The 72,089-nt window shown below is 41.8% G+C and overlaps 2 protein-coding genes and 3 long non-coding RNA genes across 7 annotated transcripts; 4 read left to right on the forward strand and 1 right to left on the reverse strand.

The window, feature by feature from the left end:
- Positions 1-22,220: 22,220 nt before the first annotated feature.
- LOC102076543 (polymeric immunoglobulin receptor) lies at positions 22,221-42,496 on the reverse strand. Of its 2 annotated transcripts, none has more exons than XM_025905858.1 (10): positions 42,407-42,496; positions 32,984-33,346; positions 32,784-32,903; positions 30,142-30,477; positions 29,275-29,616; positions 28,696-29,049; positions 27,222-27,500; positions 26,632-26,976; positions 25,612-25,696; positions 22,221-23,149 (listed from the first exon to the last, which is right to left on the reverse strand). In XM_025905858.1, the coding sequence occupies exons 1-10, from the start codon at positions 42,438-42,440 to the stop codon at positions 23,101-23,103; spliced, it is 2,307 nt and encodes a 768-aa protein (XP_025761643.1). In that variant the 5' UTR covers positions 42,441-42,496; the 3' UTR covers positions 22,221-23,100. The 2 variants fall into 2 exon arrangements, with proteins under 2 accessions (XP_025761643.1, XP_025761642.1); XM_025905857.1 differs by having other exon boundaries at positions 32,781-32,903.
- On the forward strand, positions 37,175-37,721 carry LOC112846420 (uncharacterized). The gene is made up of 3 exons (XR_003219357.1): positions 37,175-37,220; positions 37,313-37,465; positions 37,605-37,721. It is a non-coding gene; the product is annotated as an uncharacterized LOC112846420 (long non-coding RNA).
- On the forward strand, positions 41,397-42,214 carry LOC112846413 (uncharacterized). 2 transcript variants are annotated; one of them, XR_003219347.1, is made up of 2 exons: positions 41,397-41,703; positions 41,806-42,214. It is a non-coding gene; the product is annotated as an uncharacterized LOC112846413 (long non-coding RNA). The 2 variants fall into 2 exon arrangements; XR_003219346.1 differs by having other exon boundaries at positions 41,397-41,699.
- A 1,373-nt stretch (positions 42,497-43,869) lies between the features above and the next one.
- Positions 43,870-46,566, forward strand: LOC112846427 (uncharacterized). Its single transcript, XR_003219366.1, has 2 exons — positions 43,870-43,908; positions 46,264-46,566. It is a non-coding gene; the product is annotated as an uncharacterized LOC112846427 (long non-coding RNA).
- A 668-nt stretch (positions 46,567-47,234) lies between these two features.
- On the forward strand, positions 47,235-48,146 carry LOC109199613 (uncharacterized). Its single transcript, XM_019354938.2, has 2 exons — positions 47,235-47,655; positions 47,754-48,146. The coding sequence occupies exons 1-2, from the start codon at positions 47,235-47,237 to the stop codon at positions 48,083-48,085; spliced, it is 753 nt and encodes a 250-aa protein (XP_019210483.1). The 3' UTR covers positions 48,086-48,146.
- Positions 48,147-72,089: the final 23,943 nt, after the last annotated feature.

Consider the following 72,089-nt stretch of genomic DNA (forward strand, 5'->3'; position numbering starts at 1 on the left):
AAAAAGAAAAGAAATATACTGAACAACATACAAAGCATAATATATAAAATAACATCTACCTGAGGTTTTTCTTTGAAAGAAGCTCCTTATGTCCATTGTTGTGTTCATCAGAGGTTAACAACTGAAAATATGAAATAAACACATGTAAGCTAAGACTGTCTAAAAAACAGCATTGTTGTTGTTCGGCTTTTCATTTCACCATCTGTGGATTCACTCGAAGAGCAAGTAACGTCATATGGGTCAACTAATCAGTTTGATATCAATCTTTCGTGATACACCTTCATATTTACATTATTTGTACTGTACGAATGATTTGCTTTGGTACCTGGTCGAACTTAAGCTTTCCTCTGTCTGCAGCAAACTCGCAGGCAGCAGCTTCTCCCCCCCTCGCTCACATGGGTGCTGTGCTCAGTCGCCTAGTGCCTGAGCTCGGATCCTACCAAAATTAGGGGGAATTTACGACTGTGCGCTCTGTGCTTCCAATATTGTGTGTAGTTTTTGTTTTATACAGTTGTCAGTCAGGCATCTAACTATGAAACAAATTACACTCCAAAAGACCCCATGCTTCTGAAAAAATGACCCGAGCTTAAGCCCAGTAAGCCACCCCCCGCTCCACCGATGGTTGACTCCAAATCTCCCGAAAACTATGTCGATCTGAGAAAGCAAGACCAAGACAGCGACACCAAGACCAAAGTCCGTGAAGACCAAGGCGAGATCAAAAGTGGTCTGAAACATCCAACTCTAGGGTCTTCTAAGTAAAATAGGAAAATAGGAACATAAATAGTGCCATCATTGTCAGACCTGGCCCACATCTGGTTGACATACACCCTGCCATGACACCAGTCAGTCAGAAGTGCCAGCCTGATGTCGGATCTGGGCCAGACCTGTTTTCTATGAGCCTGGGCCACATAAACCAAACCATAATCGAGCCAGATGTGGCATGCCTCTGGCAGTGTCATAAACAGTGCCATCTATGTCAGGCCTGGCCCATATCTGGATGACTTACCATGCCAGACGTCAGCCAGCAGTGCTGGCTTGACACCAGATCCGGCCCAGACCTGCGTGATATGTGGGAAGTGAAACTATTTCACAGTTTAAACATTTAGTAACCACAGCAGCTCAGCCAGGAAGTATCAGACCGGTATCTACGGTTACAGAAGATAGTCATCGAGTCCCAAGGCACATGGTGTGTAAAAGTCAGGTAAAAGGCGGAGCTCCAAACATCCTCTTAACATCAGCACAGACACTGTTCACCGGACCTGTCATCAGAATAAGTTTTTTTTCTTTGGGAAATGAGAAGGCTAACTGCTGTAGTTTGAAAGCTAAAATATTCCCTTGATATAAAAATAGAAACTGCACAAAAAGCTCACATCCAACATTTCTGAGCTTGAAAGAAGAATGGCTCATGCAAATACCAAATTCCCTTGGAAGACCCTTCCAGGGGTAACTTGTCCTTAGTAACCAATGACCTCTGGCCTTTAGTGACCTCTGACCCTCAGTGACCTCTGACCTCCTGTTGCATGTGTGGGTGTGCTGCTCCTGTCTGCGCTGACTGTTTCTGCAGGTGAGTTGATGAAGTGAAAACAATCAGTGAGACTCCAACAACAATACGGATACATTTACTCTGTATGTGTGTGTGTGTGTGTGTGTGTGTGTGTGTCCTCCAGTGTCTCTGTCTGTCAGTCCAAACCTTCAGCAGGTCTTCAGTGGATCTTCTTCAGTGTCTCTGAGTTGTGTTGATGATGGACAGACAGTTGATGGATGGACAGTGAAGAGGACCAGAGGAGGACTCACTGAGGACTGTGGAGCAGCTGCAGGCTTTGGGAGGGTTCATGGCTCCTCCTGTGTTCTGGATCGCTCCGTCTCCTCTGATGGAAGTTACTTCTGTGAGAACTCATCTGGACAGCAGAGCGATGAAGTGTCCATCATTTTTTCAGGTACAGACAGTGAGATGTTGCAGCTGTGTCCCTGTGCTGATGTTTCCAGATGTTGGATACATGTCTGTCAGTGAGCTGAGAGTGTAAGACTGTCACTGTGACAGGAAGTCAGCAAGGTGCTCGTTCAAACAGGAAGCAGCTCTTCTGAGAGGAGTTCATGACTCTGTTTGTGTCTCTGTTGGTCAGATAAAGGTGTGATCCTGGAGATTCCTGCACTTCCTGTGTGGACAGGAAGTGATCTCACTCTGCATTGCAGAGAGAGGAGCGGTGACACAGCTCCTACATAGAACACAAACATCTGGATAGGTGTCCAGTAGCTGAGTCAAGACCTGAAGGGGGGTCGGTATGAGAAAGTGGACTGTTGGCAAGAGGCGAGTCTAAGGCTACGTTTACACTGCAGGGGAAAGTGCATCAAATCCGATTTTTTTGACCCTATACGACCCATATCCGATCATGGTATGACAGTGTGAACGGCACAAATCCGCTATTTTCAAATCCGATCTGGGTCACTTTCATATGTGGTACTGAATCCGATACATATCCGATGTTTTAGAAAGCGACAGCTGTTTGAATGGTCAGGTTGCATTAAATCTGTCTTTTACGTCACTGACACAAGACAGACGCACAGACAGACGTCATCTCAGGCGCCGGAGAAGCGCCCGAGAAGACATCGCAAACGCTTCCTGGCCATCCAGTGTAGATGTTAGTGAAACTGTTGGGAAGACAACGTTGGAGAAATGTGAACATTTTATTTGTACTGTATAATCTGCAGATTCTGACAGAAATCTGCAACTATCCTTTGAAGCTCCTCTAAAACAGCAATAAGGATAATTATTAGGTTATTTACATTATCATGTAAATAACAAAATAACTTAAAGCAAAAATTGGGAAACATAAAGTCCGAAGTCTTTATATTATGGGAGGGGTTCCAGAGTCTGAGAGGCTGAAGTGGAAGGTGATTTCTGCTCTGGTGTCAGGGTTGCTGTGGGGTAAGACCACAGAGCTATGAGTCAATCACTTCCTAAGTAACTGATGTGGAAGAACAGAAAGGAGGGTTGATCTGTTTGTGATCATTCACTGGAGGAAACTTCACAGACGTGTGGGACAGGTGGCTGCTCAGAGCAGGTGGAGGAGATGAAAGGACTCCTCTTTGACTTTATATGCAGTGAGTGAGAAGTTGGAGCTTCATGTATGTGAGCTGCCTCTGGCAGTTTGAACCTACACATGACTGCAGGACACGTATGATGCTTCACACTCCTTTGTTGTTTTTCTGTGTGTGTTACAGAGCAGTCAGCTGATCCAGGTGTTGTGTATTCATCACTGAGAGCAGGTAACATTTACACACAAATGTAAAGTTTTCAATTCAATTCAATTTTATTTATACAGCGCCAAAACACAACAATCACCTCAAAGTGCTTCACATTGTAAGGTAGACCCTATAGGGGTTGGGTTTTCCTCTGTATGTATTATTCTAGAATAATACATACATATATAATCTTCCTCTCAAACATTTCAGCAGCGAGTCTGCAGCTGAGGGAATACAAACTCAAACTGTCGGAACAGGTTCGATCGTGGATTCATTTGGTAATTTATTAAATGTATAACTGTTAGTCTAATCTGCTGCTGAGTCTCTTACACTGATGAAAATGCAGATAACACAGATCACAAACACCTGTTCAACCAATCACTTTCATTCCACTTTGATCTGCGACAAACTGACGGTTCATCTCTGTTACAGTGTTGCGTTAGACTGCTATAATTTTGTGTTCTTTATGCTGTAGATTTTCAAGTCTCTGGAATAGTTGCCAGTAATAAGGATGCTTTTCTGTAAAATCATATTGATATGACCCGTGACATATTCGTAGATGACAGTTAGTCAGCTGGGAAACTCTGGGTTAACTCAGAGAGCTGAAGATATCGTGAACATGCTGAGCTCGCTCCGTGGTGTACAGGGCCGTTTGCCCTCATGATTAATATTCACAATAAAAATATTAGCCGAACATCATGAAGTCTGTATGTGTTTCATAGTGTCGAACAACCTTTGTACAGTTAAAGCCAGCAGTTACTACATGACGGAAACACCAACGTTTTCTATTTTATACGTTTATACGCAGGTCACGCTGATTACTGAACAGAAACCCAAAGATCAGCTGTTAATCGAATTTATTTGCTCTCTCTCCTTCTTAAACATGTTTTTAATGTTAGTTATACTTCGTATGTGTCCTAACCTCTGTAAAAGAAGTCGGTGTCAGCGGGGGTTATTACAGCTGTGTACCGGGGCCTGCGCTTTGTCGGCGGTAACAACAGCTCGATTGCTTGCGAGGCGAGCGGGTCTATCCCACGCTTTGCCGTGAGACTGGGCAGACATCTCCGAAATCATCGAAGCACTTTTGCAAAGAGGCTGTATCTTGACAAACCGACCACACATATGAAGATTAAACCACTACATTCTCCGCTAAAAAAAATATTAAAACTGTATTTGGTGACACACAAACAGGGTTTTTCAAAGTTCAGTTCTGCCGGTTGTTGTGGGCTACAAACAATGGCCACCAGGCCAAAGCAATGGTTTACGGTGCGTTCACACCGGACGCGAAAGAGGCGAGCGAAAACGCCCCTAATGTCACGCGTGCACATTTGCACCTCAACGCGTGTCCAGGAAAAATCCACCGCGCCTCAAAATTGCATCTTTCCACGCGCGTGAACCGGAAATGTGGGAGGGATGTGGGGGGAAGGTGTGCCAGATGGTATCTTTGCAAGATGGCAGCTGTCGAGCTAGCGCTTGAAGAGAGAGTCAGCCTTCTCTATCTACTGTGGAGAGCAGAGCAGCGGCGTAAAAGACGTCCTCGCCGTACCTGGGTCCATCAGCTCCTCCAGAGGCGTGAGCAGTTTGGTGAGTTTCACCATTTGCTCCAGGAGCTGCGCTTAGATGACAGCCGATTCCAGCGATACCACCGTATGTCACCCGGCCAGTTTGAGGACCTGCTTTCCCGCGTCGGTCCCAGGATCGCTCGCCGAGACACCAACTACAGGCGCTCAATCCCACCTGCAGAGGGCCTGTCCATCTGCCTGAGGTTAGTAAAAGTGTTTAAAACGGTAGTCCTTTATTGATACCTGTGCTAATATATGCTAAACCATCCGTTCACACACTGCTAACATGGATGTGCTATGCTAACAGTGAATGCCGTCGGTGTTTACTGATAGCAAACTGTGGTACGGAGACGACTGTTTATAATATTTCTAGTGATACTCGAAAGGTCTCATCAAGTCCCGATTTAATTCGATTTATGCTGTTATCAGTGTTTGCAACGATAGCATGGCTGTGGTGTCTATCAGTGTATGCTCTCAGTGTTTACTGATATCAAACTGTGGTATGAGGACCACTGTGGGTTAATCTTTGTAGTGATACTCACTCCTTTTTTTTTAAATTTACACCTGGTTTAATTCTGGTATAGTTGAATATTTGTATATAAACCTCGCAGCTGTCAGACTCTATAACAGGGGTCAGCAGCCTTTCTTAAAACTGAGAGCTAGATAAAATTGTGAAGTTTGGTTCATCTTTAGTTATATGGTTCTATCTAGCATATTCTAGCTTGATAAGCTATGTCTTATCACAGGTTAACTTTTCAAAAATATTAACAAGGATTTAAGCAAGGAAAGGGCTACATGTCAACATACAACTCTTTATTTCTATTAATGTCTTACTTCATTCCTACCTGACTGACATGTCTAGGAATTATGAGTGATTGGCTCACTGTAGGGGTAAAAGTTGCTACCAATCAAATTATGATATGGTAAAGTTAAACAAAACACAACTGTTTTATATTATATCTAATATATATTATGTAATTATACTTATAATTACAAAATGTTTTATGTAAGATTTGTTTTGTAATTTAAATCTGACATCACAAAACTATTTTGGAATTTGAATAATGTATTTTGTAACTGCAGTACACATAATACTAATTTTGAACACTTTTGTCCAGGTTCCTTGCCACCGGGGACTCCTTCAGGACCATCACGTTCAGTTTCAGAGTCGGTGTGTCCACAGTGTGCCAGATCACCCCCCAGGTAGCGACGGTCATCTGGGACTGTCTAGTGGACAACTTCATGGCGGTGCCTTCACCTGGAGACTGGCGGTCCATCACAGAGGGATTCCAGGAGCGCTGGAACTTCCCTTTCAGCTGTGGAGCTCTGGATGGGAAGCACGTCCAGACAAAGGCCCCCCCATATATCATATAGGAGACACACACATTGATATACACTAAATATTTATTTCATTTCTTTTCTTGTGGTGCCCAAATTTATGCACCTGCTTGATTTTGTTTAAACAATTATTGCACACTTTTTGTAAATCCAATAAACTTCTTTTCACTTCTCAAATATCACTGTGTGTGTCTCCTGTATGATATATTTAACTGACATTTGTTATTGTAACAACCAACGATTTATACAGGAAAATACTGGCTATTAACAAGGTTGCCCAAACTTTTGCATCCCACTGTATTAGTATATTTTGTCATTAGTATAATATGAAATAAATTCTACTACTTCTATGTGTCAAGTGGTGTGCCAATATTTGCTGTGTAGTAGAACTGAGACATTAGTCATTATAAAAATTTATTTGAAATAATATTAAAATTCTCAAACAGAAAAACATTAAACATAAATATATAAAATATAAGTATTTACAGAGAGACAGGAATAAAAAGGACCCAGCTGCTCTCCAGAGCAGGAACAAGGCTGAGGAGGAAATGCTCCATTGGAGACTGGCGTGGCCTCTTCAGGAACTCCAGGATGGCCAGCTCCACCGCCGATGGACCATCCTGGGACCGTCCCTCATCTGCCTCGGAGCTGTCCTCCTCTCTGGGCCTGTAAAACAGCACAAAACACAAGGAAAAGAGAAGGCTGATGCTAGATTTTCATTTCAACATTGAAAAAAAAAAACAGGATATAATCAGATTGGTTGTTGACATTTAGTAAAGTGATCACAAGGGAATCCCGCCGAGTAAAAAGCTATCAGTGCTGCTGTACATCTGATGCTACAATTACATACCTGTGGGTGCAGCAGCAGGAGCTCAGGGACTGGGGAGCAAGGAGAATCAACAGGGGATGCTCTGCTGCAGAATCAGCTGGTTCTATCAAGACAATATTAAAATGTTAACAGGTTTTAAACGATAGTCATAGAGAAAGTATATACAGTGGTCCCTCATTTATTGCAGCATGGGTTGTCAGAATAACTAGCCCCTCGCCACGCACTTTATACACTTTTTTCCCCACACACATGAACATTACTCACAGTTCTCACAAGTTGATTCTCAAAGTGCAAACCTTTGTAGATTGCAAAACGTAGTATTATTATGTCGCATTTTGTCTTCATCTGCCTGCCACTTTCGTGCGCCTTTTTCCCTCGCGGTGCAGGTGTGTATTTCCCAACGAGGGTCATAGTTATGAGTGTTTTTGTGCTGTTTTTTCTATTGGACGTGATGGTTATCAAAATCAAACATGATAAGTTTGGCAAGTGCAGGAGACACGACATGGTGGAGATTTGTCAATCAGGCTGCAGAATGCAATGCTGTACTGTGCAATAAAAAATCAGCAAAAAAGCGAGGCAGTGACGGATGGGCGGGACCACTGTGTGCTGTTTATTAATAAACCATATTCCTATATGACAACATGCATAAAAGCAGAATGGTATTTGTACATCAGTGGGAAAATAGCGAGACAGTAGGCGGGCTTGCTAGCTTTTGCGCGGCTTGATCGGGTCAGTCTGAAAATTAAAAAGCAGAATGGAGTTTGCAAAGAAAAAGCGTCTGGACTTCTTTGAGTTGCTTGAAGACGTTTCACCTCTCATCCGAGAAGCTTCTTCAGTTCTAAGGTCAAATGGCCGAGAGTCCCAGATTTAAACCCAGTGGGAGTATCCCCCCAAGGAGGGACAAAGGACCCCCTGGTGATCCTCTAATCACATGCGCCAAGGTGTGAAAGCGGGTGTGGGACCTAATCAGCCAGGGTTTCGGGTGAGCTCATTGTGAAACCTGGCCCCACCCTATCATGTGATTTCCTGAGGTCAGATGGCCCAGGATGTGAGTGGGCGTTAAGGCGTCTGGGGAGGGAACTCAAAACTGGGTTATAGATGGCAGACAGTTGGTGTCGTAAACCACCACCTCTGTTCAAAGATGGTCGCTCACAGTGGACATAGATGGCCTCTTTCACTCCTCTTTCAAACCATCTGTCCTCTCTGTCCAATATGTGAACATTGGCATCCTCGAAAGAGTGACCTTTATCCTTAAGATGCAGGTGGACTGCTGAGTCTTGTCCTGTGGAGGTGGCTCTTCTATGTTGTGCCATGCGCTTGTGAAGTGGCTGTTTGGTCTCTCCAATGTAGAGGTCTGGGCATTCCTCACTGCACTGTACAGCATACACCACGTTGTTCAGTCTGTGTTTTGGAGTTTTGTCTTTCGGGTGAACCAGTTTCTGTCTGAGTGTGTTGCTGGGTCTAAAGTACACTGGGATGTCGTGCTTGGAGAAAACTCTCCTGAGTTTCTCTGATACACCGGCTACATAGGGGATGACAATGTTGTTGCGTCTGTCTTTCTTATCCTCCCTCGCTGGTGTCTGATCTTCTTTTCTGTGCCTCTTTGCTGACTTTATGAACGCCCAGTTAGGATAACCACATGTTTTCAGTGCTTCCTTTACATGTGTGTGTTCCTTCTTTTTCCCTTCAGGCTTGGAGGGAACATGTTCTGCCCGGTGGTGTAGGGTCCTGATTACTCCAAGTTTGTGTTCCAGAGGGTGATGGGAGTCAAAGAGGAGGTACTGGTCCGTGTGTGTGGGCTTCCGGTAAACTTCAATGTTGAGGTTGCCATTCTCTTCAATGTGCACAGCGCAGTCCAGGAAAGGCAAACAGTTATCCTTTGTGTCTTCCCTGGTGAACTTGATGTTTTTATCCACGGCGTTAATGTGCGCAGTGAAGGATTCCACTTCTTGTGTCTTGATTTTGACCCAGGTGTCGTCTACATATCTGTACCAGTGGCTGGGTACTCTCCCTTTAAAAGAGCCAAGAGCCTTTCTTTCCACTTCCTCCATGTAAAGGTTGGCTACAATAGGTGACACAGGGGAGCCCATGGCACAGCCATGTTTTTGTCTGTAGAAGCCTTCGTTGTATTTGAAGTATGTTGTGGTAAGGCAGAGGTCTAACAGTGTGCAGATCTGATCAGGTGTGAAGTTGGTCCTGTCTTCCAAGGAGCTGTCTTCTTGTAGTCGTTTTCTGACAGTCTCCACTGCTTCCGTGGTGGGTATGCAAGTGAAGAGAGAGACTACATCAAAGGACACCATGGTTTCATCTGGATCCAGGGTAAGTTTCTGGACCTTGTCGGTGAAGTCGGTGGAGTTCTTGATGTGGTGTGGGGTGTTCCCCACGAGAGGTGCCAGGATGGTAGCAAGGTGTTTCGCAATGTTATAAGTGGCTGAGTTTATGCTACTGACTATGGGTCTGAGTGGGACCCCTTCCTTGTGGATCTTAGGAAGTCCATAAATGCAGGGTATGGCATCCCCTGGATAAAGGCGGTGGTATTTGAGGCGGTCAATGATTTTGTCCTTAGAACTGAAGAAGCTTCTCGGATGAGAGGTGAAACGTCTTCAAGCAACTCAAAGAAGTCCAGACGCTTTTTCTTTGCAAACTCCTTTGACTACAATGACCTGGATGACTGAGAACCTTCACAGACAAAAAGCAGAATGAATGAACTTACCAGGTTTCCCGATCTCCTCACTTCTGTGCCTCCAAGCTCGGTCCTTTTTAATCCTGTCTCGGTAGAAGTAGCAGCTGGCATCATACAGCTCTGGGTGATTAGCCAGGGCAGTGATGAGTTTTTCCTCCATACTGAATGAAGAATGAAGGGCTTTGGTTTGATCTGCCCCTGTGACCTGGTTACAGCCACGTCACCGGCCTCCTGATTGGTTGTCGGGGCGCGATTTGACGCCGGAGTTCATATTTTCCAACTCAAGCGTGTGCACAAAATGCAACACACAATCTGACACGCGTGGTTTTCTTTCACGAGTCACACGCGCTCCACGTGGTACACTGATGCACGTTTCACAGGTTTTGGCGTTTTCCCGACGCAAATCTGCCCCCGCATTTTCGCCGGATGCACAATCGCGTGTCATCGTGCTCTTTCCATTGACTTTACATGTGAACCTGACGCTCTGGCCGCCTCTTTCGCGTTCGGTGTGTGCGCACCGTTAGAGTCGATCAGCGTTAACCCCACCCCCTGAGTTTGATGGGTGAGGCTGACAGATAAAATTAATTCATGATGAGAGCCAGGCGCCAGGACTGCCAAAATGAAATAAATAAATATATCATTAAATAATTAATTAAATGTGCCAATAATTAATTAAAATGTGAAATACATAAATAATTAATTAAATGTGTCAATAATTAATTAATTACATGTGTCATAACTATTTATTTAATTAATTAATTCCAATTTTAATAATTATTGCCACATTTAATTAATTATTTAATGGTGTATTTAATTAATTCATTATGGCAGTCCTGGCGTTCCATACTTTATGGGGACAAATTGCAAGGTAAATCATCAATTTTAGGGTGAAGGCTTGAGTCAGGGTTAGGATAAGGTTCAGGCAGGGACTTATGATGGGTAGAGTCAGGATAAGTCTCCAGGAAATTAATGTAAGTTAATGGAATGTCCACAAAAGTGATGGAAACACAACGTGTGTGTGTGTGTGTGTTTGTGCGCGTGCGCACGCGTGCATAGGGTTAGGGTCAAATGTTGGATGCATTTTGGTGTTTTATTGTTTTGTGAAATGTTTACATTGTTTATTTGTTGTTTATTTATTTGTTCATCCTTGTTGTACTAATACAACCTATTATAGAATAACTTGGCATTTTACTACCCTTGTTGCACAGTGTTGCCTTGAAGCAAAAAACAATATCTGTTTGGGGGGGGGGGGGGGGGGGGTCAAATTTTATGATTGATATATTATTAGGGACCCTAAAGCTCCCCCAAAATAGGGAGAAATACTTGTTTTCCCCAAAAATTAAAAAGTCATGCAGTAGAGGGTTTTAAACATTAAACTGATTTGAGCCTTAACAGAAACACATGGGAGGAAGTCCTGTTTGTTTATTAATCACCAGATGATGTCGCAGAAAAAGAGATGAAAGAGATAAAACCATGCGCCATGGGCAGGAATACTGATGGAGTGACTGTGGCGAATCTTTACAGCCAATTATTTAACCAAAAGGCAGACGAAGCCCTGTTTAACAACTCATTTAGAAGTACTTACATCTGCTGGTCATTCAATTTACAGCAGTTTGGCTGTGATAATACATGTGGGCTACATATCTGTTGTTACAACTCGGCTGAAAAGCCACAACATAAATATGGGGACAAACACCAGAATTTCAATGAAAAGAGGTTTCATCTTAAATTACCTAACAAATAGCTAAAATAGCTTGTACCACCCAGGCAAAGACTAGTGAGCCTCAAAGAAAGCCTGCCTCAGGTACGTCTTTATCCACACCTGACTAGGCATGGTCAATTAGCAACAGCTGAAAACTCTTGCACTGCCACTGCAAAGAGATTTGGGGCTGTAGAGGGCCGTAACACCAGTGGATATGTAAATGTAATGATGAGGTCCTGTATGATACAAATATAAACACCCACACACCTCTAACTAACTATCCTATATCCTATATAACAGATAAATCAATATCACTCCCTATTGCAAAATGGGAAGCGGATTTATCAGTTAACTTAGACCAAAACTTCTGGTCTCAGATTTGCTTAAAAACCTTTCATCTAATTAGAAATCCCAGTCTTCAATTAATTCAATACAAAATACTACATAGAGTGCACTATACAGGTCATCGGATGTTCAAGATGGGCTTTACGTCTACCAACAACTGCGAAACCAATTCAACTGGATAATTATATCCACGCTCTTTGGTTCTGTCCACCAGTTCAGAAGTTTTGGCGCGAGATATGTGAAGACTTATCAAAGTGTCTGAAATGTAACATTCCAACTTCCCCTTTAGTGTGTTTGTTGGGCAGCTTAGATAATGTCACTTCAGAAAAGAATATAGCCCATATGGTTTTCACTGCCCTATGCATAGCCAAGAAAACAGTCCTCATGAACTGGAAAAATAAAAATGATCTTAATTCTAACCAATATAGAAATTATCTATTAGATTACATTAGTCTTGATACAGCCTCTGCCACCACATCAGATCAATTGCTCTGGGCTCCTTTGATCAGCTCCATCACCTAGTGGGGGTGGGGGGTCATAGTTCGGTCCCACCTTCACTGTTGTGATTGGTGTGGGGGTAGGGACAGGCTTAGGGTGTCGGGGGGTTCCCCAGGAGCATCTTCCTTGGGGGGCTCAACCCGGGGTAGTGGTCATGGCCAATTCGGGGCTCTGTTGGCTCTTAGGTGACGGTTTCCTCGTGGCTGCGTGCAGCAGGGCTAGGGGAGGGTCTGTGCTGATGGACGTGGGTTACTGACCTAGTAGCCTGGCTGCCGTTGGGTGGGTCCGGGATGGGCGTGGGGTTCTGAGGGCGCTCCGTCTCTGGGCTGGGGCCCTGGCCGGGCCTCAGGGGCTTGGGTCCTGGTTGGTGTGTTGCCAGGGTTGTGGGTGGGTGGGTGTATGGGGCCCAGCCCTGGCGCAGGGTGCCGCCGGTGCATCGAGCCACCTGGGGGGCTCTTCAACTGGTGGGGGAGGTTGTCACATCTTGCAGGAGCTTTCTTCTCTTCGGGAACTCTCTCTGCAGGAGGGGGAGATACAGGAGAGGTGGAGGAAGATTGAAGATCTATTGTCTTGTGTAGTCTGGAAGATGAGTGGATGATGGGGTGGGTGCAGTTTTCTCTGTGGTGGGGTCAGGTGGACTGTCCAAGGCTCTGTGGGGCCGGGCGGCGCTGCTGCACTGGGCCCCGGTCCGGATGGGCCTGGGCCCCCTTTCCCTGGCGGGTTGCAGAGTATGGGGGTGCCTACTGGGGTCAGCGGGGGAGCTGGCCCCAGGGAGGGGTCACTTGCCCCTCCCTTCCTTCCCTCCCCATCTCCAGCTGCCTCCCTCCTTCCGCTCCACCACAATCACCCACACATGCAGGGCCTTGGGGTAGGGGTGTGTCACCAGGGTGCAGAGGAGGCATTCCCCCCCCCCGTCCCCTTCTGGCTGCCTCTGCCTCAATTTTATCCCAGTGTTAGACATTCACATTACTCACACTCTCATTACATATACATATAGGATCTTGGGGGTGGGCACGCTACATGGAATCCAACACGTAGACATTGAGGGCTATCAGGTGGGCTCTGCGCTTACCTGCTGCTCTCTGGCAGGTAGCTCCATGCCCTCCTGGGTTTTAAATGCACCTTAGAACAAACATACACCAACACTACCAATGAGCGGGTGGAGGGAGTTCTGGAGTCTTCTCACACCCCCGTTCTCTGCGGCCTGTTGGACTCGGGGGGCTAGGAGGAGGAGTTGGCTGTCCGACTGGGGTCTGGAATGTGGGGCCTCCCTGCTGCTGCGGAGTCGGAGCGGTCTGCTTCTCCCCACCGCAGGGAAAAGGGTAACACTACCTGGGTCTGGGTGCAGCTTCCCCCTCCAGGGGCAAGGGTACCTAGGCCCGGTTCTTAGAGTACGCTTGGGGAGTGTGATTGTATGTACAGCGTCTCTTTGTGTCTGTCTCCACGTTGGTTGAGTGTGGAGTAATTGCTTATGAAAGCATGAGGGTGGGAATGGATGTTTGTATCTGTGTGTGCCTGTATGTCTGTGTCTATATGTCAGGTTGGGTATCTGGGGACATCTCAGGCCCTCCAAGGTTTGGAGGCCTATTTCCCCCCACCACTTCCCCTGCCAGTGGCAGACGCCCTCAGACATCGGTGCGTTGGTGGTTCTTTGTATCCGGGGATGGGCGCCCAGGTACACACCGGCTCACTCCTTGGCGGCTGCTTGTCGGGGCATGGAGCCTGGGGCTCGCTCGGGCCACTTCGGAGGTGGGGTGCCCTCGGCCTCTCGGCCCGGGGCTCGGTCACTCAGGCACAGCTGGCTGCCGGCGGAGCTCACGGGCACGTCACTGCAACACCCCCCCCCCCCCGGCTTCTGCTCCGCGGCTGCTGAGTGACGCCTCATCTGGGACTCTCCTCAGCTCTTTCTGGGATAGTGGCGCGGCTGCCCCTCTGTTGGTCTTCCTTGGTCTCTTGTGTTCTGAGGGCCTCTGGATGTCTGGAGTTTTGATCTCCTCCATACCTGCTTCATGCCCTGGAGGACGGGGCTGTGGCCCCCCCACACCCTCTAGCAGATCATTACATGAAGGAACCTTTTAAAAAAAACAAGCGCGTCCATGCTCACAGGTGTACACACGGGTGCTCACACACACAAACTACACCCTTTTTGGCTCCTACCTCAAAGCACAGGAAAACAGCGTTTTGAAAACGCTCTTGAAAACGGATACATTTTAAAATGGTATTTTCGCATTGCAGTGTGGACAGCGAACCCAAAGATTTTTCGAAAACGATGACACATTTTAGTCATGTGATGCAGTCATGTGGCCAATTAAACTAAGCTATTGGAGGGCATTATACAGCATTTGTTTTGTTTGCTCTCGATTTTGACAGCCCTATTAAAGATTAATATCAGTCTGTACATGCTCCACATAGCTTTTCTTCAAATTCTTTAAGTCTCACTCGCTTTTGCAACTTTGTACTTTTGTGTTACTCGCAGCAACAACTCCACCTCATTGTTAGTCCATTTAAAAAACTTGGTGCTTTTCAAAGAGATGTTTCAAAGAGCTGGAAAGTAAGTAAGTATATGTGAAACAGTGTTGAAGACAGATGACACGTGTGACACTCTCATAGTTCTGTCTCTGTGTGTTACAGTGCAGTCAGCTGATTCAGGCGCTGTGAAGCCATCACTGAGAGCAGGTAACATTTCCACACAAATGTAAAGGTTCAGTTTAATTCAGTACTATTTGTACAGCACAAAAATCACAACCGTCACCTCAAAAAGCTTTACATAGTAAGATAAAGAAATGTACAAAGAGAAAAACCCAACAATCATATGACCCTCTATGAGCAAGCACTTTGGCGACAGTGGGAAGGAAAAACTCCCTTTTAACAGGACGAAACCTCCGGCAGAACCAGGCTCAGCTAGCACAATAATTTTTTTGCATATGAAACCGGACAGTTGTACTTACATCTTATGCCATCAGCTTGTCATTGGTCACAGTTTCCTTCCACATATAGCTTTGCAAAAATTGCATAAAAAGCGCTTGCAGCAACAAAAACATAATATTCCAGAAACAGGCTTTGCCGATCCGATCAGCTGTTCATAACACTTCCTACATTGAAATAGACATCAGTGCGAACTATCGCATGTCCGCCATTACCTCCCCGAAACCGGAAGTGACATCATTTTCACGGAAAATGTAGTTTTTTACTTGTAGGCCTTGTAAGCCTTTACTGGTGTTTTTATAAGTCAGTGTTTGACTTTATGCTTTTCTGAATAGTTTCTGGGATGCTTATAACTCAAATTGCACTGATTTAAATAGTTTATTTTGATGCACAAGCTGTTTTCTCTGTAAATTTGCATTATAGGATTGTTTGTCGTTTTTTCTGCAGTATATAAAAATTGGGTGTATCTCAAAAATAAAACTATGAAGACACTCAAGCTAAATTTCCTGTTGTTGTAAATGTTAGGTTTTGTATTGTTGATTGTCATTTATGCTTAGAGTTTTATAATTAGTTGTAGATTAATACAAGTTTGATCCTTAGTAGTCTGCAGACACACGTTGTGTGCATTCCAGAGCACTCTGGCTTTCACACCCACATCCTGGGAGCATGGGAGAGGTCGTACCTTGTCTTATTGTTTCATGGTAGGATAAACGTATCTATGTCTGTTTTAGGCTAAGTGCATTTTGTTTAGATGAACTGCTGGACTTCCAGGCCAGCAGGGTTAGGAAGTCATTTTATGACCACACACACACACACACACACACACACACACACAGGGTATTCTTTGTTCACATGTATACCTGGGTACGCTGCTATATGTTAATGACCCTATGCATATTCATGGTACCACAATAAAAGAGCAGTGCTACGGGGGAGCGGACGAGAGTAACTGGGGTCAAGCTAAAGAACGGCGCCTGTCCAGTTCTCTCCCGTGCACGTGAAACATAAAGAACTTGCCTACTCGTGTCTTGCTTGCTGTGTAATTACATTGCCTTCAACGTTCCAGCGAATAGGTTCAAGCTACAAACCTATCAGTAAACTATTGCAACTTTGTTGTATTTAAGGTTTTGAGGGATAAACCTCTTCAATTTCTCTAAGTAGAAATATATGTAAAAAAAACCAAAACAAAAACGATTTTCAGATTTTTTGTAGTTTATTGCACTTTTTTGCAATTTATGTAGTTGCTATGGAGTTAATGCATACATATTATTAAAATTTGGGCTATAACAGTTGTATTAATATATAGCAACTTGAAATGCTCCCAAAAATGGCTCCACAGCATGTAAAAATATAAAGTAAGCTCTGGCGAGCAATGTTCCCTCTAATTTTTCACGTGTCTAATTTTTTTTGTGCGCAACACAGATTTTCTGTGCGCAGAGACCGTGCCGGCAGTGCGCAATTGCGCACATGCGCAGCTTAGAGGGAACATTGCTGGCGAGGCAAGGCAAGTTTGTTTATATAGCACAATTCAAAAACAAGGTGATTCAAAGTGCTTTACAGAGACATTAAAAAACAAAAACAATTAAAATGCATGATTTAAAATTGATTAAAATAACAGTAGATAAAATCAGTAGTTTTGGAATTTAAGCTTAAAAGTGTGGATTTGGTGTTTTATTCAAATGCAGCTGAGAACAGGTGAGTCTTCAACCTGGATTTAAATAAACTGAGTGTTTCAGCTGATCTGAGGCTTTCTGGGAGTTTGTTCCAGATATAAGGAGCATAAAAGCTGAATGCAGCTTCTCCATGTCTGGTTCTGACTCTGGGAACTGATAAAAGACTGGATCCAGATGACCTGAGAGATCTGTAAGGTTCATACTGGGTCAGGAGGTCACTGATGTATTTTGGTCCTAAACCATTCAGAGCTTTATAGACCAGCATCAGAACTTTAAAGTCTATCCTCTGACGGACAGGCAGCCAGTGTAAAGACCTCAGAGCTGGACTGATGTGGTCCACTTTTTTGGTCTTAGTGAGGACTCGAGCAGCAGAGTTCTGAATGAGCTGTAGTTGTCTGACTGATTTTTTAGGTAGACCTGTAAAGATGCTGTTACAGTAATCAAGCCTACTAAAGATGAATGCATGGACTAGTTTTTCCAGGTCCTGTTGAGACATCAGATCTTTTATCCTTGAAATATTCTTGAGGTGATAGTAAGCTGATTTTGTTATTGTCTTAATGTGTTTTTCTAAGTTTAGGTCTGCATCCATCACTACACCCAAATCTCTCGCCTGGTTTGTGGTTTTTAGGTATATAGATTGAAGTGTCTTGTCAAGATTGTCATTTTTCAGTATAGGTTTTATTACAGCAGTTTTTAGTGATTTTGGAAACAGAGCTGACATTAAAGATAAGTTGACGATCTGTAACAGGTCTGACTCCAAAGTATTTGAGACCTTTTTGAAAAAACTTGTTGGCAGGACATCTAAACAGCAAGAGGAGGAGTTCAGTTGGCCTAAGATGTCCTCCAGGTCTTTCTTGTTAATAGGGTGAAACTGTTTCATGGTGTTTAAACAGTTTTTCGGTGGACACAGTATATATCCTGAATCTGCTGTTGATGTACCAATTGCTTGTCTAATTTTTTGGATTTTTTCTGTGAAGAATTTGGCAAAGTCATTGCAGGCCATGGTGGAATGAAGTTCAGCTGCCACTGACACAGGAGGGTTTGTTAGCCTGTGATAGGTTTATAGCTTAACCCTATTTGCTGGAATGTTGATTGATTGATTCAAAGAAAACAAATTTCTATAAAATAACATTTACGATATTAGCCTATTGAGTCATCTTAGAATTTCTTTTTCAGTTTGCTGAAAAGATCTTGCGAAAAGAGTCAATAGACTTTCCATCTACAAAAAAGGCCATAAACACACACAGGCTGCAAATTGCTCTCCTCCTAGAGACAGGTAACTCATTTTCCACCATTCAGTGTTCTGACATCATGAATATTTTCATCATGATGGCTGTAGAAACAAACCATATAGTTGTTTGAATTAAGTAATAAGTGCAGTAGGTAGTATACTCTATGTGCTATTTTTTCACTTTTTAAAACAGATGACCTGACAAACATCTGTCATTTCTGCGGAGAAGAAGAGCATGAAACTGACAACAAATGGGTAATGTCATCATGAAAGACTGCTAAATGTTATGATCAATTCCCATAAATGACATTTTAACATTGGGATTTGTATTTATTTATTTTTTTACAGATTCAGTGTGAGATGTGTTTGCAGTGGTTCCACCAGCTCTGCTTGAAAAGCCCACCACCAGAAGACGTGTTTATTTGTTTCGCTTGTACATAGTTGACACTAAAGTTACACAGCTAGTGTTCTTATGGCACACATTGTTGAGAACACTCATATCTACATGTATAGATGTAGATGTTAAATTAAGAAGTCTAAAAAATTGAAAATGGTCTCCAAAGTTTCTGTAGTTATTAGTTATACTGTGACTTATTTTTAAAATAAACTCTTTCATGATAGCAACGCCAATGTGCATTATTGATGGGGGGGGCACACATTTTGGCAGCCGATGTCACACAGCCTGATACATTTTGTATCCCTCCATAACTTTTGCTGTGAAGAAGAAATCGTCTCCAAAGTTACTGTAGTTATTGGTTATACTGTGACTTATTTTGCAAATATACCCTTTGTGATATCAAAACTAATATTGTCACGAAACTAATATTAAATTAAACGAGTCTGCTGTTTTCCAGCTTTTTACTCTGTATTGCGTCGACTGCAGATCAGTGACAAGTAGCGTACAGAATGTAGCTGGGCAAGTGGCTCCTCCTATTTTGCGCGCTCTCGTGGATGGGGAAACAATTTTTGCCAGGGGTAACTACTTTGGCACAACACCGGCCGTTCATCTCACTGTCGGAATTCGCGCCTCAGAGACGTCGTTATTTTTCAAAAAAAGAAAAACAAAGAAAGAAACAGCAACAACTAATAAACAGTGTTTGTGCACTTTCATTGCACATTTGTGGGACTGTTTAAATAATTAATTTTTATTAATTACTTTTCATTATATCTTTGTTTTTTAAACCACCATGGCAATGCGCATGCGCATACTCTCCTGCACGCAAAGGGCTTTGGAGTTGACGTAATGTCGCAATGCATTGTGGGAGCGCAGCACCATCTTGGCTGGCCGCGAAACAAAACAAGATTGCTACGAACCATTCTGAAACGTAGCTCAAAAGAAAATGACGGTATAGAGACAGATTGTGTCCAGATGCAAAGAGACGGTACTTGATTGTTGAAATGTGGACCCGTATGAAATATAGCCGTGGAGTAGAAACCCTGAAGACCAAACCGCTATTGACTTAGCATGATCTACTCTGGTACCTTGTTTGTGGAGTCAGCGCATACACGGCGCACCGATTTTGCAATTATAAACCTCTGGAGGCGCACATCCAATTCACCAAGGACTGGGTACAAGATTTGGCTATTTTTAAGCCTCCACGTTGTGAGTACGCCGTCATTCAAGCAAAGGTAAGTCAGCTTGAGTACTGCGAGTAAAATGTGTTTGATTCCCCCCGAACATTCAGATTAGTGCAGCATAAATTCATTCATGAGGGGAAATTACAGTGAGAACATGTGGAGGCTCTGTTAGAGGGATAACATAGTGAGTTCAGTGCACTGATGTGACATTATCCTGAAGGATTTAGTTATTCTTTATGGTTAAAGAAATTGCCCTAATTAATTCATATTTATTATAAATAATCCTAATTACACATCTTGCTTCCTTGTTTGTGTCCTGTGTCACTAAAAATACATTCTGTTTTAGTTTTATACATTGATTAATGACCTGCAGAATCTCCTTATCATATTAGGTGTCCATAATTGTCACTTAAAGTCGAACATTATGTTTTCTCCCTCTTGAAAGTGATTACATCCTTGCATTACTTACTTTAGGCTAATTTTTTGCTGCTAGGTTTCTAAAAAGAAACAGGCAGATTTAGAATATAACATGCAGCGTTCTATAGATGGATACATAAAAACACTTTATTTGTTACATTTATGATAAATGGATTTGAAAGTAGATAAAACACATTTGTGTCGGCCTTGGCTTATTAAAGCTCTTGTCTTTAAATGAACTTTGTCTGTTTGTGTTTCAGGTACTGCACTCTTAAAGACTGAATTGCAGCATTGCAGCCACAGGTCATTGTGAGCATCACAGGGAAGGTTGAAGCCGCCCACTGCACCTGTATGGCCGGAGTCGTGGAGACCTGCAGCCATGTCGCTGCTCTTCTGTTTACTGTAGAAGCAACAGGATCTGTGGCACAGGGACTGTTACAGATGAACCTGCATACTGGGTTTTGCCTGGTAATATGACCAAGATACAGCCAGAGGTTGGCCATAAGATAGACTTCTCCTCTTCAGCTGCCCAAAAAAAGGTTCTTGATCAAAACATAAACAGACCATTCGTTGTGACAGGTAAAAGAAGCCGTCCTCAAAAAAGAAAAGTTCCACCTGCTACTGTGGAGGAGTTGGATCAACTGATGGGACAATATTTTTCCAAGCATAGTTCTGTTCTGTGTAGGAATGTTTAGCTTATTTTAGAGTTTAGAAATGTGTTAAGATAGAATGTAGAATTATTGTGAAACACTGACACTTCCCTGGATATAAATAAAAGCCTGACTGTGTCATGAACTTAGGAGACCCTCCCCAGTTTGAACTGTGAAACTAAAACAGAAAGGAGTTAATGTTAAGTGGAAATTCCTCAGGGCATACCTAGGTGGGGGTCTCAACATTTGTAACTTGATAACTGTGGTCTGGAAGGGAGGTGGGTTTTTATGACCCCTAGGAAGAGACACATACCTGCATTTACTGAATATGTACTTACTAAAGAAATAAAGAATAAAGAAACAAAGAAATGTTTGCCTGAATGAACGCTACATTATAGTGAGATATTGTGTAATGTGAAATACTGTGAGCAAATGAATAAACAACCTAATTCGTGATAGACCTTTGACTCTGTTTTGTTTGAATCCAACTGTTTTTTGCAGATGTGCATAAAACATGTTACTTTTAGTATTATTATCATTATCATCATTATTGCACTAAATACATTTTAAATAAAGGATACTTTGATATACATTCTACTGTAAGGTTGGAAATGTATTTTCTTCACCCTAAAATATGTTTTGAAATGTATTTTGGTTTGAAAGAAATATATTTTCAATTTCAAAAATATATTTTTGCGGAGCATCACAAATACAAAATATATTTACCAGAGGTGTGGACTCGAGTCACATGACTTGGACTCGAGTCAGTATCGGGTCATTAATTTTATGACTTTAGACTTGACTTGAAAAAAGGTTGTAAGACTTGTGACTTGACTTGGACTTTTACACCAGTGACTTGAACCTGTTTACTTGAAAAGACTTGATATTTTACCCAAATCTAAAATTTAACATACATATTATATAAAAAGTGCGGACCATTAATTCACTTTATTCATTCATTCATTCATTCTTACCACACTCCGTATGTATGTGAGCGTGGGCTGTAGCACAGCCAATCAAATTAACCAGATTTGAAAAAAACAAGAACAAAAGCACTCGAGCCAAAAATGCTTCCAAGAGTAGTTTCTTTCGGGTACATAAACTACGAAGTAGTCAACAAAAAACGAAATGCAACATGCAAAACATGCAAGAAGAGAATCACAGACGGAGATGGAACAACTTCCAACTTTGTCCGACATTTGAAGTTGCATAAAGAACGGTAGGTGGTGCTTTTTTTTTTTTTTTTTTTTTTTTGCTACGATGAGACAGCTGACTTAGCTAACTTCATCTTATTAGCAAATGTTCTCCGGGCTATGTTGATGATACTGTTTGGCTTTAACAGGTATGATATGTTTGTCATGCTATTTTAAATCCGGTCCTGCAAGCGCATCCAAGAATAACATGCAACTTGTTAGCTCAGAATTGTTGGTTAATGGTGAACAGGGTCCATTTCAGAAAGTGGGTTCTGTAGCTGTACTCAGTCTCTCTCCGTCTCCTCCCCATCATTAACCCCGTAGATTTAAGAGTGAGTCTGAGTAGTCCTGCTATGAGCAGGAGAAGTTTAAAGTTATGGCTGAACTGTCCCAGGCATCTTCTGTTGCTCTAACTACAAATGGGTGGACCTCCAGCGCTACGGAAAGCCACGTGACCATGACCGCTCGTTATATCACAGCGGAGTGGTAGATACAAAGCCCTGCACTGCCCTATAGATTACATTAGATTAGCTGAAACTTCATTTATCCCTCGGGTGGGTTCCTCCGCGAAATTCAGTTTCCAGTAGCACAGCACCCACAGAAGTTGCAGAATGTGAGCAGAAATATACCAAATATACACATTTATAAATACAGAGAATACAAAAGGGATAAATAGAATAAGAAGGAATAAGAATACAAGGGAACGGCACACCTCAAGTATTGTGAGTCTATTACACCGTTGGATATTAACAAAAACTATTGCACAGTGAAAAGGCGCTACAGCTACTTGTTCCCCCCTCCTCTGTCCCCGTTTCCCCTCCAGCGAGGAGTTAAACAGTTTGATGGCGTGTGGGACAAAGGACTTTTTAAGTCTGCTGGTCCTTGACTTTGGGAGAAGCAACTTGTCACTGAACAGACTCTTCTGGTTGTTTATGGCCGTGTGCAGAGGATGCAGAGGCTGCCCAGCATGGTCCATAATGTCCATATTGCACCTTAATTTGTTTTTATATAAGTGCGTGGAATCAGTCTTCACTTGAATGTTTTTTTAATAGATAAAAAATACTTAAATAAGTAAACGGCGAGTCGAATTTTTGTCTTTTTCTATTTTTCCTGACCCAAAAATTGATCCGATCCGAACCGTGAAATTTTTGATCCGTTGCACCACTACTGAATACACAACAGATACTGTATACAGGCTGCTCTCCATCACCAGCTTCTCCTCCTCTGTGACCATCAAACTGAATGAACCTCCATCAGAGGAAGGTCTTCATGGTTCCTGTTCCTGAGGACACAGAGGACAGTCAGACACTCATATGGGTCCATGGGTTTGATGCTGGAGTCTATCCCAGCTGATCAATATCCTACAAACAGACTGATCGGTTCTCTGATCTGTGATCGATCAGCTGGAACTAGGATGAGCATCAGAGCCAAGAATAAAACCAGGTTCATACATTCATACCTGCACGGGCAGGTCATGTCATGTCCTCACTCACTGAGCTCTGAGCTCCTTGTTCCATTAATCAGTGTTAAATATGGAATAATCTTTATATCATGAGTCCCATGCAAGAAAAACAAACATAATTCAAGCAAATAATTAAATTCCTTGCGCATAAAGTCAGTGCAGCTCTGCAGCAGGTGCACAGAGAGGCCAAAACCTAAAGAGGTTTCTCCTCTGCTCGCGCTGCAGCCGTGCTACACTTGTACAGTTAATCTGCTAGCAAAGGTCATTTTAGCCTGTGCAGATCACTTTGCCTAAAGGAGGGCAGGGTCCTGATGTGATTGGTCAGTTTGTTGGTGTCAGGACCCTTCAGTGGATAGGGCTGTTCGATATAACGCTATATATCTGATGACAATATGAAAACGCCTATTGTTTCATATTATACACGATCGTTTGTTTCATGGTGTCACAATGTAAACTGTTTACGGTTTATGTTTTCATGGTTTTGATGGTCACTGTAGTGGCTATATCAATTTCTTATAGTTCTTTCTTTCTCTTATATTTAATGTAACCACAGTGTGGACGGAGGACAAGCCACTGTTTTTAAGCGTTGTCATTAGCAACAACGACAGGGCTCAGTCACTCAGGCACAGCTGGCTGCCGGCGGAGCTCACGGGCACGTCACTGCAACCCCCCCCTGGCTTCTGCTCCGCGGCTGCTGAGTGACCCCTCATCTGGGACTCTCCTCAGCTCTTTCTGGGATAGTGGCGCGGCGGCTCCGTTGGTCTTCCTTGGTCTCTTGTGTTCTGGGGGCCTCTGGATGTCTGGAGTTTTGAGCTCCTCCATACCTGCTTCATGCCCTGGAGGTCGGGGCAGTGGCCCCCCACATCCTCTAGCAGATCATTACATGAAGGAACCTTTTAAAAACAAGCGCGTTCATGCTCACAGGTGTACACACGGGTGATCACACACACAAACTACACCCTTTTGGGCTCCTACCTCAAAGTACACTGTGCGCTGTCGATCTCACGTGCTGCACAATAATGTTTAATATTTAGTATTTACTGTCATATTCCCATATATCAATGTGATCTTGTTTATTACTCTTGTTTTCTTCTGCTTGCTTTCTTTTTTCTTTCTCAACAGGTGATCCAGGTCATCGATATATGTATTTTTTGTCTGCTTATTCTGTTGGTTTTTGGTTTTTTTGCCCTTTTTCCCCGTCCCTCTTCTCAGGTTTTTGTTTTTTTTCTTTCCCTCTTTCTTTCTCCCCTTTCTTTCCACCAGTCAAGTCTGTCCCGTATTCAGCAAGTGAAAATAAAATAAACAATAAAAGGTGAATCAGATGGACCATTACGGCAAGGCTGGGATGGTCCATTTGGTAAAGTAAATCCGTTGGGCATCTTTCTTCACCTTTAGACAATAATTCTGATGGCAAAACAACCAAAAGGGACAGGTTTAAAAAAAAAAAAAAAAAAAAAAAAAAAAAAAAAAAAAAGCAACAACGACGGTAAACCCAGCGTGTGGCTCTGCCGTCTGCTTGTTTATTTTCTACATAAACCTTTCACAATAAAGCTGAAGATCCTGTTGAGATTTTGAAAAATAAACTGAAATGATGACAAACAGAAAGACCAATCAAACAAATCCTGGACATTATTCCTAAACGAGGGGCTCGCTGTGTAGCAAGAAAAGTCTGACACGGAGCAGAAAACTGTACTCTGCAAATTATGCCACAAACCGGTCCCCACTCAAACACGGCAAACCTCTTCTACCGCCTACGCAAGAGTCGCATGACAGAGGATGGAGAGAGTTTATGGATGAGAAGCAAAACTCCCTCCACCCACATCACCCTGTTCTGAAGCAGCTTCACCGGCTCCCGGTCAAATCTCACATTAATTTTAAAAAACTCCTCTATACATTTAAAGCTATTCATTGTCTCTCCCCACCATCTCTGACTTGGTTCAGATCGCCATCCCACTCCACTGCCCCCGATCATCCTCTTCTCTTTCTTTTTCTCTTCCTTCCACTCGTCTTGTTTCTATGGGGGGCTTTTAGCCACTCTGCCCCCCAACTTTGGAATTCCTTCCAGACCTCAGAAACATCACCTCATTCCCTCTTTTTAAGTCCAACCTCAAAACCCACGTGTGAAATGAAATCATTTGCTCAGATTATATTTTTTCTTTTTCTTCTTTATTCTTATGATATAAAGATCGTTCCATATTTAAAGTGCAGCTCATTGAAACTGGACCAGCTGCAGTTACCATGGTGACAGGTAAACACACTACTCTGTGACCCTGCAAATGTACCTCAGTCCCTCTTTGACCTCTGCATTTGGTGCCGTCCTCTTCCTGAGACATGGAAGCATGTCTTCTATGGTTCCTTTTAATGTTGCTGCAGAGGAGAAAACAGGAGTGAGTCTCAGTGTTTCTACATCAGACACACAAACCAGGTGATCATGTGACTCTTTCCTCTCAGCTGTGGTTTAGTCTGAGTAGTGGGAACACTGGAACAAGCTTTAATAGTGATGAAAACGACCACATACATGAACTCTGCATAGATTTGTTCTTCCTACAGTTAAACGAGACTGAGTGATGTTTAAAATGCAAACCAAGCATTCACTGAATCAGCACCTGGTCACCTGTCTGTACAGGCCAATCACAGCTCTCCATGAGCCGCTCAGCTGTAAGTTCAACACTACATTGAAGGACAAGTATCACAGATGTTATTTGTATGTACTCTGCACGGACACATTTATAGTTTAGTTATCTTATTGTGCTCAGTGTTATGTAGTCCAAAGGTTTTATTCATATGCATCATGTAGATAAAACTAACACACTTAGCTTCTATATTTGCTTGTAAAAGTTCCTGGTGAGTAAACACTACGCTGTTTTAATATCTTTGCAAAATAAAATACAAACTGTACATCTAAGGAGTACAACATCGTCACTTTTCTGTGGATCATGAATTAAAGTCATGCCAATTACATACAGTGATGTTATCAAGCAAGTATTTATGATTATTTTCATTTCTCTTTAACTCAGTGAATGAATGTGGATTTAACCTGGATTATCCAGGATTCTTCAGTCTCCATTAATAACATCCAGATGAACACAGTGAGCTGTCTGTGGTTGCATCATGTGAAGATCTGCTGTTTATGAAACTAGACACCTTAAATATTTCTGAGAGTAGTTTCACTACAGGAGCAAGAGGGGACGGTGCAGCTAAATGTGACACTGCAACACCCATCACTTTCTTTCTTATAGTGTAAACTTCTTATCAATCTTTTTACATCATTTCTTCAACATTAACTGCACTGTTACTCTCACCTCTGACTCTGAGAATCACTACTTTCTGTAGCAGGATGCGTCCGTCCTTGTTGAAGACCATGCAGGTGTAGCTACGACTGTCAGTGAGGTGGAGGTGTTTCAGGGTCAGACTGAGGTCTCCAGTTCTCAGTGGATCTTTATTCATCTCTGTGCGACCGATGTAAGCCTGGTCCTGTAAACCTGACTGGTTGTTTTTAGTCACATCAAAGTAGTGGATCGTCATGTGTTTGGGTTCAGAGACAGTCCAGTACACTCTGAGAACATGATGAAGGTCAGCTGTGGTTTTAAAGGGCAGCAGGACAGACTCCTCCCCCTCTATCACCTCCACTTTCTCCAGCTGGAAGTCTGAGAGCAGAACATGAACACAGACAGACATCAGTGAGGTTGATCCTCCATCATCTCCTCTGCTGTGTAACCAGCAGCTCCTGTTTTCAGTGTTTCTCTGACTTGGAGCTGAACTGTTGTGTGTTGATATGTGAGGCTGCACAAACAGCTGTGCAGCTTTTATTCTCACACAGCTGGAAACAGCTGCACACTCACAGTTTACACAGCTGGGATTCACAGTGTGGACAAACAGCTGATACACTCACCTCTGACACTGAATGTCACCAATTGCCTTAGCAGGATGTCTCCATTTCCTCTGTAGGCGGTGCAGGTGTAGATTCCACTGTCAGTGAGGTGGAGGTCTTTCAGGTTCAGACTGAGGTCTTTCTCATTTCCCTGATTGCGTGTTATTTCCTTTATGAACTTGTATTTGGGGTGTATACGTTCCCACTTCACTTTGGAAATCTGATCAAGTTTATCTGTATTTTTAAATTGTAGCAAATAAGACTTGTTTCCATACACTGTCCCAATCATGCTCACAGTGTCTGAAAAGAGAAAAGAGACAGACACCATTGAGAGTCCACTCCACTGTGACAAACTTGACCAAGGTCAGCTTTGGTCTTAAAGACAGCAGGACAGACTCTCTCAAAAGAGATCAGACAGATGTGAGTGATCATCTCCTCTGCACAAACAGCTGTGCAGCTTTTGTTCTCACACAGCTGGACACAGTCACAGCTGACTGTTTCCATCAAACAGAGCATGTACACAGAGATGATCCTTTGTTTAAAGTCTGATGAGCATCGATGGTACAGGAGTGATATTTAAAGTATTTATAAGCTCTGATGTTATCGGTGCTGCTTTCAGTCCTGGTGAAACTAAGCAGCTGTGAGTGGTCGTTGCCACTAGTTACAGACGGGAGCATGATGGATGTTAAACACTGAGTGAAGCTTCATCACAGTCAGACTCTGTCAGTGTGTCAGCTCTGCTGGCAGCCTGGAGTCACCTGAAGCTTCACTGTGGGCTGATGCTGAACTGTCACTGTTATATGTGTGTTATTAACCTCAGAGAAACCAACTGCTGTTCAGAAGATTTCGGGTCTGATCAGAGGTTTGGAGGCTGGACTTACAGCACAGGAAGTGATGTCAGAACAAAAAAAGACTTTTAGTCCTGAGTGAGCGACAGGTTTGACAGGACGCTGACGTGGATCTCCTTCAGACCTGGATCACAGTCTTCACACTAAACCCTTTAAACATCTTTACTCTGTTTGTGCTTTTCCATCATCAGCAAATCTGTATTTATCCAAACGCTGCTGCACTAGCTGTCAGCTTTTATTTACCATAACACATTTAAATAATCAAAGTCTTACTTATTGTTTCTAAACAATGTTAGTTTACGATCAAATATATATAGAAGATGAAGCACTTTGTTACTTATTTACCAAAAAGTCTCGTTAAAGAAGTCGACCAATCAGCAGAACCCTGAAGAGCAGCTGTGCCAGCAAATATATTCATCTGTACTGATCAGTGAATGTCAGGAGGCTCTTATTAACAACTAACAACAAGCTTATATTAGATAGAAAACACAAAATATCTCATTACACTTTCAGTTATTAAAATTCATTTTCAGCATTTTTGTGTCTCATATGAAACATTTTATCGTATCAGGTTATCACAGATCCATCAGCAGCTCTTTGATTTCACTGATTCATACTGGATTCACACAAACAGCTGTTTCACTCACCTGTGACACTGAGAGTCACTGATTTCTGTGTCAGCATGTGTCCATCCTTGTTGTAGACGGTGCAGGTGTAGACTCCACTGTCAGTGAGGTGGGGCTTTTTCAGGGTCAGGCTGAAGTCTTTATTTCTCAGTCGATCTTCATCCATCTCTGTGCGACCTCGGTAATCCTGGTCCTGTTTATCTGGCTGATTGTTTCCACTCTCATACACGTGGACCTTCCTCTCTGTGGGTTCAGTGAGTGTCCACTCCACTGTGACGTCCTGAGGAAGGTCAGCTGTGGTTTTAAAGGGCAGCTGGACAGACACCTCTCCTTGTTGCACCTGCATCTGCACGTGCACAATGTCTGGCACACTCTCTGTAAAGAGACAAAGAGACATGAGTGAGGTTGTCCTCTGCTGTGTAACCAGCAGAGGACAGGATGGACCAGAGTGTTTCTCTGACTTGGAGCTGAACTGTTGTGTGTTGATGTGTGAGCACAAACAGCTGTGCAGCTTTTATTCTCACACAGCTGCAAACAGCTGGACACACAGGTTTACACATGCAGGGATTCACAGTGTGGACAAACAGCTGTAACACTCACCTCTGACACTGAGAGTCACTGATTTCTGTAGCAGCATGTGTCCACCCTTGTTGTAGACGGTGCAGGTGTAGACTCCACTGTCAGTGAGGTGGAGGTCTTTCAGGGTCAGACTGAGGTCTTTAGTGTTCAGTGGGTCTTTGTTCATCTCAGTGCGACCTCTGTAATCCTGGTCCTGTTTATCTGGCTGATTGTTTTCACTCTCATACACGTGGACCGTCCTCTCTTCAAGTTCAGTGAGTCTCCACTCCACTGTGACGTCCTGACAAAGGTCGGCCGTGGTTTTAAAGGGCAGCAGGACAGACTTGTCTGCATCTGTCACATTCACCAACTCTGGCGAAGGAACTGAGAGAAAACAGAAGAACACAGACAGATGAAAAAAAAGTTCCATGACATAGTGGACACTGCTCTGTTGTTCAGTATTGTGTAAGAGGACACAGGTATTTATTACATAATTAACACATGAATCAGTTGAGTGTGGTATAAAATGGATGTGGTATATGAGACTAAATATTCCCACTGTGTGTACTGTCGGGAAAAAAAACAAATTCAGTACAAACTGTGATTAATTATATGCTACAAATGCTAACAAAGCATGTCTTTGTATGTTCTCCTACCAAAGGTTTGTTGCAATACAAGCTTTATGGAAATATTCTGAAAATGGGCCTGGAAAACAGCATTTGAGAATTAAACCACTAATGGAGGTTAAAACTATGTGTAGTAGCAAAAAGACGATCATACAAATACCGTCATATCCAGACATCAGTAAGGTTATCTTAAAAATAATTAAAGAACACAGCACCCAAGAATCTGTCTGGTTGGATCTTATTCATCTTATTCACACTGTGGACAAACAGCTGTAACACTCACCTCTGACAATGACAGTCACTACTTTCTGGAGCAGCATGTGTTCATCCTTGTGGTAGACGGTGCAGGTGTAGACTCCACTGTCAGTAGGGCGGAGGTGTTTCAGGGTCAGACTGAAGTCTTTAGTTCTCAGTGGATCTTCATTCATCTCTGTGCGACCTCTGTAACCCTGGTCCTGTTTATCTGGCTGATGTTTTCCACTCTCATACACGTGGACCTTCATGTTATTGGAGTCTCTCCACTCCACTGTGACATCCTGAGGAAGGTCAGCTGTGGTCTTAAAGGGCAGCAGGGCAGACTTCTCCCCCTGTGGCACCTCCACCACCTCTGGCAGCAGAGCTGAGAGGAGAACATGAGGTTTAAAGACAGACAGACATGAGTGAGGTTGATCCTCCATCATCTCCTCTGCTGTGTAACCAGCAGCTGCTGTTTTCAGTGTTTCTCTGACTTGGAGCTGAACTGTTGTGTGTTGATGTGAGAGGCTGCACAAACAGCTGCTTTCCTCTGTCAAACATACAGTCAGTACTAACTTTGAATTATAACAAACGATTATTTAACCTTTATTAGTCCCACACGTGGGAGATTTGTTCCTCTTGGACCTGGGTACCTCCAGGAGCAGCTAATCAGCTGACCTGGGAAACCTGGGGTGGTTAAGGTCAGGGTGGGGCAATTTAAAAACAAACAGAATTTTAAAATGAACTCTAACATAAACAGACAGCCAATGGAGTGAAGCCAGTAAGGGACTTTAACTGGGAGTTCCAGTTAAAAGTTGTGCAGCACCATTTTGTATCCTGATAGAGATGCCAGCAGTCCTTTGAGGTTAGAAGAGACACCTGAAGTTTGCCCCTCTTCCATCTGCGTTCAGCTCTCCCTTCTCACAGCCGCATCGTGTCACTACACCAAGGCTCGGTTTTAGTCTTGGGCTGCCTGGTTTTAATGGCGCCACAGAGTCCAGGATAGTTTGGCAAGAAGATTGAAATCAAATCTGACAGCAGCGAACAGAAGCGCTGGTTTGAACTGTGAAAACACAGCATCAAATAATACAGCCATACGGTCAGAGAAGCCAGTGTCAGACACTTCCACCTCAGACACAGGTAGACTATGTGACACGACCAGGTCTAGTGTGTGTCCGTGTTCATGTGTGTGAGCAGGTACGGACTGGACCAGATTAAAAGAGTCAATAAGGCTTAAAAACTCCTTCACTAGAGGTTTGTCAGGACAGCAGACATGGATATTAAAATCTCCCACAATAAGAACATGATCATAGTTGGGCATAATCCCAGCGAGGAATTCTGAAAAGTCATTTATGAAGTTCTTATTGTATTTAGGGGGACGATAAATAACAGCAAAGAGCACAGAGTTTGAGCGACTGACTTCAAAACACGTGAGCACATTTAAAATCCTTTTTAAAAACAACCGCCGTACCTCCTCCTCTCCCTGATGTCCTTGGTGTGTTAAAATAGGAACAACCTGCTGGTAATAGTTCAGATAAATTACTGGACTCACCAGTGTTAAGCCAAGTCTCAGTGACACACATGAAGTCCAGTTTCCAGGAGGTGAACAACTCCTTCAGAATAAAAGATTTGTTCACCAGTGATCTGGCGTTTTCCAGCCCAATCCTGACAGGAGCTGGGGCAGAGGTATGAGCCCCAGCGACACAGGGAGCCCCACACAGCAGCCTTAGTTTGTCAGGGTTCGCCCAGTGCACACACTGAGCCGAGGAGAAGAGGGGTCACGAAGGAGCGGTGCGTCATCCTGGCCGACCACAGGGATGAGGCAGGAATCCACAGGGTCCAGGAAGTGTCAGTGCACAAAAACTCCTTGAAATAATCTCTGTATTGCTTGGATGGTAGTTGGATGGTGCACCAAGAAGAGCTTGAGTTTAACTAGCCAACCACTGCGCCTACCCCGACGCCTTCGCAGGGGAGGTAGCGTGACAGCACGGCATAGGCCAGTCGGGATTTGTGACAGCAACGGGCACCACGAATTCTGTTCTCCGTTAGCAAACCGATCTGTGTTTTGATCAGAACTTCAGAGTTTTAGAAGCGACTGTCGATCGTACACCAGTAGAAAGCAAATTTCCTGAGTGTCACATGACAAGAACAATATAAAAACAAACAAAACTGTAAGCCAGAGATGAGCAGCCATTTACACCGGCGCCATCTTGATCCCCATTTAAAGCTGCAATGAGCTGCTACTAAGTGAAAAATTATATTTGTTGCTACTATGTAACAAACATTTCTGGACTGTGTCCCTAGAGTACAGCAGTAAGTGCTGAAAGAAGCTGGTTTGTGAGCTGCTGGTATTGGAGAGTCAGTAACAGCTCAGCTGTAGAAGAACACCAGACCTCAGGAACAGGTCTGTGATTGGTGGCAGAGGATCTGCTCTTCCATCTAAGGACCCTGAATCACTGAAGCTGCTCAGACCAGCTGATCCTGGAAAAGTGCTCTGATGCTCACGTTAGTCATGTGACCTCAGTACGGGATTAATTCTTGTTATTGATAATATGAACACAATAACTGAATGACTGAATGTGTGACTGTCGTGTTACTGAGTTACAGGTGCAGGTGAGGGCTGCTGCTTCCACTTCCTGGTCTGCTCTGTGGAAACGCACACACACACATTATAAAACATACACACACCTTCTCTGTCCTTCATCCTTTTATATGCACAGCACATAAACAGACCAAAGGCAGCAGCCAGAATGATCAGAGTAACCAGCACAGCTGAGAGTACTTTGGGCCAGACTGGAGGAGGAGGAGGTTCTGTAACACAAACACACGAGACATTAACATCATCAACATGTTTGTATGAACTCACTTCAATCTGACCTCTGTCCACTGACGTGTGACTTTCAGCTGTACTTCAGTCCGGTTCTGATCTTGTCCTTCTTTACGGTAGATGCAGGTGTAGGTTCCACTGTCAGAGACTGTGGGGTTCTTCAGAGTGAGGCTGAGGTCTCCAGTCTGCAGAGCATCGACTCTCATTGATGTTCGATTTTGGTAAAGATCACTCTGACCACTAAGATCATCACCCTCATCAAGATCGTCACTTTTCTGCGTACGCAGGTGAACTTTTTTGTCACTCAGCCCATCACGGTCCCACACTGCTGCTATGGAGCTCCTGGAAACATCAGTTTGTACCCGACAGGGCAGCAGGACAGACTCCGCCCCCTCATACACCTCCACCCCTGAGGCATGCTGGGAAACTGAAGACAGAAACATGAAACAGGTGAGACCTGTGCTTCACAGTCACATGACCTTTCTCTCTCTCTCACACACACACACACACACTTCAGCAAAGAAACAGTGCAGTGCTAACATGAACCATCAGCTCAGGTCTGTAACAGTGAACCTGTCCAGCTCATCAGTGTCTCCATCCAGCTCAAATCACCAACACAACACAAGCACATGTGTACAGTAAAGGCTTCTGCACACACAGCAGACCCTTTGTCCTCCCCTCAGACAGTTAAAACCTGCTCTGTACTCAGAACATCAGAGGAAGCAGCTGAGAGGAGCTTCTTGTGAGGGTCACTCAGGTCCACCAGCAGGTGAGCAGTGAAAGATGGGCTCAGGTCAGGTGGATGAAGCTCATCTGTCTGCAGTCATGTGTTAATTATATGAATGTAGCGTATATGCTGTGAATAACATCAGCTGAAAGTAACTCAGGCTGTCACATCAGACAACAGATAAAACTCTGTGTTACTAACTGAATGATTTTATGCTCCTCAGCTGCAGCAGCACCAATATGTAGTATTTACACGTGGTACCGATACGTAGTACATGTTTCTGTCTCATCCTCTTAAAATCGGCTTTGGGTGGGAGTGCTTGTTTCTCTGTGTGGGTGGAGGTCTCAGCTTCATCTGTGTTAAAACTGTAGTTACAGCACTGAGCTGACAGCACCCTGGCTGTGTGACAGGAGGAGGGCTGGTTTACTGTTTCTAATTTCTGTTTGCATCTGTGGCTCCTCCCCCTGTTCAGGTTTGTTACATCTATAAGGCTCAGTGGGAACTTCCTGTAGCTGCAGTCTGAGCAGTCAGATCATCACACACACACACACACGCTGCTCAGTACAATAGTGTACAGCCAGGGTCAGGGTGTCGAGTAGGAGACTCACAGAGCCCTCCAGGCCCGGGTTCGAGTCCTGCCTGTTAGCATCCACCCTCTCTGTCTCCTGATGTCTGTACTACACATGTTTAAACCAATGACTGTAGAAAACATGGACGACGCGACAGCGCCTCCTCCAATTGTACAAAAACGAAGCCAAAATATTGCATGTGGAGGCTGCCATCTTGCATTTTTGGAGCCAGAGTCTGCGCAGTAGTAACTTGGGGTGTAGCGACTGTAGCTGTGTGCCAAAACGTCGGCTGCATCCTTCGGAGGACCCGGCCTTCGCAGTCTACGTGGGCCGGGTCCTTCGAAGACCGAGAAGGCCGGAAGTGCGAGGCTGTGAAATGGGACGGTCTAGCCTTCATATTTGCGTCACCGCTGTGTCGGTGGAGTTTAATAAACTCGGCCATCTGCGGGGGGCCAAGATGGCGGCGCTGTGAACGGTCTGTTACAGAACTCGCTCTGTCTTAAAATTCCTTTAAAAGCAGCAAAGCGAACTCTAAGGTGCACACTTCTAACTACATGTGATGGCAAAAAACCTGGGCTCAAATAAGAGAGCTCTTATCACTCCTACTTCCTCCCCGTCAAAACCTTCTGGTAAGAAAACAGTGATGGAAACTGACACGGCGGAAAGCATTATAACGACGCTCAAGATGGCTATCGAAGAGCAAGGAGCTAACATCGAGAAAAGTATTAGCGACCTGAAGGTTACAATTAACTTTATCTCAGAAGATCTCAGGGAGCTATAGCTTCCTATAACAATAGCTATAACAATAGCTTCCCTATTGTCAGGGCTCTAGAGTGCGACCAATTTGGTCGCAAATGCGACCAAATTTCTCAATAGTGCGACTAAAAAAAAATACTTGGTCGCACCGGTGCGAGAGAGATAGCCAAGAGATAGTCAAAGGCGGGGACCTCTGTGATTGGCCGTGGTCCAGATATTCCTGCAGGCCTCGTATGTTTACGTTTGAAAGTACGGGCAGATAGAGAAGGGTGAGTAGCTAGGTCCGATAGAAGTGTATGAAGTTGGTATTGAGAAAATATGAAAAGAACAATTGATAACTTTTTTGTTAAGTTAAGGCCTGATTAGTCCAAAATTCTGAGCCAGCGCTCTGACACGGAACCATCAACCTCTCAGTTTTTGTCAAACACTGGTCCGGAGACGGCATCAAAAAATGAGCCACATACAATCGACTCCCAGCCGGAGCCCAGTGAAAGTAAAAGTGAAAAAATGTATAAATTTCGAATCGAGTGGCTTGACCAGTTTCCCTGGCTAAGATACAGCCAAGCTGACAATATGATGCACTGCATTTATTGTCGCGAGTGTGGAAAGACCATGGCCAGCAACACTGCATTTGTCTAATACGTGCTAATAATACTACTAATAATAATCTAATACATTCTCTGATACGTTTCGACCTGAAACGCTGAAAAAGCATACAGCATCAAGAAGACACATTATATGCCGCGATAAATGCACTGCCCAAATGTCCCCTCTTCCCACTGCCTTTCAGCGGCAGGCAGGAGTAAACAGGTCATCCGAGGAGGCCGAGATGATCATTAAGTTTAACATCGCCTACAATATTGCAAAAGAAGAAGTTCCGTTTACTAAGTTCAAGTCAGAAATAACTCTTCACAAGAAAAATGGCTTGGACATAAACCCCACATACAGCAATGATGTTGTGTGCGCCCAGTTTATAGGCGTCATCACTGACACACTGAAAAAAAAGACGTCAGTGGAAATTGCGAACAGTGCATACATGGCATTCCTGATCGATGGAGAGGCAGACATCGCCACAAAAGAATGCGTCATTGTGTACGCTCGTATCTTGCAAAAAGGAAGACCAGCGAATATACTGATTGGACACATTGAGGTCGAGCATGCCCATGCCAAAGGTAAGCCATGTCATGTCATGTCACGTAGCCTATGTAAATAATATAATTAATAATATTACGTCTTTTTACTGCATTAACCATATGTAGCATATTCTTATCATTGAAAATCAAACATAGCAATAATACATGAATATAGAAACTGAAACTGAAAAAGACTGCATTGTAAACTCTTGATCTGATAAGTAAATGGTATTTTTTTTTATTCGTTTAGGTGTTTATGCTGCCTCAAAGAAAGCATTTGCTGCTCTTGGGGACCAGTGCAGTAACTGGTTGGAGAAAATCATTGCTATGGGGGCTGATGGCGCTGCTGTTAACCTGGGCAGCAAAGGGGGTGTCATAGCCCTTCTGCAGCAGGAGGCAGGTGACCACATTGTGCCATTCCACTGTATGCCTCACAGGTAAGACTAGAAGACAAGAAATGCCTGACACTCTAAAGTCACTGTGGGTTAATTTCTTTTATAGAGAAGATATATCTACATTTTAAAGTTTACTATCTTTTCAGATTGGAATTGGCAATGTTGTCAGTTCAGAGGGACATTCCAATGATCAGGCAGTTGTATGACCTTCTCCATTTAATTTGGAAGACGTATCATTTCAGCCCAAAATCAATGAGAGAGCTCAGGGTCATTGGGGCTGACTTGGGAGTAAATGTGCTGGTGCCCAGTGGGGTGAAGGGAACAAGGTGGCTCCCACATGTTTCAAGGGCCCTGGAGACCTTTCTGAAACCAGGCCAGTTCACTACTGTGTACCGCCACATGGACTATTTGGCAGGTTCCTCTGCCAATGCAGACATTGCAGGCCGAGCTACAAAGGTCAGTGCATTATTTATGAATATTCTTTTTATTTGAGCAAATTACGCAATTATTATTGACTTTATATTTTTTAAGAATGTTTTAAGAATGTTCATCAGTGTTCTAGGGTGACTAATTTTTATTGTTAAGAAATCAGTGGAAGATGGTTAAGAAATCAGTGGAAGATGCCACTTTTGTGGCCTTTTGCCATTTTATTACAGATGTGTTCAGTGGCATTATTAGGTTTAGCCTCCTACTTCAAAGAAATGGTGTCATCCTACCACAGGTAAGTGAGATGAAGTGGGATGTGTATATTTGAATTGTGTTTGTGGTCATCTTCAACCTTTTTAAAAATACAACACTGTTATACCCAAACAGGTCGTTTGCAGCCTGGAACAACTGCTGGTGACCACAGAGGTAATGGTTGCAAGACCCAAGCCTCATGGAAGACTGTCAGAGTTCCTGACTGATATGAGGCTGCAGAGGAGGCAGCAGGATAAAGAGGGTGAAATGGCAGTCTACAAATTCCAGGTAGGCCTACATATAGCTGTGTCTCGTATTTAAACAGAGAACACTATTTATTATTTTATGATTATTTCTTATTTACATTTGCACAAATCTTTCTAATATCAATATCACAATCTCTATTTATCATTTATGCAATACACAGACAATAACACTCAAAGGAGAGGCATCAAATCTGGCTGAAGATGGTGTTGCTGCCACTAAACTTAAAAAAGTAATGGATGCAAGAATCAAATCGACTGTGAAAAATCTGAAAGCAAGATTCAGTAGTCTCCTAGGCAAGTGTATTAAATACATGTAGATAAGAAATATTTTTATTATTGTTAACAGCATTGTTATATTTTTATTTTCATTTATTAAAATGTATTTGTTCTTACAACAGAGGAGAGTGCTTCTGAGTCAGCCACAACCAAAGCTGTCAAATACTTCAACATTTTCAATCATGATAGCTGGCCAGAGAACAAAGAGGATTTAGCGGACCATGGTGCTGATGACCTTGCTTTTCTCTTGGATCACTTCTCCACAGTCCTGAGAAGGTAGCTGGTGGATTGCTACGATATCATGTGTGCTGCTTGTAGATATGTTGTTTATGTGAACATTGATTAGCTGTGTAAACCACATCATTTTCAGAAATGGTGTAAATGCAGAGCTTGCAAAAGAAGAGTTTGTAAGTTTGAAGCTGTTAATTGCCAAGATGTTCAAAGACAAGACCTACCTCAGCCTTTGGGAGCTTATGTTGACCAGTACAAGGTCAGTTTTGGTTGATGTTCTTTCCTAAGATTGTGTAAGTTTTGCTATCTAACACACATTGGTTCAATAAATCTCTTGAATGTATTTTTCTCTCAGAACATCCTGCATCTTGTACACATTATGCTGGTCCTACCTGTCTCAGCTGCGGTATGTGAAAGAGGGTTCTCTGCACAGAAGAGAATTAAATCAGACACAAGAGCATCCCTTCATTCAGAGACAGTGGATGACCTGATAAGAATCAGTGTGGAGGGGCCAAGTCTGGAAGATTTTGATGCTAGAGAGAGTGTGGCAAGCTGGTTCACCCAAGGTGAAAGATCAAGAAGGCCAAATTACAGGAGCTGGCCATCTGAGGGGCATGTGACTGCAATGGAGGACAGTCCATAAGATAACAAGTTGTTCGGATATTGAAATGTTCAGATTGAAGCCTTTGACACTTTGAGTAACTTTTTAATTTAGATGGGTTTTTTTTATTTAATATATCTTGAGATGTTTTAAATTTCTTTAATGTTGAAATTTCAGCTCAGTGAAGCACTTTAAGCACAAGCATGTTTAAGTAATCTTTCTTGTAGAACTTTGCTACAAATAAAGAGCTTTGTGTTGAAAGGTTGTTAGTTAATCATTTACAAATCAATATTTACAAATCAAAAAAACGTGAACATGTAAAACTGCGGTGTTAAGCAATGCAGTTAAAAAATTTGGGTACGCCTAACTTTTGTGCTGGTGCGCCTAAAAATAAAATTTAGGCGCACCAGTGCAACCATGGCAAAAAGTTAGTCTAGAGCCCTGCTATTGTTCTGAAGACTTATAGTATGCTGTTGCTGCTAAAATGTTTTGTGAGTAGTTCTGCTCTCTCTGAAGCTTACACACTCTTCTCAGGGTAAAAAGTTAATTTACTTTTCAAAATTTCATCTTTATCCTTTATTTCTTTTAATGCTCGAGGACTAAGAGACAATACCAAAAGGAAAGCTGTGTTCTTATACGCTAAAAGTTTGAATACTGACTTTTGTTTCTTACAAGAATCCAATTCTGAACCTAAGGACGCTAACTTCTGGAAATCCCAATGGGGCGAAGATTTATGGATGTCTCATGGCACAAACCATTCAGCTGGAACTCTGATTTTAAAGCATAAATTTAATGGAAAAATTATATCTTCAGAAACTGATCCAAAAGGGCATTTTATTTTGCTGGTTGTTTTTTTAATGATCAGACCCTCTTACTGGGTAACATTTGCGGCTATAATAACAAACAGGAGAATATGGACCTAATACTTGTTGTGAATGAAAAAATTGAGTCTTTAATAAGTAAATTTGCTAATCTAAAGATTTTATTAGGAGGAGACTGGAACTATTCACTCAATAACATGATAGATAGATGGCCAAGTAAAAGTCAGGAAAATAGTAATTATAGGTTGGATTTTATGAATGAAAGAGACCTAATTGATATCTGGAGACTCAAAAATCCAACAATTAAGGAATTTTCATGGAAAAATAGATCTGGCTCATCACAGTCTCGTATTGATTATTGGCTAATTTCTGATCCTTTATCCAAATATGTTTCTACATCAAAAATGTTGCCAACACCCTTGACAGATCATAAAACAATTCTTTTGGAGATATGTTTGTATGCCAGTAAACCATCTAAAAGAGTGAATTCATATTGGAAATTAAATAATTCTCTTCTACTGAATGATTTTTTGGTAAAGGAAATTAAAACAAAAATAGATGAGTATTGGAACAAGGCATGTGTTGAAAATGCTTTTTGTAAAAATTGGGAGCTCATGAAATTTGAATTGAGGTCCCTTTTAATGAAAAGGGGAGCTGAAATAGTTAAAAATAGACAAAAAGAAGAGTCAGAAATAATTTCTGAAATTATCACTTTGTCTAGATCACCTGATAATTTATCTGAAGATAACCGGAACAGACTTTAAATTCTACCGATAAAATTAGATAATATATACAAGGCAAAAGGTGCCTTTGTGTGGTGAAGAAGGAAATGGCTTGAAGAGGGAGAACAAAACTCTAGCTATTTTTTCAAATTAGAAAAACATCATAATGCTCTTGCCAGCATGACTAAACTTTGTTCAGATGGGGTCATCACACAAGACCCTCAAGTGATTTCCAAGACTTGTGAACTTTTCTATAAAAATTTATATACATCTAATCTTTCTACAGAAGACATGAAAATTCTATAATTCCTTAGGTAATATTAAGACAATTAGTGACAATAATAAAACTATGTGTGTTGCCCCCATCACAATACTAGACATTGAAGGTGCTATTAATAAAATGAAACTTAATAAGAGTCCAGGGAATGACGGGTTGACTTCTGAATTTTACAAATTATTTTTAAAGGACTTATCACGCTTTTTACATAAAGTATATATTGAAAGCATTGATAATGAAAAGCTCCCTCCTTTTTTGACTCAGGGACTAACTACTTTGATTCCAAAACCTCATAAAGACACCCTTTTGATAGAAAATTGGAGACCTATTTCACTGCTGAATAACTATTATAAAATAATTGCTATGTGTTTGGCTAAAAAGTTAAAATGTGCACTTAATGATATCATTGATGAAACACAGTCTGGTTTTATGACTGGCAGACACATAACTAACAACATAAGACTGGTAATTGATATTTTGGATTATTCAGATCTAATCACAGATAATAGTTTCATTCTTTTTTGGATTTTTATAAAGCTTTTGACTTCACTGAAGATGAATTCATGTTCAGAGCTCTTTATATTTTTGGCTTTGGAAATATGTTTAAAAAATCAATTCAAACTTTATATGCAGATCCAAATAGCTCAATCAAACTCCCATTTGGTACAACGAAAAGATTTGATATCAACCGTGGGATCTGGCAAGGTTGTCCAATTTCTGCATCTCTTTTCCTTCTTCCTATGCAGTTACTCTCTATTCATTTTAAAAACAGCAGTGTAGTGGGTCTCTCTATTGCTGGCAGAACATTATCTATTACTCAACTAGCGGATGACACAACACTTTTTTTTAAAGGATAAATATCAAGTTGATGAAGCTCTCAAAGTTGTCAATAATTTCTCAATAGACTCTGGTCTTAAACTCAACATTCCAAAATGTGAATTTCTCCCTGTTAAATTCTGCACAGATACTATTATATCAGGTGTTCCTGTTAAAAAATAAGGTTAAATATCTTGGTATGGTTGTAACAAGTGTCACCTGGCAGTTTGTTGCTCTCTGCCAGGTGATTGGCTGAAGAGCTGTGAAAAGGTAGTGGGTGTGTGGGGTGAAGTCAGCGCTCTTCTGTGGAAGAAACCAGAGGCAATTAATTCACTCGGGTGTGAGTGGGTATACTGTCGGTGAGAGACTTTTGCCGTTTTGTTTGGATCATTTGCTGGCTGTATGTGCCTATTTTTAATGTGTCGTTGGACTTTTTTAGTGTGACCACCAATTTTAACAGAAGAATTGATCAAGCCCTAGATCGACTGCGTGCAGGGAAACTGATCAATATTGTAGGTATATTGAGTGTTTGGTTTTAGCTTCATGATTTTAAATGGTTTCATAAAATCGGTATTTTATTGGGTAATATTTTAATTAATAATGTTGTTTGTTTTTCAGCTGTGCTGTCTCTGCTGTCCTTTTTCGTTCTTTTGATTGATTTGTAATTTTCTTTTGGTTAGTCCGTCCAGCCGTAAAGGCGGTTATTGATTGAGAGTGAGTTGTCTAAGGGTGGACTAACCTCCCTTTTTTGTTTAATTGTTTGTGCCACTTCCCTTTGTCTCCCAGATTGCAGGCCATGCATAGCGCTGATTCCCAGCTGCGCTGAGACCTGAATTGTTTGCAGTGCGTGTCACGGTTGCAGTGTCGCTAAGCGGGGTGTGACGGGTTGCAGTGTAGTTATATTCGCACAGTTAGTGTGCTAAGTCTCATGTGCAGCTGGGATATCAGCAGGATGTGTTGTAAGTCCTGTCTGGAAATAAGGGGAATTTGTATGTTTAATTAATGTAATAAATAAATGATCAATTTATTTCTTTGTCCCGTTCACTCATACCTTGTGCTCGGTTACATTATCATTCAAAAAGACCAAGATGCCAGATTATCTGAAAATTTCGAACGAGCTCGATGAACGTGAACATGAGCGGTTAAAAAAACAGACCCGCGACACACTCGGTATGCAGCCACACCTCTGTGTGTGTGTGTGTGTGTGTGTGTTTCTTACTGAGTAAGAGGAGCACGATCATCTTCATATTCATCCTCGGTAACAGTCCCGTTACAGCTGAGCCTCACCGACCGCTCCCAGACACGTCACTCTGAACAAGATGGCGCACAAAAAAAACTGACTTTCTACCGGAAGTCTCCTCCTCCCTGAGAACCTTCATAATAAAAGCTCTTTACAGTGTTGAATACAAGGAAAAAGGAAAGGGAAGAAATAAAGAGTGATGTGCAGGTGAGAAGCTGTAACACTCACAGACTGTACGAATGTTAAAGATGCTCCAATAAAAGAATAAAGCTCTTCATTACAAACAGAAAGGAGTGAAACACACCACCTCCTTTCTGCCTGTGAACTGAGCCCACACAGTGGACTCTGTCACTGATGCAGCTGTTGACTGTGAGCTTATACCACGGTTCATGTTTCTAGCATCTAATCATTTCACCTTAAACACATATAACACAACAGTGTGAACTACACACTCTGAGGTACAGTGGCCCCTCGCTATCCGGTTGTTCAGTCTGACGTCACTAGCCGTGTCTGGGCCTAAACTCTGCTGCAGGTCCATATATCTAATGATCACTGTGGCATTACTGAGAGTTAAAACACTGTCTAAAGTCTTTCATCTTTAATAAAATGATCAGCGTTCTGCTCTACCACGTGTAACAATTGAGTTTAACATCCAGGCATCCATGAAAACAGAATTTATGACATTTAACGAAGTTAGAAGTTAGCAGGCTAGCTTCCATCTAAATACAATATAGCATGTCCTGACTGCGGGTTTTTAGAAACAAATTCAAACGTACAGCTCTGCTATCACTTCTAACATAAATGAAGACAGAAAACTAAACAGCAGTGACGTTTGTAGGGTTACTGAAGTTTGGCTAGCTGGTATATAATGATGTGCTACGTGACCGCTAGCGACACAGCTATGTTAGCATAATATAAACAAGCTAACTTTTTTTCCACTCGATAAAAGTTAACATGAGGGTTCTCGGGGGTCAGGAACAGAGGTGTGGACTCGAGTCACATGACTTGGACTCGAGTCATTAATTTTATGACTTTAGACTTGACTTGAAAAAAGGTTGTAAGACTTGTGACTTGACTTGGACTTTTACACCAGTGACTTGGGACTTGAATTGGACTTGAACCTGTTTACTTGAAAAGACTTGATATTTTACCCAAATCTAAAATTTAACATACATATTATATAAAAAGTGCGGACCATTAATTCACTTTATTCATTCATTCATTCTTACCACACTCCGTATGTATGTGAGCGTGGGCTGTAGCACAGCCAATCAAATTAACCAGATTTAAAAAACAAAAAACAAACAAAAAAAAACGCTCGAGCCAAAAATGCTCCCAAGAGTAATTTCTTTCGGCTACACAAACTACGAAGTAGTCAACAAAAAACGAAATGCAACATGCAAAATATGCAAGAAGAGAATCACAGACGGAGATGGAACAACTTCCAACTTTGTCCGACATTTGAAGTTGCATAAAGAACGGTAGGTGGTGCTTTTTTTTTTTTTTTTTTTGCTACGATGAGACAGCTGACTTAGCTAACTTCATCTTATTAGCAAATGTTCTTCGGGCTACGTTGATGATACTGTTTGGCTTTAACAGGTATGATATGTTTGTCATCCTATTTTAAATCCGGTCCTACAAGCACATCCAAAAATAACATGCAACTTGTTAGCTCAGAATAGTGATGCGCGAATCATGAACGAATCGTTCAATACTCGAGAATCACTTTACTGACTCGTGAATCATGATTCACAAGCGCAACTGACTCACTGACTCATCCCTGTTGCTGTTAGCAAACTAATTTCATTAGTAGAAATATATCTAGCTTATAATTAAAATTGTGGAGAAAAACACAACATCCAGTATCTTAACAAAAACATTTCTGCTCTGAACTGGAAGAAAAAACCCTGAGTAGAAGCTCACATCAAGACAATAGCTCCTCGGTTCACAGTAGCATTGTTCTGCTAACATGCTAACAGCACATTTGAGCTACTCACCCCCTCCCTTCCTGTGCTGAATCGTAGGGGAAGCAAATCACTCAGGACTCACTAACCCCCTCCCTCCTGTGCTGAATCATAGAGCGAGCGAATCACTCATGACTCGCTAACCCCCTCCCTCCTGTGCTGAATCATAGAGCGAGCGAATCACTCATGACTCGCTAACCCCCTCCCTCCTGTGCTGAATCATAGAGCGAGCGAATCACTCATGACTCGCTAACCCCCTCCCTCCTGTGCTGAATCATAGAGCGAACGAATCACTCATGACTCGCTAACCCCCTCCCTCCTGTGCTGAATCGTAGCATAAGCAAATCACTCAGGACTCACTAACCCCCTCCCTCCTGTGCTGAATCACAGAGCGAGCGAATCACTCATGACTCGCTCACCCCCTCCCTCCTGTGCTGAATCATAGAGCGAACGAATCACTCACTCACTCACCCCCTCCCTCCTGGCTCGCAGCTTCTTCTTCTTCCTGGTTGGCAACCAATGTTAAGGCGCACTACCGCCCCCTGGCTCACAGCTCAGTGGACATTTAGATGAGAAAATATATATTTGACACATGTAAGGAAAATACTAATAAAATAAAAATAAACAAAAGAAATGTTCCCTTTAGAAATTCTTTTGCTCTTTTTTGCTATAAAAAAGTTTTCTTTAAGAATCACTCATCTTAGCAGTAGGATTTACATTAAAAGAGAAACAAATTAAGTTTGAGTGAAAATGTACATTTTTTGCAATCTCTGGTCAACTGACTCAGTGACTCAAATGACTCAAAAAACCCGATTCACTTTGGTGAGTGACTCATTAAAACTCGATTCAGTAAAAAGAATCAAATTTACCATCACTAGCTCAGAATTGTCGGTGAATGGTGAGCAGGGTCCGTTTCATAAAGTGGGTTCTGTAGCTGTACTCAGTCTCTCTCCATCTCCTCCCCATCATTAACCCCGTAGAGCTACATGTTTATTTTTGTAAGAAAACCAATTACCCCCTTATTTTTTGTTTATTATTGTGAATTATTTTGACATTGTTATGTGTTGCCAGACCATGGTTATATTTCATTATGCCAGTGGATGGTGCTCTTGCATTGCCGTGGAACTACCAGAGAGACTCTAGCAATAGGCTCTGTGCACGCGCAGCTCAGAAATAAATGAGCTCCGGCCTGAGCAAGATCCTAACTTTGGTGTCCTCTCTATTAATCCACAGGTACTAACAAACAAACTTTTATGTTACCGAACTGGTTCTAAATGTCATGTAAGTTGAGTAACAACTGTTCGGCTATATTTTGAGATGAGAGTGATGATGTTGTTTTGTGGTATTTTGTTGTAATGAGTATTAGTGTATCATCGGCATAATGCTATAATGCTACGTAGCACTATAAGTATATGCTATGACAGTGGCAACCTGCGGCTTCAGAAAATGTGTTGTAGTGTTTGTTTTAGTGGTAGCCAAGCAGTACTGAGTACATGTATTAAGGGGAAAGCTTTTCGTTGGTGAAACAACGTTTGCAGTCGTCTGGCCTTTTTCTTCTGTCATTTATATCAATACATCAAATAAAATACTTTGATCTTATGTTATTAGCTGTTGTTTATTTGCAAAGGTCAGTTATTCCTAACAGGGATGCTAAACATTGCTTATTAGAACTGTATGCAGAGTTTTGAGAAAAGTGTTTTAATAAATATTGTTTATTTATTTTTCATTTATATTTTTTATTGTCTGAAAACTATGAGGGTTTAAGTGTTAACAGTTATTTAGGATTATTAGGATCAACTTAAAGTCAAATGCAATTCATGAATGGCTGTAATGGAATTTCTGACATGAGTCTAATATGCTTACCTCTATCAGATTTGAAGAATACCAGATGAAAAAGAGGATCACAAATGAACCTCAACAGCCTTCCATATCACAGTTTATGGACACTTGTACCGGACAGTACAGCATGACTCATCCACAGCAGAAAGCTATCACGAATGCATTATTAAGTGACTTGATTATTGGTTGCAACCTGCCCCTTTCTATTGTGGAAAACAAGAATTTTCGGCACTTTCTGACGGTAGTTGACAGAAAATACAGCCCGGTATGTCGCAGAACAATTATATCAAAAACAGAGAACCTCGCTGCTGAGAAACGTTCAATGTTAAAAACTCAGTTGAGCGAGACTGATCATGTTTCAGTCACTGTGGACATTTGGTCAGACCGAAGGATGAGGGGTTTCCTTGGTATCACTGTGCACTGGATACAGAAAGAGACAGAGAGGATGCAGCTAAAATCCAAACTTCTGGCCTTTGACAGCTTCAAAGGATTACACACTGGTGAAAGAATCTGTGAGAAATTTGAAGCTATATGTGACGACTACAACATCAAAGATAAACTAGACTATATTATTAGTGACAATGCTGCCAATATGCGGAAAGCATTCACTGTGTGCTTCCCCACTGAGCAAGGTGAGGAACATGATGATGATGGTGATCATCTTGACGACCCAGAGCTCTGGCATGACTTAACCTTGGAAGATCAGGAAACAGTAGGTGCTGCTATGGCAAAGACACAGCGCCTGCAGTGTTTTGCGCACACACTTCAGCTGGTAGTGAAAGATGTGTTTGTCAGAGACCAAAGTGGCATCTCCTTCACTTTCAAAGTTATCTAAGCTCAGCTCTCTACTGCACACAAGCACAACATTCAAACATGTGTTTGAAGCTGAATTTGGTGAACAGAAAGCGATCCCTGCTGCTGTAATCACAAGATGGAATTCAACACTGAGACAAGTGAAGGCAGTTCTCCAATGTGAACATCTAAAACTCTGTGCTGTTCTTGAAATGGCTGGGCACAAGGAGTTATTATTCACAACACGAGAGTGGAACCTGTTGAAGGAGATGGTGGACATATTGAAGCCTTTTGGAGAAGCAACAGATTTGACACAAGGTGAGAAAATAGTCACGATCAGTGCTGTTGTTCCATCTGTGCTGTCCCTCAATCACCACCTTGAGAAACTGAAGCCTCAAGTCCGTTTCCTGAATGGTCTGGTCAGGAGCCTCCAAGCATCTTTGAACAAAAGATTTCTTGGAATCTTTATCAGTGTGCGAATGGCTAGAGCAGAAGATGGGATCACTGCCCCCTTTTCAGATCCAGTGTACCTTAAAGCAGCTGCTTTGGATCCAGCATTTTCTCTGTTGTGGGTGGAACACCATGTGTCGGGCAGTTGTGACATAAAGGCAGAGGTGACACAAAAAGTTAAAGGTAAAGATTGAATATAGTTTATATTTTTTCTGTATTTTTTTTTTTTTGTCTAAAATTGTAATAAAGGCTCTTTTGCTGTTGTTAATTTGTTTTGCCAGATCTGATCCTGCAAGATGCAGCAGATCCTGCAAAGTCAGAGCAACCTGTGACTCCTGGGGAGGAACATCAAGAGGACTCTGAAGATGGAGGACTCTTTGCTGCTTACTGTAAGAGGCAGAAGAAGGATGTGGGGAAGAGTCCAGCTCTACAGCTAAGTCACTACCTGGATATTGCTGATGGACAGAACGCCCTCTTGTTCTGGGCAATGAACATGCAGACTCTTCCTTCTCTGTGGCCAGCAGAGTTTTGGCAGTACCTGCATGTAGTGCTCCTGTGGAGCGAGTTTTCAGCTATGGTGGCATCATTCTACGGCCTCATCGTGCACAAATGACTGACAGACTTTTGGCCAATTTGGTCTTTTGCAAATGCAATGCAGAATAGTTAATAGTTAACTGAAATAAGTTAAAGTGCACATTCTTGTTCATATATATATATATACATATATATATATATATATATATCAGGGCTCTAGACTAACTTTTTGACATGGGCGCACCGGTACGCCTAACTTAAAAAAGTTAGGCGTACCGGCACAAAAGTTAGGCGCACTCAAATTTTTCAACCGCTTCGCTTAACACCGCAGTTTTACATGTGCACCTTCTTTGGGGGGGGAAGTCCATACAGACAATATTCATTTCTAAATTATTAACTAACAATCTTGTGCTTAAAGTGCTTTGTCAATATTATAGAAAATGTTAAACTTAATCATCATCTTGGCTCCTCTGACGACCTGTTTGCTGCTGCCTGCTGCTGAAAGGCAGTGGGGAGAGGGGACACTTGGGCAGTGCATTTATTGCAGCATATAATATGTTTTCTGGATACACTGCTGTTTTTTCAGCATTCAAAGATTGATGGCACCGTGTCAGAGCTGGCTATGAATTTCAGACGGATCAGTCCTTAACTTAACACAAAAGTTATCAATAGTTCTTTTCATCTTTTCTTATTACCCACAGCTACATCCACTTCTGTCAGGCCTAGGATGCTCACTAGTGCTGGGTATAATCACTGATTTCTATAATCCATTCGATTCAGGTTCTCAAAGTCCTGATTCGATTCAGTTTAGCCTCAGACAGTCAGAAATATTATAATTCTGATCATTTATCAGTACTGATACACGTGAGACTTCATCAGAATTGTGAACATCACAGCAGATGCCTTTGTGTCAAAGTAACTGAGAATAAAACACAGACAAACATGAAGGAGATTTTCCTGGTCTGGCTTTTTATAGCAGATAACCTTAAAAATATTCTGCAATATTCTGCAATTTTGCATAATTTTAAGAAGTTTAAATTTCTTCAGTATTGAACAGCAGAAATTAGGCTTTCTTGTCGGACGTCATTTACATGAAAAAAAGAAAAAGACAGCGCTGTAAACAACGGTAGACTGGTGGGTAATAAGCGAATGAATAATCCAGAAAACAGAGATTTGAGACGGGAAACTGTTCTTGAAGTACACACAGGGAGCTGTGTAGGAAGTGTAATTTTTATCGTGGTGGAAGCAAAACAGCAAAAGTCAGAGGGAATTCATGACGACATTGATCAAATGTGAAGCGCAGTTTGCTGCTTCTTTTTGGCTCGGCGAATTTGGGTTGGAGAGACAAAACCTGCAGCTCAGAATCAGCGCAAAAAGACATAAACACAGCGCGGACCCGACGCATCAGAATCGCTAAGCTCCGACAGCGTGTCCGTCTGCGGGCCGTCCGGTGAGAAAGCCGAGAAAGACAAAACTGATTCTGATGCGTCGGGTCGCTCTGTGTTTATGTCTTTGTGTGGAATCCGTTAATGATCGCCTTATTAAAGCTACTCACCTCCCTCTTCTACCTGCACTTTCCACTGGACCACGGCCAATCAGAGAGGTCCCGCCCCTGACTATCTCTGATTGGTTTAGTCCACAATAGGGGCATAATGTGTGTCTGTTGTTGACCACACGGAGAGTTGCAGAGATTTTTTTTTTGTTACCCAAACAGGTGCGACCAACTGTTGGTAACAGTTGGTCGCACCCGTGCGACCAAATGTTTTTTTTTAGTCGCACCACGGAAAAATTTGGTCGCATTTGCGACCAAATTGGTCGCACTCTAGAGCCCTGTATATATATATATATATGTGTATATATATATGATCACCCAGCACCCCCCTGCGGGCGGTTTATCCTTCAAGCTCGGGTCCTCTACCAGAGGCCTGGGAGCTTGAGGGTCCTGCGCAGTATCTTAGCTGTTCCCAGGACTGCGCTTTTCTGGACAGAGATCTCCGATGTTATTCCCGGGATCTGCTGGAGCCACTCGCCTAGCTTGGGAGTCACAGCACCTAGTGCTCCGATTACCACGGGGACCACCGTTACCTTCACCCTCCACATCCTCTCCAGCTCTTCTCTGAGCCCTTGGTATTTCTCCAGCTTCTCGTGTTCCTTCTTTCTGATATTGCTGTCATTCGGAACCGCTACATCGATCACTACGGCCGTCTTATTCTGTTTGTCTACCACCAGTATAGGGCTGTTCGATATAACGATATATATCGGATGACGATATAAAAACGTCTATCGTTTCATTTTATGCTATCGTTTGTTTCGTCGTGTCGCAAAATAAACTGTTTACGGCAATATTTTTTCATCATTTTGATGGTCACTGTAGCGGCTATATTAATTTCTTAAAGTTCTCTCTTACTCTTATATTTAATATAACCACACTACGGACGGACAAGCGCTTGTTTTTATGCGTTTTCGTTAGCAACGACGGTAAAACCACGGCGTGTCCGCTTGTTTATTTTCCACATAACCCTTTCACAATAAAGCTCAAGATCCTGTTGAGACTTTTCAAAATAAACTGAATCACGTGAAAGATGCAGAGTATTTACGGATGAGAAGCAAAAAAGCCGTCAGGTGCTAAAAAATAAACCTCAGACTCAAACGTTAGAACAGGCTTTTCCCCGCAGCACGCCGTGTAATAAATACTCACAAAGAAAACGGCGGCCGTTACAACTTATGTCTAAAAATGTATCGTTTCATGCATCAGTTAAAACACTGGACTCCAGGTACGCGACGTCCAGCTGGAAACACTTCACGCAAGTCGAGATGCCCGAGATTCACAGAATTTACAGAAAATGTTACATTTTTTTCATTTATATCGTTATCGGACGATAGATGTCTTAATATCGGGATATGAGATTTTGGTCATATCGCACAGCCCTACACCAGTATGTCCGGTTGGTTAGCCACCACCATTTTGTCCGTCTGTATCTGGAGGTCCCACAGGATCTTAGCTCGGTCATTCTCCACCACCCTTGGTGGCTAACCAACCAGACATAGTGGTGGTAGACAAACAGAATAAGACGGTCGTAGTGATCGATGTAGCGGTTCCGAATGACAGCAATATCAGAAAGAAGGAACACGAGAAGCTGGAGAAATACCAAGGGCTCAGAGAAGAGCTGGAGAGGATGTGGAGGGTGAAGGTAACGGTGGTCCCCGTGGTAATCGGAGCACTAGGTGCTGTGACTCCCAAGCTAGGCGAGTGGCTCCAGCAGATCCCGGGAATAACATCGGAGATCTCTGTCCAGAAAAGCGCAGTCCTGGGAACAGCTAAGATACTGCGCAGGACCCTCAAGCTCCCAGGCCTCTGGTAGAGGACCCGAGCTTGAAGGATAAACCGCCCGGAGGGGGGTGCTGGGTGTTTTTTATATACATACACATATATATATATATATATATATATATATATATATATATATACGTATATATATATATACGTATATATATATATAGATGTATATGTGTATATATATATATGTATATGTATATGTGTATATATATATATATATATGTGTGTGTGTGTATATATATATATATATATATATATATATATACATATGTATATGTATATATATATATGTATATGTGTGTGTATATATATATATATATATATATATAGATATATATATATATATATGTATGTATATGTTTTGTACATAAGGAAATCTCAGCAGTTTTTGTTTCAACAGGAAGTTCTGCTTTTGCATTTTTCGCTGAATGTTTATTCTGTGAATTTGTAATTTAGAGGAAGACTATTCTTGCAGCAAAGTTTAATTGAGCTGTGCAAGGTGCAATTTCAGAATTAGTTTGTGCATATTTTGTAAGTTACTTGTTTCATCAGGTGATGAGATTAATACAGATTTTAAAAAAGGACACATGGTCTATTATTTACACCTAACATATAACTGCAACATTGTTTTTAAAAAAAAAAGACTTGAAAGGACTTGAAATTCAAAGTTTCGGACTTGGGACTTGACTTGAAAGTTGTCTGTCTTGACTTACGACTTGACTCGGACTTGCTTGACTTTACTTGAGACTTGACTGGGACTTGAGGATAAAGACTTGAGACTTACTTGAGACTTGCAAAACAATGACTTGGTCCCACCTCTGGTCAGGAACAAATGTAATCGCATGGCAGGATGCTGTAAAAGGACCAAACTTCAGCCAGGAGAACAACTGAGATAATCCATCCACAATACGAGGTTAGTTATTCATATACTGCTGCATGGGCTGTGCTGTAGTTACATCTTAAGGTTTTAAAAACTGAGCTTAAATAAATGATTAGCGGTAATAAAAGCCGAGGGAGGTCAACGGTGATCACTGACTGTTTTTAGGAGCTTTTTGAGATTAAATAGAAGAAAATACAAAGCATTAAACATGTTAACAACACAAAACCCATATTAAACGCAGACTACTTTAGGCCCGGAAGTAGGATTCGTCGTGTCATCACTGAACAACCGGATAACGTAGTTCACCTTTCGCGGCCTCACTGTATCGCTTAATTTTTTGTAGCAATTTTGCTTTTTTTAAAACAATTTTTTATTTTTTTTATTTTACAGTTGTGAGTAGAATAAAAGAACAATTAGAATAGAATGTGCTTAGATAATAGGATGCAGATCAGAAGAACAGGAAATGATTCGTAAGTCTGTGTCTTGTTAGGATGACTTTATCAACCCCTGCTGAAGGACAATTGTGAACTTTTATTCTCAAAGCTCTTCATGTGGCTTTAAAGCTCTCAAGAATGAGATTAAGTTGCTGAACCTGACCTCTGACATGCCAAAGCAGGTAGTTTAGCTATAAACTTTGGTGTGTAACTGTGTAGAGTGAGGAATTTATTGACAGTGGGGGTCTGCCTGTCATAAAATGAGGAGTAAGACCTGCCTCAGTAAGATAGCCCCCCATACTCTATATAGGTGTATGCACAGAATTCATTTTTATAATAAAGCACATTATGCATCATTTAACCTGAATAATGAGATTTTCCAAAATAATAGAAATAATCTATTTTTTGCACTTATCTTTTCCTACAGTGTAGCTACAAACCAAACTAAGGACAGGTGAAGCAAAGGAGACAGGTGGAGGACAGTTCACTGACAATAAGGACAAAATCTTCATTGAAATGTCAGAAGGTGCAAACAGCGGAGGAAGCACAGAGCCATGAGAACCATGAAGAGAGGGGAATCAGCGCTTGTGTGAGGGCGGGCAGGGAGTCTGAATCCTACAAAGCTGTTTCAGATGTTTTGGGCTGTTAGAGTCTGATGAAGAATGATGGCAGTGATCAGATGTAGGACAGTCACCTCAAAGGGCTTTATATTGTAAGGTGGACCCTACAGTAATACACACACAGAAACTGGTGGTGAAGAAGAAAATGAGGGCTTCAATGGGCTCTGAAGGAGAGAATCACAGAGAGCAGGTACACTCTCTGTGTACTCACTACCTAATTTATAGCCCAATTCAATTCAATTCAATTCAATTTTATTTATACAGCGCCAAATCACAACAAAAGTCGCCTCAAGGCGCTTTATATTGTACAGTAGATAGCACAATAATAAATACAGAGAAAAACCCAACAATCATATCATATGACCCCCTATGAGCAAGCACTTTGGCGACAGTGGGAAGGAAAAACTCCCTTTTAACAGGAAGAAACCTCCGGCAGAACCAGGCTCAGGGAGGGGCGGGGCCATCTGCTGCGACCGGTTGGGGTGAGAGAAGTAAGACAGGATAAAGACATGCTGTGGACGAGAGACAGAGGTTAATAACAGATATGATTCAATACAGAGAGGTCTATTAATACATACTGAGTGAGAAGGTGACTGGAAAGGAAAAACTCAATGCATCATGGGAATCCCCGGCAGCCTACGTCTATTGCAGCATAACTAAGGGAGGATTCAGGGTCACCTGGTCCAGCCCTAACTATATGCTTTAGCAAAAAGGAAAGTTTTAAGCCTAATCTTAAAAGTAGAGATAGTGTCTGTCTCCCGAATCCAAACTGGAAGCTGGTTCCACAGAAGAGGGGCCTGAAAACTGAAGGCTCTCCCTCCCATTCTACTTTTAAATACTCTAGGAACAACAAGTAGGCCTGCAGAGCGAGAGCGAAGTGCTCTAATAGGGTGATATGGTACTACAAGGTCATTAAGATAAGATGGGGCCTGATTATTTAAGACCTTGTATGTGAGGAGCAGGATTTTGAATTCAATTCTGGATTTAACAGGAAGCCAATGAAGAGAAGCCAAAACAGGAGAAATATGCTCTCTCTTTCTAGTCCCTGTCAGGACTCTTGCTGCAGCATTTTGGATTAACTGAAGACTTTTCAGCGAGTTTTTAGGACATCCTGATAATAACGAATTACAGTAGTCCAGCCTGGAAGTAATAAATGCATGAACTAGTTTTTCAGCATCACTCTGAGACAGGATATTTCTAATTTTAGAGATGTTGCGCAAATGGAAGAAAGCAGTCTTACATATTTGTTTAATATGTGCCTTGAAGGACATGTCCTGGTCAAAAATGACTCCAAGGTTCCTCACAGCATTACTGGAGGCCAAGGTAATGCCATCCAGAGTAAGAATCTGCTTAGATACCATATTTCTAAGATTTTCAGGGCCAAGTACAATAACCTCAGTTTTATCTGAATTAAGAAGCAGGAAGTTAGCGGCCATCCAGGTCTTTATGTCTTTAAGACATTCCTGCAGTTTAACTAATTGGTGTGTGTTACCTGGCTTCATGGATAGATAGAGCTGCGTATCATCTGCATAGCAGTGAAAATTTATGCTATGTCTTCTAATGATGCTGCCTAGGGGAAGCATGTATAATGTAAACAGAATTGGTCCTAGCACTGAACCCTGTGGAACTCCATAATTAACCTCAGCATGTGAAGAAGACTCTCCATTTACTTGAACAAATTGGAGTCTATTAGATAGATATGATACAAACCACTGCAGTACAGTACCTGTAATACCTACAGCATGTTCTAATCGCTCTAATAGGATATTATGGTCAACAGTATCGAACGCTGCACTAAGGTCTAGCAGGACAAGCACAGAGATGAGTCCACTGTCAGAGGCCATAAGAAGATCATTTGTAACCTTCACTAAAGCTGTTTCTGTGCTGTGATGAGCTCTGAAACCTGACTGAAACTCTTCAAATAAGCCATTCCTCTGCAGATGATCTGTTAGCTGTTTGACAACTACTCTTTCAAGGATTTTTGATATGAAAGGAAGTTTGGAGATTGGCCTATAATTAGCTAAGACAGCTGGGTCTAGAGATTGCTTTTTAAGTAAAGGTTTAACTACAGCCACCTTGAAGGCCTGTGGTACATAGCCAATTATTAGAGATAGATTGATCATATTTAAGATTGAAGAATTAATTAATGGCAGGACTTCTTTGAGCAGTTTTGTAGGAATGGGGTCTAAAAGACACGTTGATGGTTTGGAGGAATTAATTATTGAAGTTAACTCAGAAAGATCGATTGGAGAAAAAGAGTCTAACTTAACATCAATGGTACTAAAAGTAGCTGTAGACGATATTACATCTGTGGGATGATTATTGGTAATTTTTTCTCTAATGATAAAAATTTTATTTCTGAAGAAGTTCATGAAGTCATTACTAGTTAACGTTAAAGGGATGGTTGGCTCAGTAGAGCTCTGACTTTTTGTCAGCCTGGCTACAGTGCTGAAGAGAAACCTGGGGTTGTTCTTATTTTCTTCAATCAGTGACGAATAGTAAGATGTTCTGGCTTTGCGGAGGGCTTTCTTATAAAGCAGCAAACTATTTCTCCAGGCTAAATGATGATCCTCTAAATTTGTGACACGCCATTTCCTCTCCAGCTTACGAGTTATCTGCTTTAGGCTACGTGTTTGAGAATTATACCACGGAGTCAGGTACTTCTGATTTGAGACCTTAGTTTTCACAGGAGCTACAGTATCCAGAGTCGTACGTAGTGAGGAGGTAAAATTATTAACAAGATAATCGACCTCTGTTGGAGTAGCGTTCAGATAGCTGCTCTGCTCTATGTTGGTACAGGGCATTGAAGATGATAACAGTGGGTGGATTATATTCTTAAACTTAGTTACAGCACTTTCAGAAAGACATCTACTTTGATAAAGTCTACTCTCCACTGCTGTGTAATCAATTATTGTAAATGTAAATGTTATCAGGAAATGATCAGACAGCAGAGGGTTTTCAGGAAACACTGTTAAATGTTCAGTTTCTATGCCATATGTTAAAACAAGATCTAGAGTGTGATTAAAGTGGTGGGTGGGTTCTTTTACATTTTGAGAGAAGCCAATTGAGTCTAATAACAGATTAAATGCCATGTTGAGGCTGTCATTTTTAGCATCTACATGAATGTTAAAATCACCCACAATAATTATTTTATCTGAGCTGAGCACTAAATCAGATAAAAAGTCTGAGAAATCAGAGAGAAACTCTGTGTAAGGCCCAGGTGGACGATAGATGATAACAAGTAAGACTGGTTTCTGAGTTTTACAGCTGGGGTGGACGAGGCTAAGCATCAGGCTTTCAAATGAATTAAAAGTCTGTCTGGGTCTTTCGTTAATTAATAGACTGGTGTGAAAAATTGCTGCCACACCGCCCCCTCGGCCTGTGCTTGGAGGTTTCTGGTAGTTAGAATGATTCGGGGGTGTTGATTCATTTAAACTAACATAATCATCCTGCTGCAACCAGGTTTCTGTAAGGCAGAGTAAATCGATTTGCTATCAAAGTATTCACTCACTAGTTGTGTCCAAATTCATGGGCTGCATCCTCCTGAGGACCCGTCCTTCACGGTCTATGTGGGCCGGGTCCTCAGAAGGTCGGGTAGGCCGGAAGTAAACGGCTGTGAAATTAGACAGTCTAGCCTTCATATTTGCGTCACCGCTGTCTCGGTGGAGTTTAATAAACTCGTCCATCTGCTCCTTGCTATCTAAACACTGAAAAAAGCCAAACAATAACATTTTTAGGTTGTCTAAGTGACTTGTATATTATGTTTAACCTGAGTAGCGAAAGTCCGCGGTGATCTGAAAATGATGTGCCAGGAGTTGTGCCGTTCTCTGCAGCTCTAGTGATCCTCGAGCTGGAAACTCAAATTAGCTTAGCCATGCTATGAATTCTGGGATATGGCGGTCCACGAAGGGCACACCCGACCCATCCATCAAATTCCGGGGAAAGGAGGATGCATTTGTCAGCTGCATTCGGAGGAGTCTATGAATTTGGAGAGCCTGCGTTGCGCCGCTGTGACATAATCGGCCTACAAATGCGGCCTCGGGAGGATGCAGCCCATGAATTTGGACACGACCACTGTGTCTTTACTGTTTTGCTAGCTTAGCTTATCTAGCCATGGTGCTAGCGAGTCGGCTACGAGCTAGCACCATGGCTACTTCCAGTGTTCCCTCTAAGCTGAGCGCGTGCACAATTGCGCACTGCTGGCACGGTCTCTGCGCATAGAAAATCTGCATTGCGCACAAAAAAATCTAACCTGAATTTAAATTAAAATTAAAACTTTAACAATTCTGTTTTGCAGTGCTAGTCAGCAGTGATGGGAATAACGGCGTTACAAGTAACGGCGTTACTAACGGCGTTACTTTTTTCAGTAACGAGTAATCTAACTAATTACTATTCCTATCGTTACAACGCCGTTACAGTTACTAACAAGGAAACGCGGTCCGTTACTATTTTTCAACAAACAGACGGTTAAAGCTGTGTTCAGCTTACCGCATCTTATATCAGCTGCACGGAAGTAGCTGTAAGTAATCTGGACGCTACAGCTTTAAGCAGCTGCGCGCTCCCGCGGACGCTAATCACGATCACTGTCTAGCACAACACCTGGAGCTAAGGAGGCAAAACAATCGAGTGCTGCTGTTTGACTGAGGAAGAATAAAGTAGTCGTGGTAAGTCAATCACGTGACCACTTAAAGACAAAGCAACAAGGTGATATATACCAGTTTTTAAATTGTGGCGATAGGCCACGTAAAACCAGAGTCGTGATAAACAAGATATATGCGACGTTTTTTCCTCAATAGTTTCGCCACGTTAGCGCTAGCAAGCACTCTCTGCTTATGAGCAAAAAAACTAAACAAAACAGGGGAAGTTTTAGGAGTGACGTCGAGAGAGAGAGAGCAGAAAAAGAGAGCGAGTTTTGAGATGTGAGATTTGTGACGTTTAGCGTGTTTGGAGTGTGTAGTTAATGTGTTGTCTTGTGTAGTTAGTGTGTAGTGTTGTGGATAGTTTTGTGTTGTGTGTCAGAACAATGAGGCGACTGCTGTCTCCAGGTAGAAACAGAGGTGATACACCTGCTGCTGTCAGACCTGCAGGTATCAGGCTGTGATGTTCTCCTTTATAGTGGACAGAAATCATTTTTTTGGAGTGGCACAAATAATTTGTGTGGCATCTTATTGAAGAACAGCTGATTGTTCTGTAAATAGTTTGAAATGGTTATTTAAAAAATCAAGGTAAATGGATGCAAATAAATTTGTTGTTTGCAAAACTTGTGCATAGGATTTTAAAATTGACAATTAATATTTGCATTTAAAGTTATGAAATATGATTCATTAAAGATGTTTGTGGTTGTTACAGTAAAAATATAACTTTTTCTACTCTGATTTTATGGTTTTTGTCTGATTTTTAGATCAATTCTGGTTATACAGTATGACAAAATGAGAACATAACTGTAAATTCAGGCACGCAAGGTTGTGCTAAAAAGAATGATACCAAACAAGGCAAAGTGAATAGTTTTTAAAGGTAAAATGTGGAGGGAAAATCAAGAGTAGTAAAAAAATGGCCAATTATACCCTGGACCCCAGGGGGTTAAACGTTCTTTGTTTTTTTTTTAAAGTAACGCAATAGTTACTTTTCCAAGTAATTAATTACTTTTAGAATATTGTAACTCAGTTACTAACTCAGTTACTTTTTTGAAGAAGTAACTAGTAACTATAATTGAATTACTTTTTCAAAGTAACTTGCCCAACACTGCTAGTCAGTAAGTGACTGGTTGCTCCCGTGTGGGATTAGAACGATGCCACGTTATCCCATAGTCCAGCCTGTAATGATAACAGCAAATCCTTATTTGCCTAGTATCATGTTTTATGTTGTTAATACTCCTAGACCAGGGGTCTGCAACCTTTAACGTCCAAAGAGCCACTTGGACCCGGTTTCCACGCAAAAGAAAACACTGGGAGCCGCAAATACTTTTTGACATCTAAAATGAAGATAACACTGTATATATTGTTTGGTTTTTTTAACCTTTATGCTTTGTGTGAACAACTAAAGTAAGCGAAACACTGTACACAAATAAACAATACAATCAATAGACATTATACACAATGTAAAAGATCAAATGTAAATAATGTAAAGAACATAAAATACGTAGATCAACAAAAGGCTTGTTTGAACAGAAAAGTTTTTAACTGCTTTTTGCTTTTTAAAACAGTCCACAGAGCAACTAAGGTGTGTTGCTTATGAAATCCATGAAGTGCTACAGAGAAAATTACATTTTATTTATGTAATTAACACATTTTGAACTCTTAAAGAAATATAAGAAAAGGAAAGACACCCAGCTGAACTAAAATGATCCATGTAGCGAACAAAAACTGTTGTGAGCCGCCACCCTTATATCGCCTTTGGGCTTTTGGAGCCTTGACCTGACTTTTAAAAAATATTTGGGAAAAAAAGCACTATGCCGCTAAAAAAGAAAAATAGATATTTGCAAAATTCTGCCTAAATATGTATTTTACCTGGTTAATGTGTGTGGCGGGGCGTGGTCTGCAGCGCCGCAGCACGGGAGGCGGACGCACCTGAGCGGCACCCGCGATCACGCCTCGCCACCTTAAAGTCTGTGCTCTCTCTGCTGTTGTGATGTCGGGCTGTGAGCTGAAAAGCTACAGCCGGCTGTATGTGTACAGCAACCGTTTGTGAAAAGTGGTCAATAAAGAGATGCTGAAAAGCATGTTCATGGAAACATCGTCGGGTCTGCCGTGATATGTTTACAATAAAACTTATGGTCCCAAACCTCTGCGCACAGCGTCTCTTCATCTTTACGCAGGACTGTAAGCTGCCATCTGTGAGGCGTGAGCGGTGTTTGTTTTTAAACATAGTTCACGGTGGAGAACAGCTGCCGACATAATGTGGATCTGAAGATCCACAATTGGCCTACCTGGGGTTGAATGTCTCGATAAATGCACGGCGTTTCCGCGAGTATACCGGCTTCCGCAAGTGTGACGCTTATTTTGAGCGATGAAAAAATAACAAGATAATTTTATTTTTATATTTCAAAATCACAATAATCTTCCAATGTAGAACTACAAGTTAAAAAAAGAACTAAACACAAATAAAATACACTTCAGCTAAATAGTTCTAATTTATTTTCCCAAACCACCCGGAGCCGCAAAATAAAGACGAAAGAGCCGCATGCGGCTCCGGAGCCGCGGGTTGCCGACCCCTGTCCTAGACTGTAGGGGGAGCTAGAAAGCCAGAGGGAGTTACCTCTGAGCAGACTGTGACGGCGAAGCTTTGTTTACATGTGAACCACAGTTCGATAAAATACCTTGTCCTCAAGTAATGGTGTCATTCTTGAGAACCCACAACAACATAAAGAAACAAGACATGGTGTCAGAAGATGGACTTGAAAAAAGGTAACGGACTACAACATAGCAGTACCGACGGATCAGCTTAACAGTGAACGTAGTGTAGCTAACTCGCCGAGGGAGAGAAAAGAGACCTAGCGACGTGAGCATGGACGGCTTACACCCACCACCGATACTTCAGTTGAATGGAAATGTGGCTGAAAATTGGAGAAGATTTAAGCAGCGTTTCAGGTTGTACCTATCAGCAATTGGACTTGATGAGGCAAGTGATAAAAAGCAAGCGTCAGTGTTTTTGCGTATAGTGGGTGATGAGGCACTGGAAGTCTATAATAACTTCACGTTTACTGATGGTGATGAAATGAAGCTGAATAAAATAATGGAGAAGTTTGAGGCTTACTGTATACCTAAGAGAAATGTGACATTTGAGAGGCACAGATTCTTCACATGTGTACAGAAGACAGAGGAGACAATAGATCAGTATGTCACAGAGCTGCAGAGCAGGATTAAACATGTGAATTTGGAGGACTGACAGACTCTTTGATAAAAGACAGGCTTGTGTGCGGGATTCCAGACAACGGTCTGAGAGAGAGGCTACTGAGAGGAAAATCTTGACCTGGACAAAGCAAAAAACACTGCGCAGAGCAGCTGAAACACCGAGGGCACAAGCTAAAGAACTGCTTAGTGACAGCTGCAGAGAGGATGCTGTGAATAAGAACACACACAGAGTCAAAAAGGAGAGTGCTGCTGCTGAAATGAAACTGCAATTGACATCGCCAGCAAACAGGAATAGAAAAGACAAGATTTGTGGTAGCTGCGGAATGAAACATCCTCCTAGAAAATGTCCAGCATATGGGAAATGATGCAATAATTGTAACAAAAATAACCATTATGCTAGGTGCTGCAAAGCTCAAACCCAGAAACAAAGTACAGTCCATACTGTGGATGAAGAAGACACAGAGGAACTCTATGTAGCTGCAGTGACAGACAATAAGACAGGTGAAAAGGATTTGATAATGACACTCAAAGTGAATGACACACTCATGAAAGTCAAGCTGGATACTGGAGCTCAAGTGAATGTGATATCAGAAGGAGAGTTCAAGAAAATCAGACCTAGACCTAAAATACATGTAAAAAAAGGTGACAGTGAGTGGATACTCAGGTGCAGAAATACTTGTGAAAGGAAAATGCATGGTTAAAGTGACACACAAAGATAAGGAGCACACGCTAACATTCATTGTATTGCCGAAGAATGTGCAGCCTCTACTAGGGTTACATGCCTGTGAGAGTCTGAACCTAGTGAAAAGAGTGCTCGTTGTGGAAACGGATGATGACATGGACTATAATGAGTTTATGAAGGAATATGGTGACCTATTTCAGGGACTTAGTTGCCTTGCTGGGGAACACACAATCAGAGTCAATGAAAGTGTAACACCAGTCATTCATCCATGCCGCAAAGTACCATTTGCTCTACAAAAGCCACTGAAAGCCAAGTTGGACAGGATGGAAAACCTGGAAGTGATTGAAAAGACCAACGGAGTGGGTGAGTTCTCTTGTTATGGTGGAGAAAAAGACTGGAAAGCTCAGAGTTTGCATGGATCCTAGAGATCTGAATAGAGCAATAAAGAGAGAAAATTTCAAACTACCTACAAGAGAAGAGATAATGTCACAGTTTGCAAAAGCGAAGTACTTTAGCAAGCTAGACGCTTCATCAGGATTTTGGCAACTGAAGCTGGACGAAGCAAGTTCAAAACTGTGCACATTCAACAGCCCATTTGGCAGGTACAGATTCCGGCGGTTGCCATTTGGCATTGCTTCAGCACCTAAGGTGTATCACAAGACAATACACATGATCTATGAACACCTGGAAGGAGTCGACACGTCAATGGATCACATCATTGTGTGGGGTAGCACAAAAGCTGAACATGACATGAGACTGAGAAATGTTCTTGAAGCAACCAGAAAAGCCAATCTGAAGCTGAACAAAGAGAAATGTCAGCTTGGGGCGAAGGAACTGACATTCGTTAGAGATATCCTGAGCAGTGAAGGCATCAGACCAGATCCTCAAAAGGTGTCTGCAATTGAAAACATGCCGATGCCACAATGCAAGAAACATGTGCAGAGATTTAATGGCATGATAAACTACATGGGAAAATTCATACCCAATCTCTCAGAAAAAATGGCACCACTGAGACAGCTAACTGAAAAGAGAATCAAATGGGAGTGGAATCATGAACATAAGAAAGCATGGCGTGACTTGAAAGATCTGCTTACAAAAGAACCAGTTCTGAAGTTTTATTATCCAATGAGACCTATTAAGATCTCATCAGATGCGTCACAGAGAGGGCTTGGAGCTGTTCTTCTGCAGAAGTATGATGAGTGGCAGCCTGTTGCAGATGCATCGCGATCCATGACAGACGCAGAGACAAGATATGCACAGATTGAAAAAGAACTGCTCAGCATAACATACGCCTGTGAGAGATTTCACCAGTAGGGATGGGTAAAGCAGCGCACATTTCGGTGCTTTATTTCGGTACTTTTTTTTTTCCTGAGCCAATTCTAGCCAATCATTTTACGTTTCCGGGATAGTAGGCGGGCCCAGGAACGTACGTTCTTTTAGAGCAGAGCTGCAGATTAAAAATGCCCAAGGCGAAGCTGTCAAAAGTCTGGCTGTACTTCACAGCAAAAGATGCAAACTCAGCTGCCTGCAACAAGTACTTTAAGCTGATACTGTGATACTGTCAAAGGAGGTAACACCTCGAATCTGATGAAACACCTGGCGACGCATAGCGTTTTTTTAAAGCCGAGAAATGCACCGTGTTTAGCTTGCTGCGAGACCTCACACCGTGCACATCTACGGCGGGTGTGGTGCCTGTTATCGGACCCGGAGTTAGCAACATCCCCCCAAAACCCGAAGAGTAGAGTCCTGGCCCCTAGCCCTGTCAGTGTAGCAGAAATGATGACGATGATGATGATGGCAGCAGCAGCCGTTCTTCTCTGCGTGAGTAGCTTAATGTTGTTCGTGTGTAATTTACGTTGAGTAGGCTAACCACATTATTACATTAATGCATGTAACTAGCAAACACCGTTGTAGTTACATGCGGCTGTCTTCTTGTTTGATGGCAGGGACTCCCTTCACCCTGGCCAAAAAGGCTAAAATGACCAAAGAAAAAGTGGAAAACAGTTAAACATGAGAGGTTTTTGGAGAAAGTTTGTGTTTTTCCATTGATTAAGCACTGCTTCCAGCCAAGAGTGATACCATATACAGGGAGTGCAGAATTATTAGGCAAGTTGTATTTTTGAGGAATAATTTTATTATTGAACAACAACCATGTTCTCAATGAACCCAAAAAACTGGCCATCAGTGTTGAAACTGACCACAAGCCACTGATAGCATTGTTCCAAAAACCACTAAATGACTGTCTGCTGAGAATCCAAAAAATGATGATCCGGCTGCAACGTTACATGCTTAATGTGATGTTCACACCTGGCAAGCTGATGTACACAGCTGACACATTATCCAGAGATCCACACAGATCCGAATGAGCCAGCAAACACCAAGATGGATGATGATGTAAGAGCATATGTGAGCATGGTCACAAGTGCACTTCCTGTTGCAGAAAGAAAGATGGAGCTCATAAGAACGGAGACAAGCAAAGATGGAACGTTACAAGCACTGCGCAAAACCATCATAGATGGATGGCCCAGCTGTAAGCAAAACTGCTCACCTGTTATTCAAGAGTATTGAAACTGCAGAGCAGAACTGTCTGTAGTGGATGATCTGGTGTTCAAGGGAAGTAAAATTGTCATCCCAAAGAGCCTGCGGGGAGAGATGCTCAAAAAGATACACGCAGGGCATCTAGGCATGGAAAAATGTAAAAGGAGAGCACGTGAGGTGATGTACTGGCCATGGATTAATCAGGATGTGACAAATGAAGTGTCGAACTGTTCAACATGTCTGACATATCAAGCAAGCAATCCTGCCGAGCCACTAAAGCCGCACCCAGTGCCAGACCAACCATATCAGAAAGTGGGGGCTGACCTCTTTGTGTCTGGAGGAAAGGACTATATTGTGGTCACAGACTACTACTCTTTGTATCCGGAAGTATGTAGACTGCAAACAACAACAGCAGAGGCTGTAATCACTTCTATGAAAGCCGTATTTGAACGACACGGTGTGCCAAGTGAAGTGTTCACAGACAATGGACCACAATTCTCCAATATGAGGTTTGGACAGTTTGCCAAAGAATGGGACTTTGTTCACACAACATCAAGCCCGCACTACCCACAATCTAATGGACAAGTGGAAAAGTCCGTTCAAACAGTGAACAGGCTGAAGAGTAAGGCGAGAGACAGTGGTGCTGACTTCAACTAAAGCCTGCTAGTATACCGCACAACGCCACTTGAGTGTGGTATGTCACCCGCACAGCTTCTTATGGGACGAGGCCTGAGATCAAACCTGCCCATTCAGGATAATCTGCTTAAAACAAAAGAGGGAAACAGCGTGAAGAAGTTTAAGGAGCAACAAAAAGCAAAGCAGAAGTTCTATTATGACAAAGGAACAAAAAACTTACCTGAACTGCATGCTGGGGATCAAGTAAGATTCAAAGACAAAACCAGACCATGGGCACAGAAACCGACTGTTCTAAAGAAAGATCAACCACGATCATACATCATTCAGACAGAAGATGGAGCTATGCTGAGAAGAAATCGCCGAGATCTTCTTAAGGGACCAGTAGTAGTGGGGCAGAGGTTGGAGGCTGCTGAACAACCCCAACACACACATGAGACACTATCACCTGAAACACCTACACATACACAAGAACAAACACTGAGAAGATCTGTAAGACAAGTGAAGCCACCTATGAGACTGATTGAACAGATGTAATGTGTTGACATGTTGTTTGGAAGATGATGTCATAGTATCTATGCAAGTTGCACTATGTTTGGTTACTAGTGTTGAACGGACCATAATTGTTGAAAACTAGTTGTGTTGTTAACGTTACATTGACAAAGCCTGGTTTAACAAGTAAAAAACAAATGGAGACTGTTTATGTTTGTGAAAGTAGGTAGGTATGTTATTTTATTTTATTGATGAAAAAAAGAAGAAGAGGGAAGATGTAATGATAACAGCAAATCCTTATTTGCCTAGTACAGGGGCGGGCAATCTCAGTCCACGTGGGCCGGTGTCCTGCAGGTTTTAGATGATTTTAGTTCATTTTGTGCAACATGTCAGCCCTACATTGTTTTATGATCGCCAGACATTATTGGAAATAGGCTTATCTACCCAAGCTTTAGCTCGGTTTGGAAATGACAACCAAGGCATTCTGCCTCCCGATTTGGAAGTAACACCACCACACTGGCGTTCCTTACCACTGACACTGGATGTGCGGAAGCGACGCAGGAGATGGGGTAACCGTGGAGGTCACCTCGTCAGACTGAGACTCAGGATTTCTTGTTTTCCTCATGAGCTTCGCTCCATTTGTCAATCCTGCCCGCGACTCTTGGTGCCGTTGCGTGCTTTGGACTCGGTGGACTCCTGCTTGGTTCCTGTTGTGGGATCTCTCGAGAAGGGTTCTGCAAAATCCCCTCCTCTCCGACATCTGCGTTGGCGTGGAGTGGACCGAACAAACCTCCGACCTGTGAATCTGGTTGTTACCACCTCGGAAGCTCCCGGGCCAATTCCTCTCAGGTTGGGTGTAATTAATGCCAGATCGGAGGCAAATAAGACATTCATTTTGAATGTTGTGTGCAATTGTTTATCGGCCCCCAAAATATAATAAGGAGTTTTTATCCGAGTTCTCAGAGTTTCTTGCTGACTGTGCATCACGGTATGACCAGATCCTTGTGCTTGGTGATTTTAATATACACGTCTGCTGCCCGGGGAAGCCCCTGGCTAAGGACTTTCTGGACTTAGTGAACTCTTTTAATTTTGTTCAGTCTGTTAAAGGTGCCACTCAAGAACGTGGTCACACACTGGACTTGGTTTTATCACATGGTTTATCTATCCGTAACGTACTCATCGAGGATGCGGTGTTCTCTGACCATATGCCTATTTTATTTGACATTGTTCTTTTTAATCCTGTTGTTAAGCGGGCTGTACCTGCTCGATGTTATCGTGCTTTTGGCTCAGATACTGCCGAGCGGTTTTCCGTATTGTTTGACCAACTTATTTCTTATCCTCCTGAGTTGTCCACCTCAGATGGATTAGTTTCTTATTTGGATTCCGCTTTTAAATCTGTCCTCGACGCTGTCGCTCCTTTTAGATTCAGACAATGCAAGCCAAAGGCTAGTCCTTGGCTAACTGATTTTACCAGAGCCGCTAGAAAAAAGATGTAGAAGATGTGAAAGACGGTGGAAAAAAGACAGGCTGTATGTCTCTCTGGAAGCTCTTAAGACTAGCTGGAAAGTCTATCAGAGAGCAGTAAAGCAGTAAGCACTCCTATTTTTCTCAACTTATTGCTGCCAGTTCGCATAACCCTTGTGTTCTATATAACTCTATAAATTCTGTACTTAATACGGAAGGCTATATTCCTTTACACTCTTCTGTGGTTATGTGCAATAGGTTTCTTAATTATTTTGTGGACAAGGTTGCTAGTTTGAGACCTCCTACTCTACTTATTGCTGACCCAGCCATGCATGGTTCTTGCTCAAGTTTGTTCTCTGCTTTTCTACCAATTGTTTTATCTGATTTAGAGAAACTTGTGTCGAATGCTAAACCGTGTGGCTCTCCAAATGGCATTGTTCCTCCCCGTTTTCTTAAAAAGGTATTTCCTATCATTGGACCACACATTCTGAACATTATTAATACTAGTCTTTTGTCTGGTCAAGTACCTAGGGAATTTAAACATACAGTCATACATCCTTTACTTAAGAAACCAGGCTTAGACAGTTCAGTCATATCAAATTTCAGACCCATCTCTAAGCTTCCCTTTCTTAGTAAGATTCTGGAAAGGATTGTTTATACTCAATTGATGGACTACTTGAATGACTAATTGGTCAGAAATCTTTTAGTCCAGCTTTAAGCCATTTACAGTACGGAGACAGCCCTGGTAAAAGTTATGAATGACATTCTGATAGCGACAGACCATGGTAAATATGCAGTGCTGGTCTTGTTGGACATGACCGCTGCATTTGACACAGTGGATCACGATTTGCTGATCTCCCGCATACAGCAGTGTGTGGGAAATTCTTATTCGGAACTTTTGTGGTTAAAGTTCTATCTCTTAAATAGGACCTTTTGTGTTAAGTTGGGGTCGGCTTCATCCTCTGTGGCCCCTCTGCTTTGGGGTGTGCCACAGGGATCTATTCTTGGGCCATTATTGTTTTCACTATACCTTTCGCCTCTTGGCGCGATTTTCCGAAAACATAAAGTGCCATTCCATCTATGTGCAGATGACTGCCAGCTTTATTCACCTTTTAGTCATTCTGATAATCTCCCAAGTCGACCTCTGCTTGACTCCCTTACTGATGTTAAAGCATGGATGGCAAAAAACTTTTTAAATTTTAATAATCGGAAGACAGAAGTGATTTTATTTGGCCCAAATCGTTTTTGACCAAAAACATTTCCTCTAAATTTGCAAAGTTACTGATTTAAAAATATATATTTTCGATTTTTAGCTGGATGTCACACTCTAGACTCTTGAGCATATTTATATAGCAAAATTCACAATGGTATACCCATGTTAAATAAAAGATGCCCAAGTGTCCACCAATGCACTCTAATGCATGCCATTAATTACCTCTATAGCTGAAAGGAGTCTGTATCCATAATTTGTGGTTCTGCTGATTTGTTTTTAATATGGCACTTTTTTTTTCACGAACTGCAGATGATGAAATCGTCTTTATTTGAGAAAGTGTCCCTAAGCTATTGTTGTTCATACTTACTGAGTTCCCTAGCCACTTCTTTACTATTTCAGCAAACTTTCTGAACAGGAAAGGTATCGTAGATTTAAAGACACATCTTCATTGAAGCAAAGACAAAAAATTGGAATGAATTTTATTTTCATATTAAAGAGTGAAAATCCAAAAGCTGCTGCAATCTTCTGTATTAATGATCTCTCTCTCTCTCTCTCTCTCTCTCTCTCTCTCTGTGTGTGTGTGCATGTGTGCGTGAGTGAGTGTAATGCTGTGTGTGTGTGTGTGTGTGTACAGGAGAACGGTGATGGCAGGAGCTTTTTTTTAATGCATTTTGAATCAACTTTTTTTGTTTTACAACAAGTGTATTTCATACATTGGAACAAATGTAATCTTTTCTATACTTTATAAGTATGAAACTCATTGAGAAGTGCACATTGAGAAACAAGAATCTAAATCTTTCTGTCACAATGATTTCTATAAACGCATGTTGTTTATGGGGATAATGTGAAAAATCTTTTGTGCGCTCTAATAACGATCAGTGGTGATTGAAGAGGAAGCTTGAACCCTGGCTCTGGAGATTTTCATGACAAGTGACAGTGCAGACATTTGTTAATGATAATTTGTTAATGAGAGAATTTTTGTTTTATCATCATAACGACTGCGAATTTAAGCGTCGTTAAAGTGTCACTTCAGCAATGCTGCCAGGAGCAAAGAAGTGTTGACTCATGTTTTTTAATAGAAGACTTAAAACACTAAACTCTAATTTCTGGGGTTTATTTTAGGTTTACAGAATATAACGTCTGGTATGACAATGAGTTTTACTTCTCACTGTCCGTGTTATGTGTATCCATTTATCATGTATGCTACTCTACTCTGTGGACTAAAATGTTTCATATTCTTATTTCTGTGTATATTTCCAGTTTTTGTGTTTTTATTCATTGTACAGTGTCCTTGGGTGCTTTGAAAGGTGCTATTTTTAAATAAAATGTATTATTATTATTATTAGTAGTAGTAGTATTATTATTATTGTATTCATGAAATAAACCAGAATTTCAATGTCCGAATCTTTTTACTGTTTTTTCTGCTTTTGTTCACTCCAGGTTTGACGAAACTCACAGCTCACTAACAATGTGGAGCAATCTCAGTGTATTTAGCTGCTTTTTCCCTAAACACAATCAGTTGACCGAGAGAAATGCCTGTAGTCCTCACTTTGGTCGTTGTGAATGTTGAAGGAGATTTGTTTCATAGACACCTTATACTAGTGTTTCCTGCACTTAATCCAACACTACTATGTTCTATTTAAACCCAGATTCCTTTTATAGTTTGCAGTGAAATTTGTTAAACCATTGCTTAATGGGACAGCAGTACAAGTCACTCTTTACTAACACATTGTAGATAAGTTTATTGCTGGACAACACAGCTAGCAGTCTCACACACTCTTTAGGTTTCTGAAGTTTTGTGTGTAATGGTTTAGTCTATCAAACCTTACCCTTTTCTCCCAGTATTACAACAGTATGACTCACAAAGTACGGCTCAGTAAACAAACAAGGACTCTGAAGTCAGAACAGAAAGATACAGTTGGAAGATGAATGATTGTGTTTTTATGATGCGTAGTAAACTACCCCTCTTCTTTTTCTCTGTGTTGTTGTTCTTGTGTGTGTGTGTATGCTTTAGAAGTCAAAGTATACATTAGCCACACTTACAAAAAACATTTTGAATTTCATTTAGAACTGAGATTCTACGTTGTAAGCAGAAATCTTATGCTCAGCCATAAGTGTGTTTCCCCACTTTCACAATGCTAAGGTGTCAAATCCACAACCCCAAATAGATGGTTTGTCACACACTGGGTTCAAACACTCAAAAAGCAACACAACAGCAGGTTCAAGAAGGGCAGGGCCCCCTTTACACATGCATATTTCTTAAGAAATGAAGCGTCTTTATTAAGCTCTTATTTATAAATGTCTACACAATAATAGACACCGTGTGCTCTGTGACATTATAGTCTTCTACTTCTGCTTCCATTGGTTTGCATTTTCAACTCCCAACCTTTCAGGTTGTTATGAACGGCTTATATTTCTAACATTTTGTGATGTAAAAGTGAATCACGCAGCTTTTTTATTTTCTGTCTGATGGAAGGACTTAAGACACGAATTATTTAAACAATTCTAAATGACAGTGTGACGGCCATAGTACTTTATGCAGGTGAAATATGTTAAGGATAATGTTTCTCAATGTAACATTGTAAAGAACTTTTGGATAGGATACAACATTTTGTAAACAGTTACCTCAGAACCTGTACTGTCAGATCTATGCATGTAAGCTTAAACTTTCCACAGTACATCCACTTAAGTAAGTAACCAAACACATAAAGTCACCCTCACCAATAATCAACTGTTCCTTGAAAAAAGTAGCACAAACAGACAACTGACTCATCAATGATAAGTAGAGCTACCCGAGGCCGATACTCAAGCAGAAGAAAATTAAAAGTTGTTTTGGTTTTTTTATGGCTCGAAAGATTGAAGAAAAATATGTTTAATAATTCAACAAGAGCCGCACCTTAAACACATGTACATTCAAATTTTGTAACAGGCTCAACATTGCTGTTGTTCAATAGTTTTTATCCACTCTCAAAAGTCATTTTATGGCTTTAATATTTCCAGCTGATAAGGAGACTTACAGCATTTCAAATGCCCGTCCAAATGCTTTAAACATCTGTTTTGTCTGTAACGACAGCATCAAACTGCAGAGCATTGTTTTTACTCAAATTCAGCATTTTCTGATGAAAATATAGCTGCTTTTTTTTCACTGTAACACCCCCCTCAGTGCCATTTTTTAGGATGATATTCTTGGAGATTCATTTTTTATGTATATATATTTATGCTTTTGGAGTGAGGGTATCGAATACGCACGTTGTCACTGTGTTTTGTACTACCAACTGTGAGGGCTCTGCTTTTACTTTGAGCAGTCTGGTTTTATTTTGTCTCGTGAGTGTGTGTGTTTTTCAAAGGAGATCTTCATCAGTTTGATTTTGTTACCGCAAACTTTGTGTAAAATTCACAACAGAGGTAAAGAGATTTAAACACACCAGTTTAAGGAGGCATGCAGGGGTTGGACCAGCTGCACAGGACAGGTGAAGAAGAGAGTGTCGGGGGAGATGTACAACAGAAGCAGAGGGAACATTTTACAAGATGATAAATGGCAGATTTAGATGATTAAGGATTTGTTGACAAGATTAAAAAACACGTCCATCACAGTTCAGCAACATTTCAGTTTGATTAAATTACAGTTTTTCTGTTTTTTTTTAAACTACACAGGGTTTATTTTCTCCTTTGATAGTAATCATATTGAACATGTCAGTGATGGAAACAAGAATACAAAGAAAAATGCTAAACGTGTGTTTAATTAAACTGTTCCTGTGAACCATAAATCATCCTTTAGTATGTTCGGTGTTACAAACTTGAAAAAGCACAGAAAAGATCATCAGACATTAATCTAATCCGTTTTCAGACTTCATTCATATTGAAATGTTGAAATCTTTCCTGCTAGACCGAAGTGTAGCGTTTGATACCGTTGGCCATAACATTTTATTACATCTATTAT

This window comes from Oreochromis niloticus, linkage group LG3 (genome assembly GCF_001858045.2).
Source record: "Oreochromis niloticus isolate F11D_XX linkage group LG3, O_niloticus_UMD_NMBU, whole genome shotgun sequence".
NCBI classification, from domain to species: domain Eukaryota; kingdom Metazoa; phylum Chordata; class Actinopteri; order Cichliformes; family Cichlidae; genus Oreochromis; species Oreochromis niloticus.

Excerpts from the sequence above, each read along its gene's own strand:
- LOC102076543 (XM_025905857.1), bottom strand. The coding sequence starts at position 42,440 with ATGAATATGAAGATGATCGTGCTCCTCTTACTCA. Across the intron at positions 29,617-30,141 it reads AGTGACTGTCATTGTCAGAG|TTCCTTCGCCAGAGTTGGTG; the intron begins GTGAGTGTTACA and ends GTTTTCTCTCAG. Across the intron at positions 27,501-28,695 it reads AGTGACTCTCAGTGTCACAG|ACACTGTGAGCATGATTGGG; the intron begins GTGAGTGAAACA and ends TTCTCTTTTCAG.
- LOC109199613 (XM_019354938.2), top strand. The coding sequence starts at position 47,235 with ATGGCTGGGCACAAGGAGTTATTATTCACAACACGAGAGTGGAACCTG. Across the intron at positions 47,656-47,753 it reads GGTGACACAAAAAGTTAAAG|ATCTGATCCTGCAAGATGCA; the intron begins GTAAAGATTGAA and ends TTGTTTTGCCAG.